The sequence below is a fragment of the Schistocerca gregaria genome, chromosome 5 (genome assembly GCF_023897955.1).
Source record: "Schistocerca gregaria isolate iqSchGreg1 chromosome 5, iqSchGreg1.2, whole genome shotgun sequence".
In the NCBI taxonomy this organism is placed as follows: Eukaryota; Metazoa; Arthropoda; class Insecta; order Orthoptera; family Acrididae; genus Schistocerca; species Schistocerca gregaria.
In genome coordinates, this window is record NC_064924.1 from 594,143,640 (window position 1) to 594,215,728 (window position 72,089).

The 72,089-nt window shown below is 42.5% G+C and overlaps 1 protein-coding gene across 1 annotated transcript; it reads left to right on the top strand.

Moving 5' to 3' along the window:
* Positions 1 to 10,901: 10,901 nt before the first annotated feature.
* LOC126272937 (odorant receptor Or2-like) lies at positions 10,902 to 44,411 on the top strand. The gene is made up of 6 exons (XM_049976235.1): positions 10,902 to 10,922; positions 26,072 to 26,955; positions 27,904 to 28,003; positions 28,128 to 28,232; positions 39,697 to 39,852; positions 44,198 to 44,411. Exons 2-6 carry the CDS (start codon positions 26,087 to 26,089, stop codon positions 44,252 to 44,254), a joined length of 1,287 nt encoding a protein of 428 aa, XP_049832192.1. The 5' UTR covers positions 10,902 to 10,922; positions 26,072 to 26,086; the 3' UTR covers positions 44,255 to 44,411.
* The last annotated feature ends 27,678 nt before the right edge of the window (positions 44,412 to 72,089 follow it).

The following is a 72,089-nucleotide window of genomic DNA, read 5'->3' on the forward strand; positions in this document are numbered from 1 at the left end:
AGTGAAATATTCCTGTGGCAGTTTTAAATAGATTTTCTATACAGACATAAACGTTGTAGGTCATAATTGCGATAATAATTTTGTATTGGTGGCCCAAAGCCCACTCTGAGGTAATAAATTCCAGTTACACTGTGAATACAGTAAACGTCTATGAATACTAACGGCATCTTACCTGATATAAATTCTTACCTGCTGATGTAATTATGAGCCTTGTTATCTGGTAACAACTTTTATGAAACATTTTTACTGGAAAAATACATTATCGTTGTGTACGTGTGATGTTGTGTGACAGTACTTTCATTTTGTTTAAACAAAACTGATGCCACCTCGAATAACAGTAGCGTTAAATTCGATAAACGATCTGCAACTAGTGAAGAGACTGTTACACAAAATCACTGAAGATACAAAGCTATTACTATTATTTAGGGCAGATTACTTACCATACATTTAGCTTCATTGCTGTTTATTTGTGATTACTTTTGTGCATGAACTTAGTGCCATTTGCTCAGTTTGACAGGCAACATTGCTAACCGTTCCTGGGAAAAACAGTGATTAAATAAAATGTCATGTTACAATAACAATAAATGACTAGTTTTATTGCAATCTTGCTGAAATTATACAACACGCAGTCAAACCATTCGCGCCACACTGAGAATGACTACATCCCTGCCTTTCCGCCTTTTTAATCTGAGCACATCGTTCTTGGTCACCCACTCCTATTATTCCCTGTTGCCTCTTGCATATATAGAATATTACCCCTCTCTTCCTAGAGCATACTCCCATTATTCTCAGTATTTCGAACATCTTGCACCGCTTAACACTGTCGAACGCATCTTCCAGGTGGAAAAATCCTATGAAAGTGCTTAGATTTTTCTTTAGTCTTGTCAATTGTAAAATCAGAATTGCCTCTCTGGCTCCTTTATCTTTATCGACTGATCGTCGTCTAACATATCCTCAGTTGAAACTTCCTGGCAGATTAAAGCTGTGTGCCCGACGGAGACTCGAACTCGGGACCTTTGCCTTTCCGGGCAAGTGCTCTACCATCTGAGCTACCGAAGCACGGCTCACGCCCGGTACTCACAGCTTTACTTCTGCTAGTATGTCCTCTCCTACCTTCCAAACTTTACAGAAGCTCTTCTGCGAACCTTGCAGAACTAGCACTCTTGAAAGAAAGGATATTGAAGACATTGCTTAGCCACAGCCTGGGGGATGTTTCCATAATGAGATTTTCACTCTGCAGCGGAGTGTGTGCTGATATGGAACTTCCTGGCAGATTAAAACTCTCTGCCCGACCGAGACTCGAACTCGGGATCTTTGCCTTTCGCGGGCAATTGCTCTACCATCTGAAAGGCAAAGGTCCCGAGTTCGAGTCTCGGTCGGACACACAGTTTTAATCTGCCAGGAAGTTTCATGTCAGCGCACACTCCGCTGCAGAGTGAAAATCTCATTCCGGATATCCTCAGTTTTTTTTTTCCTTGCTTCAGCATATTATTCTTGCACGGGACTTGGATGCGTGAGCTGTTAAGATGATTATGCGGCAATTCTCGCACTGATCAGGTCTTGCTGCCTTCGGAATTGTGTGGATGATGCTTTTCCGAAGGTCAAACGGTATGTCGCGAGACACATGAATTACACACTCCAACGTTCGTTACTACTTCCGCCAGTAACTTGAGATACTCTGGTGGAATGTTATCTGTATCTTCTGCCTTATTTGATCTTGAGTCCTCCAAAGCTCTCCTACAACTTGATTCTAGTACTGGATTTCCTGTCTCATCTAACTCTACTTCTGTTTCTTCTTGTGTCACTCAAGACAAATCTTCCTTCTCCCCCTTATAGGTGCCTTCAACATACTCTTTCGACCTACCCGTTCTCTCCTCTGCATTTAATGGTGGAATTCCCGTCTCACTCCTAATGTTAACACCGCACACACACTCACTGGTCATACCGGACTCGAGAGTCTTTTACCACAGCAACGTATTTTCGCGATCTGTCCCCGTCGTGGGCTATTTCCTTCCATTCACACTTAAATAAGAGCATATGGACTATCAGACCAATTGTGTGATTGGATTGAGGAGTTCCTAGATAACAGAACGCAGCATGTCATTCTCAATGGAGAGAAGTCTTCCGAAGTAAGAGTGATTTCAGGTGTGCCGCAGGGGAGTGTCATAGGACCGTTGCTATTCACAATATACCTACATGACCTTGTGGATGACATCGGATGTTCACTGAGGCTTTTTGCAGATGATGCTGTGGTGTATAGAGAGCTTGTAACAGTGGAAAATTGTACTGAAATGCAGGAGGATCTGCAGCAAATTGACGCATGGTGCAGGGAATGGCAATTGAATCTCAATGTTGACAAGTGTAATGTACTGCGAATGCATAGAAAGATAGATCCCTTATCATCTAGCTACAAAATAGCAGGTCAGCAATTGGAAGCAGTTAACTCCATAAATTATCTGGGAGTACGCATTAGGAGTGATTTAAAATGGAATGATCATATAAAGTAGATGCCAGACTGAGATTCATTGGAAGAATCCTAAGGAAATGCAATCCGAAAACAAAGGAAGTAGGTTACAGTACGCTTGTTCTCCCACTGCTTGAATACTGCTCAGCAGTGTGGGATCCGTACAAGATAGGGTTAATAGAAGAGATAGAGAAGATCCAACGGAGAGCAGCGCGCTTCGTTACAGGATCATTTAGTAATAGCGAAAGCGTTACGGAGATGATGGGTAAACACCAGTGGAAGACTCTGCAGGAGAGACGCTGAGCAGCTCGGTACGGGCTTTTGTTAAAGTTTCGAGAACATACCTTCACCGAAGAGTCAAGCAGTATATTGCTCCCTCCTACGTATATCTCGCGAAGAGACCATGAGGATAAAATCAGAGAGATTAGAGCCCACACAGAAGAATACCGACAGTCCTTCTTTCCACGAACAGTACGAGACTGGTATAGAAGGGAGAACCGATAGAGGAACTCAGGGTACCCTCTGCCACTCACCGTCAGGTGGCTTGCAGTGTATGGATGTAGATATAGATGTAGAATACCTAGGCTCCTCTAATCAGCCTTCACATTGTCCTCCCATCTACGCTTCGGTCTCTCCACAGGACGTTTTCCTTCTTAGTGCCCCACCAGTACTCTGCCCGCTGCCCTGCCATCATCCATTCGATCTACGTTACTCGCCCATCGCAGCCTACGTGATATAAAAATACTGATTATGTCAGCGCTTGAATAGAGTTCTTGAACCTATACGCGAAACGGCTTTTACATTTTGCACATTGAGAGACCAAGTCTCACACCCATACAGCATAACTGGTAGAATAATAGTTTTGTATATTCTAATCTTTAAAGTCCTAGGCAATATCCGTGATGAAAGTAATCTATTCATTGAGAAGTAGCATGCATTTCCCGCCCGTAATCTCTTCCTCAGTTCGGATTCAATCTCATTTCTCGAAGTCATGTCCACGCCTAGATACTTAAATGTGTTCACTTTTTCAAACTGCATGTCTCCAGCTCTTAACATTTCCTGATCTACTGCTTTTGGCATTCTTGTAGTAACGAGATATTTAGTTTTGCCTTCATTTATCCTTAGACCTACATCTTCACTAACCTTGATTAACGCATTTGCATTTGCTGTTACAGATTCTTTCCTATCGCTAATGATGTTTAGATCATATGCATACCCTGATATCTTAATATTTCCATTTAACTCCACACCCTCTGAATTACCTACTGCCATTCGTACAATATATTCTGTGACTAAATCAAAAAGTAACGGAGACAGGGCATCTCCATGCTTAAGTTCGTTCTTTGTTACAAACTGTTCGGACTCCATTTTCCCCACGCGTAATCTACCTTTGGTGTTTTTCAAATTCGCTTCTATAAATCTAACATACTTCTTTGGTATTTCAAGTTCCAAAAGAATTCTGTACAATTTTGATCGAAATACTGAATCTATGAAAAGATTAAGAACTGGTTTATTGTATTCCCATTTATTTTCCAAATTTGACCCATGGTGAATATTTGGTCTATAGTTGATCTGTTCCTCAAAAGCCAGCTTAGTAATCCCCCACAATTTCATCTGCATTTGGTGTAAGCCAGCTAAGCAGAATATTCGAGAAAATTTTGGCACATACTGTTAATAGCGATATACCTCTATAATTACTACAATCCAAAGTGTCGCCCTTCTTAAAAACTGGGATCAGAATCGACTCCTGCCACCCTTCAGGTATCATCTCTGAGTTCCATGCTTTAGTTATCACTTTGTGAACTACTTCCAGTAACATCTGTCTCCGATTTTTAACTAATTCTGCAGTTACGCAATCTGATCCTGGTGCTTTATGGTTTTTAAATTTGTTGATTGCATCTCTTAGTTCCTTTAACGTTGGCTCAGGTATCTGGGGTTTATGTATTTCGTACGCCTGCTCATTTCCTGCCTCCTGGTGTACATTTAATAGATGCTCAAAATACGCCCTCCATTTCTTTAATATAGCACTGGGGTCTGACAGTATTCCACCGGCATCCCCTCGAAGTGCATTTGTTCTAGCCTAGAACCCCTTCCTATACCCATTTATGTCCTGGTAAGGTTCCCAATGGTTTTTTGTTTTACTCTTTCTTTTCTTTTTTTTTTGATTTGATTGTTCAGACAATCGCTCTTCTTTGCCTGTAGCCTATGACCAACTTCCCTTCTCACGTTCAGTAACTCCTCTCGTTTCTGCCTCTCATTCTATCTCAATCAAATCGCCCTTTTCTCTTTTCCTCTACCAATTTCTTGCATTCCTCATCAAACCACGGTTTCCTCGTTTCGTCTTAATTGTACCTATTGTGACATTCGCCCCCTCTTTGATATTATTCATCACGGTGATCCACTGTTTATTTACATTCTCGTCTTGATCTTCGTGTGTCGTGAGAGCATCACACCTATTCTAGATTTCTATCATGTACCTTCTTGTAAAGTTTTCAGCATTTAGCTTGTCACTGTCGTACCTAACAAGTGCTGCATTGTGAAATCTTGATGTTACTGTAGATAGCCGTTAGTGAATCGCAGTCTGCTCCCCTGAAAGTCCTAACATTTTCTATATTAGTGTGCCATCTCCGATCTAAACGAACATGATCAATTTTGTTTCTGGTGTGTCCATCCGGAGGGACCCAAGTTGCTTTATGAATGTCCTTCCTTTTGAAAAATGTGCTCTCAACACTCAATGGATATCCGTTCACCCTAAATTTTACTCCAGTCTTGAAACTATCTTTTATTTCCGTTATTGCTTCTTCGCTGTGTAGACTGAACAGCAGGAGTGGAAGACTAAATCTTTATGTTTCAATCTTTTTCATCTCAGAACTTCGTACTTGATCTTCACGTCTTATTAGTTCTTTTACAATACCTAAGCAACTACCTTTCGCTACTCACATTTGCGTCAGATTTTCGAGCATTTTGCACCATTTTATATTATCGAACGAACGCGTATCGTAACTCAGCAAATCTGGTGGCCAGGCTTTCAGTTTACTTCAGTCTTGTTTCCTGTATTCAGTACAACAAGAGAACTGTCTGTGGTTGAGGCCTTAGCCTTTCTTAAAATCTAACTGACCGTCATCTGACACATCTTCAATTTCCTCTTCCACTATTCTGTATACCATTCTTGTCAGCACCTTCGATGCGTGAGGTGTTAAACTGATGCTGTGATGGTTCTCGAAGTTACCTGCCCTTGCTGCTTTCAGTAGTTTCTGGTTGATACCTTTCTGACTTTCTAATGGTATTTCACCAATCAAATAGATCATACACACCAAATTTAATAGTTGTTTTGTAGCCACTTCCTCCAAAGAATGCAGAAACTCCGATGGAGTGTTAGTTACCCTTCCTTCCGTATTAGATCTCATGTCTTCCATAGACCTTCCAAATTCAGGTTCACCTGCCAGATCCCTTTTTTATTCCATGCCAACTCCTGTTTATTCTCCCATCACGCCATCAGACACTTCCAAATTGTAACAGAGGCCTTCAACGCACTGTGTGGGAGCAACTCACTGGAAACTGTAATAACTATAAAATATCTAGATTTAACTCCCGTAGTCACCAAAAACGGAATGACTTCATAGAAACAAATTTTGTGGAAGAACATACGCCTCGCAAGGATGGAATTTAGGGAAAAGTAATCCATTCTTGAAAGAAGTTACTTAAAAAAGGGTTGTATGACTCTGTTTTGAGTGTTGCTCACCTGACTCGGTCTCTCAACAGGTCACATTCGTAGAAAATGGATACATAGAGGGATGGACACGATTGATACAGAAGTACCGAACAGACTCCTGTGGTAGGGGCTACAAGAGAGGAATTGCATGTTACGTAGAGACTTTCAGTTGTATACATATGTACACACACACACACACACACACACACACACACACACACCCGTCAGTCATTTTATCTACACGCCATTTGGGAGTTGGAGAGGAGTGAGGTTTAAGTGATGGAAGTTTGAATGGGTAGCGATTTCGCACATGGGCACTATCAAAGGGGATGGATGTGTATGGTATCCCTATCTGAAAAGTAACGGTATTAGAGTCCTCTAGATCAACTAGCACACTCTCAGACCACTGGAATGGTGGTTGAACGATGAAAATTCACTCCACCAAACGTCATGACGATTTACATGGCTGTTATGCATGTATCAGCATCATCTGGGAAAGGAGACTTTGGTTTAATTATCAACCATCTACAGCATAAATTCGACAAGTTAAGATCATCAAAATTGGATATGGAAGCTATCTTCAAAGAAAAGAACACAAGTGAACACTTTCCTTACTTCCTGCTTCATCCCACATGCACATAGTCCTTTGAAACCCATATAGGTAGCACCAGTGAGATACAATAACTCAACTTTATGTTAAGTGGTGTAGTTTGGAAAATTATATACGTAGTATCTGAGGGCTTTCCATTATTTTAAAATTATGACAAGTGGATTTCAGATATTTCACTCGGTTTCCACGCTGGGTTGTGTGTCATAGGGTTCACGTGTGTTGGTGAGCTATTTCTGATAGTGACATAGTTGGGAATCAGAAATTATACTAATTAATAAAAAGGGACATCAGAAAAATCTAGCCATACTGTATCATAAATAAGAGGGATATAAATAAGGGTGTCATACACATAGAGGTAGCTATTTGTAACTGTGGCAGACATAGCATATCTTAAATTATACTGATGGGTGTATGTGACCTATAGTATGGTTTTTAATGTGATGCTTGGATATAAACATCAAAAACGGCTCTAACATACGGATTTCCTTAATCCCCCCAACAGCACAAGGGTGTCTTTAGGCAGACTCATACAACACTTTTCATATCTAAGAACTTGGTACTCTTCAGCTGTCTTCGATCAACATTTGATTATGGTTTCGTTGTGTCAGTCATATTGTATCCGCCATCTCGTAAAATTCTGACCACCGTATGGATGCCCTGTATCTCAGCCAAAAGGACAGCGCCCCATCACCCACATTTTTAATTTCCCATCATTTATACTTATCCCATTTGGCCTAGAACAGAAGAGAGCATGAGGAGGGAGAGGCGGAGAAAGAGGTAGGTTTTACAATCACATAGGCTGCTCGAGAAGAGATGGTTCCATTACTGTTGGAATTTTACGGCATTGTATACCAAGGAAACTTAGCCCATCTCTGGAAAGTGTGTAGTAGCACGTGTGATAAGTGGCCGCTTATGCTGTAGTGTGGGTTGCCTGTCTACCTTTGTCCTGTGCCCATACACCCACAGCTACACTGTTTCTGTGCAACATGAATTTTTATTTAAACATTGGCTTCATACGCGGAGACAAATCGTATTTAACCACGGATGTCTCATTAGTTTATGCTAGTAAAACATTTTCATATTATTATAATGTCCTTGGTGGATAAGTATAGTGAACAATAAACGAAAGTGGGAGTTTACGATCTGGTATGCTGGTCAGACGAGGGATAACAGTGTATGATGTGAGACAACTACACCAAGTCTAAGAGTCGGCTTGGATACTATAGGCGTCCTTAAGCATCGACATCGGCAAATGAGATGTTGTATCTACAAGTGTAGCAGAATACACGTTCCACAATGTGGCCAAAATCGCATAACGGAATATACATTGGACTACGTCCAGGATAGTATACCAAGTATTTCTGACGATTTTGCCGATTACTGGTAAACGAAATATGGTGAGCAAGAAAACAAGAATTAGCTCGAATAGCTAGAATTAATAGATAGAGAATGAGGTACCTGTTCCATGTATAAAGTATTCGTAACTAACTGTTAACACCAGCCAAACTTTATGAAATTCGGAATAATTTGGTGCCGGCCGTGGTGGTCTAGCGGCTCTAGGCGCTCAGTCCGGAACCGCGCGACTGCTACGGTCGCAGCTTCGAATCCTGCTTTGGGCATGGATGTTTGTGATGTTCTTAGGTTAGTAAGGTTTAAGTAGTTCTAAGTTCTAGGGGACTCATAACCACAGACGTTAAGTCCCATAGTGCTCAGAGCCATTTGAACCATTTTTAGGGGACTGATGACCACAGATGTGAAGTCCCATAGTGCTCAGAGTCATTTGAACCATTAATTTGGAAAACACAATTATTTCAATAAAAGAGGAGAGAATATGTCACACATCAACAGAGAATTCATTATGTAAATGAAACATCAGGCATAATTTACTTTGTAGCCATTTTAGTTTAAAAGCGTCGTTGATATTACGGTCGTATTCCCTGTTACCGGCCAGCTAGACTAGTGGGTAATATTTTCAGCGACATTTAGGAAACGAGTCTCTACGACTTCTTTGAAGGTTCGCATAGTGCATGAAATAATTCCCTTTCTTTAATATTACGAGGAAATGAAGAGCATTTAGCCAGTCATTATTATACGTAACGTTTTAATCATGATAATGATAAACGAGTAGCTACTAAGGAATAAAACTGAGTATTATCAAATTATCTCGAGTAACTGAAAACAAAAATTCGTATTCGGTTATCCTGTAACAATACAATTATCGGTTTTTATTCAATGAACATTTGTGGAACGTACACGGAAACATAAAGACTGTTTCAAAGTTTCGCATTTCCACTAATGAACCGTAAAACGCACTAATAAGTAGACAGTATTACTTGCGGAAAATCACAACATGTTTCCTTACACCTCATAAGTTCTGGACCCAGGATTTTTGAAGTTAAGGACATTCTCTTAGGTATGTAACGTACTTTCTCTCTCTGTGTTACTTTTTTTGTGATTGTAGTTGTAGAGACATGAAATTTTTGTAGTGGTTTGCTTAGTCAGCCATACTTCGGAATTTTTTGACATTAAATGGAGCTTGAAACTTGCGTAATAAATACAACGCGTGAAGTGCGATTTGCGGGATAAACAAAAATTAATTGCTGAGATGCAATCCACAGAATATTAACAGAAAAGCTTTAGCACAATGTGCACGACTGACTAGACACATTCAGAGGGTACGTACATTCGCGTACGAGTGGTTGCGATCTGATGAGAAAGATCTATCTTAATTTTTTTGTGTAAAATAATTACGTCGTAACACACTCGGAGATTGCGAACGTACAACCATGGTAGAGGCACGTACGTTCTATCATTCCCGTGGCCTGCGTAAAAGAATTGTAATTATTTAAATTTAAGAATATTTATTTTTCAATCGGCCTTCTATTTTTATACGAAAAGGAAGATCGCAGGTTCTGAATGTCTCGTCAAAAACACATCGAAATTAATCTTAGCGGCCACATAAGGAAAGTAGTGAGCACAATCACATACCTCTATAGTTGAGCAGCGCCGTCGCAAAGATCGTCGCCTCCATCTAAAATTCGGCTTCTCGAATTAACAGAATAATTTGTACTCCATTGGTAGGGGATTTAGTCTTGATCTTGACGGAAATTATAAAACACATTTTTCATCGTTTAACACCTTCATTTAACACACACATAGACATGAAACTATACAGTACGTTTTTACGCCAGCACATCAGAACAAAAAGGGTAGTTAAAACTAGATGTAATAAAATAATCTCGAAATTAGTCCTTTGCCTCTCAATGACAAAAAATTTTTTAGGTTATTACTCTGGTATGACAGTCGAACAAATTTTCTTCTTGTATCTTTGAGATTAAATTACCACATTTTTTTAGTTCCTTTTCATAAATTTTTTTAGTTCCTTTTCAGGTAGGAGATATATAAGAAGTTATTAAAAACTCTAAAATGTGTGCTGATGCACTTTTTGAACATTAGAAATTGGATATGTTGTATATTTCTCTCTAAAAGCCAGTTCCAAGTAGGGACCTCGTGTTCGTAAATGTCTCATCAGCGGGAACTAATTACTTAACAAAGCGCGAGGGAACGTTCAGGAATTCCCGTAGCGGATGATCTCGTACCCTCCAAAGCGAACACCGAGCTAGCACGGTTTCCTGCCGGCAATATTCCATGCGCGTGGGAGAATTAGTGTGGCTCACAGCGCCTGCGGCGAGTGACGCAAGCCTGCCGTAGCAGACATGTTGCGTGTCCCGTAATTTCGTAGCAGCGTCGTCACCCGGAGCTTACACCGCTACACCGGCCGGGCTGCGTTCGCCAGCGACATCAAACATTACATACGGGGCTTGCCGTTCCGCTCTCAGATGACTTATGCAGCGTGCGGTATCAAACAGATCGTTGTTCGGGGCACGTTAATACTGCGCGCTGATTGGCACATGTCGTGTGTCGCACAACCAATTATTCATTTCTGAGCGTTTGCGCTGTGCCCCGCACGTCCTGTGTGGTGCCCGCAGGTGCCAAATGTTTCGACATTTCAGCACGGCGCCGGTTTCCGAAAGGGAGGTCGATCGACATTTATTAAACTGTAATTAGCAGTACCGTACCATATAAGCAGCTTACAGTGTTTAGAACATGGGGTGACGGTACGGTGGCTTTTAGACGTAAGTATCGGGCCATGTTCGTTGTTTCACTCCAGCAGTCGAATCAGCTCGTGCAGTACCCTCTGCATCGGTGTACATGATTTTTTTCCAAATCAATTGTTCCGTTATTTTCGGACAGGTTCCTCCACTTTGTAGCGTAATATGGGATGAACTGAAACATCCTGACAGATTAAATCTGCCTGCACGGCCAGCAGTTAAATTCGAAAAAATGCATTTCGAGGGATACTAACCGAGTTAGCTAAGGCACGATCGACAGCTTGCCCTCACATCATTACCATCCCCGTTACCTCTCTACTGCTCTCCAATCTTTACAGAATGTGTCCAGTGTCACACATGAGAAACAAGTATTTTTCTTTGTGTTCCAAGACTTGTAAAGAACACAGTTTTAATCAGCTTTGTTACTGTTACGCAGAAAAGCCAGTAATTTTCACAGTCTCCCTTTTTGATGTTGGAAATGGTACAATGCACACCCCTACTTTCTTCATTATTTCTTATCTTCTATGGGAGTATATTCCCATTTTCACCTGTGATGTCACTAAAGAGAAATGAAATTAGGGGGTCCTCATTTTGTTCTAATTATTTTTCTGTTACAATGTGTATTACACCAGACGTGATAGCTAGCTTTAGTGACTAACACTGACCTCTACATCCCCGAAAACAAAGTGTGTCAGTGATCACATTTATAGAGATGTCAAAATTGGATGTTCTGCATACCACATTAACACCGGTTCCCGTGAGATCACCGAAGATAAGCGCTGTCGGGCGTGGTCGGCACTTGGATGGGTTACCATCCAGGCCGCCATGGGCTGTTGCCATTTTTCGGGGTGCACTCCGCCTCGTGATGCCAATTCATGACCTACTTGATCGAATAGTAGCGGCTTCTGTCAAGATTACCATCTTACGACCGGGAGAGCGGTGTGCTCACCCCACACCCCTCCTATCCGCATCCTCCACCAAGGATGACACGGCGGTCGGATGGTCCCGGTAGGCCACTCGTCGCCTGAAGATGCGGTGCTTTGCATACCACATAGCGTCTAATATATTTCTTACTACGGACTGAGAAGATAAACTGAGTAACGCAAACCTAGTGTTCATAGACGCTCGATTTTTGGTAGAAGCCGCTGACGCAGATGTCACATGCTCACTAGCTACTTAGCGCGTCGCATTCGAGAGGAAAAAAATATGTTACATGCCGATACAGTTATCGTTAGTTGAAGATCCAGTCATGTCAGCTGAGACGAGAAGAAGAGTGAGAGAAACTATCACTCGTATGCTATTTCGCCCGTAAAAAAAAAAGGGTCATTTATTCTGCACAGAACGACATTCCGTGGCTTCACATTCACCGTCGAGAGTACTGAAACTAAAAGTTTTCTCAGCTGACTGTTATACTGATGGCACGTTTTCACTTCGTCCCTAACTTCGTGCCGCTCCTGTATGTTGACGTTATCATTTACTTTTTCTTGAATAAACAGGATCTAATTATTGTTTTGGATAAAATAGGGACATTCCATTTCACCCATATTTTACATGCAACGTTTCCATTACATTTGTATTAACAGCATTATTATTAATTAGATTATGCTTAACTCTGTCACGCTAACCTTAACCACGAAACAGTATTATTCACCATAACCATTGTGAATATAGAGTTCATCTCTGTGTAATGTTGTGTGTAGTGATTGTTAATATTACTTACACAAAAGAGCGACGGGGTTGTACCTGGACCTTCTAGAAACTGACCATAATTTTTTGTCACCTCTGCCATTACATATTCATCTCTTTTATAATCTATAAGTTGTCAGCAGCCAGTGTGCTACGATCCGATCGCCAGTTTACGCTCCGAGCGTCCTCCGCTCAGGGTCACGTTAAAGTGTAAGATCAGTACCAAAGTACGCAATGCTGACAATCACTTAATGTTGCACACCTTGCATATTTCGCGCATTCTCCTTGATATATGTGAAGAACGATGTCTATACTTAAATTTCGCCAAATTACGACTTTGATCGGCTAAATCATCGTGACCGGTGTCCTTCAACTATTTTTCATTCATGCTCACAACGGTAAGCAAACAAACGACCATCTTCCTGCGTTCCGAGAGGCCCGTTTTCCGACTCCGCACCACAACCACCATGCTTAAAAGCCGTTCAAGTCATTGGTTTTCCCCATTTGCAGCCTGTCGTTACAATGATTCGCCATTTATCTCTGCTCCAAGTACTTAAGCTACTTAAGCACTTTCAGACAGCATCCAATCTGGTCATAACGTTTCAGGTGGTCATCGAACGCACACGCTCCTGTGTATGTGTGTGTGTGTGTGTGTGTGTGAGAGAGAGAGAGAGAGAGAGAGAGAGAAAGAGAGCTTTTTGTTTTCATGCTGAAGGGGAAAAAGAAAATCGAAATGCCGAAATGAGATTACCACATGTAAGTTATTCCTGGCAATATGTATCACCATCTTCTCCGGCAGTAAACGCTGTGCACTTCATGAACATGTCCAAAAACCACCCAATTCGTTATCTCTGTTCCTTGTACTGTTTTACCGCTTCATCACCTACAGCTCCCAGTGTAGTAATCTGTATGCTATAGCATGTATCGCAGTAACCTGTTCCTACAAACAGCTTAAAGTTGGTTCATTGAACCCTCTGCCAGGCACTTCATTGTGAATAACAGAGTAATCACGTAGATGTAGATGTAGATTTCTGATATGAAATGTTCAGTCCTTCTACCTACACTATCTGTGCTCAAAACATTTCTACTCTCTCCCATCCCACTTAATTTTGTAAGATTGCTGCCCCATACGAAACCGTACTATCATTAATCTTCAAACATTTCCTTTGTTTCATCATTGTCATACTGCAATGTGGACAAATAATATACAGAGCGGTGGTAGACGTTGGATTCGTTAGAAGGAAACCAAGTATTTCATTTAGGAACACAATATGTTACCTACTTTCCCAACATACCAGTGCCAAAAATAGTTAGCTAAATTCGCCGATTTTGCTGACGTTAGTGTACATGTATAGGCATAAAATATCCTCTATCCTCTCACGTCACTTCACTAAATCCATTTCCAACAAAGTTATCCCTCTCTCCCGTTTCCTCAAAACTTCCCTTAGGAAAGTTTTTCGGTAATTCTAACTTCATATTTAAAAGTTCAGTTTTACATGCGAAGGCACTTGCAAAGTGGCCACGTTTACGATATTTTAGAATATTTCTCGTACTGTCAATACACGTGTTGTGTATGTAATGAAATTTGTTTCACTGCCCTAAGCGCCCCCTTGCTACTGATAATTTCTTTTTCTTCTTCCTGTTCCGAATGGGCCTACATTGGAACACGCTTGTTCAACTGTTGGGCTTTGATATTTGCCCGGTACTGTCGCATCCTCTGTCGGTGTAATTCCTTCCTTTCATCTGTCCAGGGGTATCTTTTCTCCGAGGCTTTTCCTGAAATCCTCCGACTTCCTGCAGGGTGTGTCTCACAGACTGCCTGATCTGGAGATCAGTTATTCCCAATTCTTTAACGTCTTTCTCGGTTTCTGTCAGCCAAGTGGTGCGAACCTTCTTGTTTAGCAAGAAGGTGAGCAGACGGTTGGTCACTCTGCTTGGAGGAAATCTTGTAACATGGCTATAGAAAGCTACCCTTCTTCTTCTTGTACAGTCAGAGAGCCGCTCGATATGTTCGTAGAGCTCCGAGTTATTCCGCCTTCTGAATTCCACAGCGTCTTCTACCGGTCCTAGTATTTTCCTGAGGTTTCTCCTCTCTATGGCTTCCAATTTTCCTATCTGACATCTCCAGTTCATAGAAGGACATTCCATGGCATACAGGGCATCTGGTCGTATGACTTATGTGTAGTACATTAAGTTTCAGTTGCATGAGAAGCATTTCTTCTTGTATGTGTTCATATCAGTCTTTTATTGTATTTCTGGTTATTTTTTATTTTATTTTTTGCTTTATACGCTCTGGAAGAACCAAAAGCGACGCACCAGGAAGGAAATATTCGAACGGGATGGAAGTCGCCAGATGTGATGTACATATACTGAAAAACAAAGACTGAAATTTCCGAAAGAAATTGATGATTTACTCAAGAGAAAGAACTTTACAAACTGGGCAAGTCAGTAACGCATCGGTTTACTGCTGGCCCTTCTGAAACCAATTATTCGGTATGGTGTTGATTGACAGAGTGCTTGTCCAACCTTGTGAGGGATTCCCGAAAAATTACGTCCAACTGGCGCGTTATATCATAAAAGTACCGAGATGGTTGGAGGGTCCGGCCCATAATGCTGTAAAAGTACTCAACTGGCCGTGAGCGAGCGTGCATTATCTTGCTGAAATGTAAGCCCATGATGCTTTGCCACGAGGAAAACGGAAACCGAGATAGCTCGATGCACCGCTGTGCTGTAGGGGCCCTCGGATGAAAACCTAAGGAGCCTGCTGTAAGAAGAAGCAGCACCTCACATCATCACTTCTGACTGTCAGGAGGTATAGCAGCCATATTCAAGTTGGTATCCCGTTGCTGTCTGGCGAATCTCCAGACATGTCTTCGCTAGTCATAGGGGCTAATTTCGAAGTGGGTCTCATCACTCCAGTCACTGAGATTGCAGGCTGAAGAAGTGTCTGGGGACGCCCCGAACTACGGTGGGATGCCAACCTTATTATTGGCCACCATGCGCCAAGCAGCCGAGAGTGATGGTCAAGGTTGCCATTTCTTGTCATAGTAGGCCACTTTGTCCGTCATCTGCGGCACCATGAAAGCGCAACGGTAAGTCGACGATATTACCTATGACGACGAGGCCTCTAGGACATAGACATCGGCAAACTAATGCCCCCCAGACCGCAACGAGAGTTTCTACTCCTGTGCTCGCGCTTGCCAAACTCCACTTGTGCCACCAAGGTCTCCGTATCTCTCTCCAATGGAGCATTATGGGCAGCGTCCTCTAACCAACTTCTTAATTTGACGATCTAACGCATCAGATGGACAGAATTTAGCACAATATCCCTGAGGAGGACATTCAAAACACCCTTCTAATCAAGGGCAATCGAATAATTGCGTGCTTACTTGGACCAAAGCGTTATTGACTTACTCCATTTGTGAAGCTCTTTCTCTTGAACAAATCATCAAATTTCTCTTAATTATACATCCGCCTGTACATGTACATCACGTCTACATATTTAACCCCCCCCCCTTCTCCCTCCCCCAAAGAGTAGTACAATTCCTTCGTGGCATGTCGTTTCTATTCTTCCTGACAGTGTATTTGTTAAATGTTGAGGGTCAAATATCTATGTAAAACACGTCGAATATCTGCAGGTCTCTCTACAGTATTATTCAGTTTACTACAATTGCGACTTTTCTATATTCAGCAGATTCATTGAACCGCAACCTTCAGTTTTAACCATTGTGTACCATGAACATCATTTGACACTTTCTTGCGGTACTGACGGCGTTACTGTTACATCTGTGTATTTGCCTATGCTCTGTTCTGTTTCCTGGTTACTCCACAGACCTGTTAAAAAAGTTGATCGAATATTTAATACTTTAGGAGACAATGCAGGACTTTTTCGAACCTCTACTAGACGACAAGGAAACGTGCATACGATGTTTTCTGAGTAGACTCGTGGACGTAAATAGCGAAATGCGTATCATAAGATCGTTATTTGCCGAATCCCACGTTCATTCCTGTAGTAATTTTCGATCACATTGAACGTCATAATACGCGCAGGTAAACAAATTGTCCAAGATTCTACAGTATTCTGACGTCTGACACAACTAACGGCCGTATTTTTTTCTATTCGTTGTAACGTTTGGTTCTTCCTGTGACTGATCGCAGAAGAAAAACAGGCTACTGCGGAAACTCTAAATAGAGTTATATTTGGTATTCTAAAAATTTCGATCACTTCTGTGAGGATAGGAAGATCGACAACGTAAGTGAGGCTACCTTGCGTGGTGTACTCGTTGATGTGTATACGTGCACTTTCCCCTCCTGCAGTGACAGCGCTCTCAGGAGAGCAGCAACGCCGAGGCAGGCGTCTGAGTGGTTCGGAATGGCAAAGTGGCCAGGGCCAGGGGCTGGAGAGAGCCCGTGGTCCCCGGGCACCGCAGTGCATCAGCCGCCGCAGAGTTTCTCCACAGGTCCATCTCAGTCGACGCTACAACTCACCGACTGACGTCACTCCGTGGGAAGCGATCGCTACGGCACACGACGCCAGCAAACAACTGACAGTAGCTGATATTAGTTAGCACTGTGTCAAAGGTGCCAATGCGGTACCTGCGAATAACGGCGATTTACTTTTTTTGTGCGTGTAGTGTGCAGAAGAGTAGGGTGCCCAAATTAGTCCACGTGACTGCCACCTCATCCAGCAAGAGTGGCTCTCCCCAACTGAGTCTCGAAACTAACTGAGCGTGGATAACAGACACAGGCGCGTCACTCAATGCTGCTTCATTTGTGTGACACAGTACATCAAACACAGGGACAGACAGGCAGTCTCTCGGCATCTATGACCATACCTCAGTATGTGGGGATCAGGTGAACTTATTGCCTAGTTCAAATGGCTCTGAGCCCTATGGGACTTAACTTCTGAGGTCATCAGTCCCCTAGAACTTAGAACTACTTAAACCTAACTAACCTAAGGATATCACACTAGTCCATGCCCAAGGCAGGATTCGAACCTGTGACGGTAGTGGTAGCGCGTTTCAAGACTGTAGCGCCGAGAGCCGCTCGGCTACCCCGGCCGCCTATTGCCTAGTTTTACGGTCGAACACCTTTTGTATTGAGATAATCAGGACAGCATGGATGCCTTGCATCACCTTCTTGAAAGAAAGCGTAGAGCCACAGGGCATAACGAGTCATAAATGTAGCGAGTAATTTCAAATTAGCAGCTAAATTAACCGGGTGTGATCGTCTTTTGTGCCCAATGGCACACCACAACGTGCTAGGAGCCTGGACCATATGATGACGTCCAATGTCATCTGGTATCGTCGATTCTTCTCGCAGTCTTCACAAGCAGATACGTGTTTCGTGATGCTGTACACACAGCCGGGACCTATGAAACGGCCAGGTCGAGGCTCCCAACGTACAGTGATATCACAAGCTCTCTGGTTGATGCCGCGGTCCTTCACTTCAGAGGGCATTCGGCACCGTCTCTGTCATTTAGTGAAATGAGTAAGAGCTTATCGATTACTGGACTAGATTTGCGATTGCATTCAGGAGTCCTTTGTTGATAAAACTCAATACGTCGCTCTTAACGGACGAAAATCGACAGTTTTATGTGTGATTTCGGGAGCACCAACAATAATAAAATTTCGAGTAGTTTTCTAGTCTCTCCGATATTTCATCCTTGATGCTCCCAGTCTCGGTTAATTTTCCAGATATTTGTAACCATTTAAGTCTTTAATAAGTTATCGACTACAACTTACATCCCTCAGCTTTCTAATTTTTCCTGCTGATTACTCCACATTTTGTTGAACTTATTTCCGTGCCTACTTATTCAATTTCTCACTTACAGGTATTTAATTGTTTCCCCAATTTCCGCCCATATTCTTCGCAAATCATATCATCTGCATCTACTATGACTTTCGTATCATCTGCTGCTATCCCTTGCCAAATCTCCCTGCACTTCCTTGCCGTTCCTCTCTGTTCGTTCTAAGTCAGTCAGATTTTTAGCCATCTAATCACAATTCAGAGATTTTTGGCAACGTTTCTGATTCTCAGTAGCATTCCGTTTGACATTTCCAAGTACATTCACACCCTGACATTTGTTTCTCCTCGTAACAGCGTCACAAGTCGTTTTTATGTCTAGGAATGCTACTGCGATGTTTTTCTCCAATTCCAATTTCTTTTACACAACCCATCTGTTTGGATAAATAACATCTAAAGTAAATCTCTAATGTGGTTCTATGTTATCCCTGATTATCTGCAAAAATTATCTTTCTGTAAATCTTCATGCGGTGTCACAATAGTGCTTTTCCTCTGTAATTTTCACAGAGCGCCTTGTTGAAGACAGGTGTAATAATTACCTTTGTGGAAACATCAGAAATCTTTCCATATATCCATAGTATCCTCATTGTTCTATACAGCCACCGAACAACAATAGATCCGGCAAATTTAATATTTTCCACTGTGATCTCATGTACTTCTGCAGCTTTGCTATTTCCCAATTCTAATATAGATTTCTCTCCGTACAAATTCTTCAGATTATGTCATTCTGTTTCCTCTGTGACTGTGTTGTTTCTTTTCTTTATTTCATCACGTGCATTTGTTTAATCCTGTCCTATATATTGTGAAGCATTCTTTACTTACTTCCAAAATTTCTTCTTCCTCTCATACGGGTTTTTCATGTTTGATGATGAGTTTTGAAGTTTTTCTTTTTTCTTCCTTCTGTTACCAAATACTCAGTAAAATATCTTCTTGACGTGCTTAATATTCTCTTCTACTTTGTGGACTTTCCTCAAGACACCATGTTAGTCGACGCTTTATTATTCCTTGCTGCTCTGCTTAGTCGTTTCTATTTGTATGTGTTATGTGCGTTCTGTTCTTGAAACATTCTGGTCCTGCATTCTACTTCTTCTTGATTGCTTTAGCAGTTCATTCATTCAACCCTGAAGTTTTTGGCTCATGAATGTTCTTGATGTCCTGCCACATGTTGCTTGTGTTACCCGGACTAGAGCCAGTTGGAACCTCAAACATTCTTCCTGTGTATTCTTCGTCTCATCTTTATGAAACTGTGTCGTAATCTCCAGATGTATATCTCTTGGATTTCTCTATGCACCAATTCCAAGAACTTGATTTTTGGCTGTTTTTATTTCGTATGTACCTTTTATGAATTTCTTCAGTGTCGCTTCCAACAAGCTGCAGTCCCGTCGAGACTAATGCTTGGTATTACTTTCACTTCTTTTAGGCATTTGCTGATTTCTGTACTTACTATTATGTCATTGTATCTGGTACCCTTGTGACTATCTCTTTTCTTATACCATCCACTACCAGTTACGGACCTTGCCATTGGTGGGGAGGCTTGGGTGCCTCAGCGATACAGATGGACGTACCGTAGGTGCAACAACAACGGAGGGCTATCTGTTGAGAGGCCAGACAAACGTGTGGTTCCTGAAGAGTGGCAGCAGCCTTTTCAGTAGTTGCAGGGGCAACAGTCGGGATGATTGACTAATCTCGCCTTGTAACAATAACCAAAACGGCCTTGCTGTGCTGATACTGCGAATTGCTGTATGATTAAATGATGATGGTGTCGTTTTGGGACTACTCAAGAGGACGTCGTTATCAGGAGAAAGAAAACTGGAGTTCTACGGACCGGAGGGTGAAATGTCAGATCCCTTAATCGGGCAGGTAGGTTATAAAATTTAAAAAGATAAGTGGATTGGTTTAAGTTAGATATTAAGTTCGGTAGCAGGAGGAACAAGACTTTTTGTCAGGTGAATACAGGGTTATTAATAGAAAACCAAATAGGAGTAATGCAGGAGTAGGTTTAATGATGAATAAAAAAAAAAAAAGGAGTGCGGGTAAGCTACTACAAACAGCGTAGTGAACGCGTTATTGTGGCCAAGACAGACACGAAGCCCATGTCTACTACAGTAGTACAAGTTTATATGCCAACTAGCTCTGCAGATGATGAAGAAATTGATGAAATGAATGATGAGATAAAAAAAATTATTCAGGTAGTGAAGGGAGACGAAAATATAGTAATGGGTGACTGGAATTCGAAAGTAGGAAAAGGGAGAGAAGGAAACATAGTGTGTGAATACGGATTAGGGGAGATAAATGAATGAGGAAGCCATCTCGTAGTATTTTGCACAGAGCATAACGTAATCATAACTAACACTTGTTTCAAGAATCATGAAAGAAGGTTGTATACATGGAAGAATCCTGGAGATGCTAGAAGGTATCAGATAGATTATATAATGGTAAGACAGAGATTTTGGAAGCAGGATTTAAATTCCAGAATGAGATTTTCACTCTGCAGCGGAGTGTGCGCTGATATGAAACTTCCTGGCAGATTAAAACTGTGTGCCCGACCGAGACTCGAACTCGGGACCTTTGCCTTTCGCGGGCAGGTGCTCTACCAACTGAGCTACCGAAGCACGACTCACGCCCAGTACTCACAGCTTTACTTCTGCCAGTATCCGTCTCCTACCTTCCAAACTTTACAGAAGCTCTTCTGTGAAACATGCAGAACTAGCACTCCTGAAAGAGCCCTTGCCCGCGAAAGGCAAAGGTCCCGAGTTCGAGTCTCGGTCGGGCACACAGTTTTAATCTGCCAGGAAGTTTCAGGATTTAAATTGTAAGACATTTTCCGGGCAGATGTGGACTCTGACCACAATTGGCAGTTATAAGAGTTGAGGGTTATGAAAGAGAAGCAGCGGTTTGGAAGGGAGTGTGATAGGGTTACAGCCTGTCCTCGATGGTATTCCATCTGTATATTGAGAAAGCAGTAAAGGAAACAAAAGAAAAATTCGGAGTAGGTATTAAAATACATGGAGAAGAAACAAAAACTTTGAGGTTCGCCGATGACTTTGTAATTCTGTCAGAGACAGCAAAGGACTTGGAAGAGCAGTTGAACGGAATGGACAGTGTCTTGAAAGGAGGGCATAAGAAGAACATCGACAAAAGCAAAACGAGGATAATGGAATGTAGTCGAATCAAGTCGGTTGATGCTGAGGGGTTAAATTAGGAAATGAGACACTTAAAGTAGTAAAGGAGTTTTGCTATTTGGGGAGCAAAACAACTGATGATGGTCGAAGTAGAGAGTATATAAAATGTATACTGGCAATGGCAAGGAAAGCATTTCTGAAGAAGAGAAATTTGTTAACATCGAGTATAGATTTAAGGGTCAGGAAGTCGGTTCTGAAAGTATTTGTATGGAGTGTAGCCATGTACGGAAGTGAAACATGGGCCATAAATAGTTTGGACAAGAAGAGAATAGAAGCTTATGAAATGTGGTGCTACAGAAGAATGATGAAGATTAATGGGTGGATAACATAACTAATGAGGAGGTACTGAATAGATTGGGGAGAAGAGAAGTTTGTGGCACAACTTGACAAGAAGAAGGGATCGGTTGGTAGGACTTGTTCTGAGGCGTCAAGGCATCACAAATTTAGTATTTGAGGGCCGCATGGAGGGTAAAAATCGTAGAGGGAGACTAAGAGATGAATACACTTAGCAGATTCAGAAGGATGTAGGTTGCAGTAGGTACTGGGAGATGAAGAAGCTCGCACAGGATAGAGTAGCATGAAGAGCTGCATCAAACCATTCTCAGGACTGAAGACAACAACAACCACAACAACAACAACAACGAATTATCCACTTATTTCTCACAACTTTATCTCGCAATACCCCATCTTGCTCGAATCTGCGACCTTCTACTTGGTTTCCCATGATACTGTTGTATCTTCCTGTGAGCTAACTCTTAGATATGCAGGCAACTTTAGAGATATCTACTGACATGCTTCACTTAGCACACAAATCTACGTATTATGGAGTATTTTCTTGATGTATGTATCTGGTGTGTAGCCTTGCACGGATATAACACGCATACGATTTGTAGTTCAATACACAATATAGCAGGAGCTTGTGAAATGTGTTTAAACAGAAGAATTTCGAAGATTTGTTGGGTAATGGGCTAACGATGAGATACTTTATTGAGGTAGCAGAAAATAAATTCTTGGTGGAACTTGACTGAAACATTCAGCATCAAGGAACAATCAGTTCTATAACGTAACATATGCTGCGGTTAAGAACTGTTGAGGAAGATTAAGAGGTAAATACAGTACGTATGGGTTGCAGGATTTATTCCGATTTGATGACGTTAGTAAAGGATATACCAGAGTGGATCAGTGCATCACTGCAGACTTCGTACTGAACTACAACATAATAAGTATGTACACAAGGATAGAAACAACGCGGAACAATTTTGGAAAGAAACCAGAGGGACAGAGTCAAAACTACCTCACCTGCGAGTTCATAGTCTCACTATCGATAGGTCTGACTTTAGTCATCTTTGGTGGTACTTGTGATCGGTGTGTGTGTTATCTTTCAGCATCAGTCCGAGAACCGAGGTTCTAAATCTGCATGTACGTCGCCTGTCCGTTGCAGTTTGCTTTGAAAATGGCGTGGTGTTCTCTAGCCAAAATATCAGCGGTCGCTGAAAGTGTTACCTGGCTAAATTCCCGGAAATTACTTGAAAGTTGTATAAGCAAGGAGAAACGCAGATCTCCGCTATTGTCAAGTTTATGTGTTGTTGGCCCATTCAAAAGTTTTGGGGTCGCGGTGCGGTTCTAGGCGCTACAGGCTGGAGCCGAGCGACCTCTACGGTCTCAGGTTCGAATCCTGCATCGGGCATGGTTGTGTCTGATGTCCTTAGGTTAATTCGGTTTAATTAGTTCTAATTTCTAGGCGACAGATGACCTCAGAAGTTAAGTCCCATAGTGCTCAGAGCCACTTCAACCATTTTTTTGACACCAGCACTTCTTGTCGATTATGAAAACCACTGGGAGTGAAAAAGTTGAGATCTGATCTATTTACGACTACTGCTTTTACTGAGATTTGTATGGCTGTGGGAGCTGCAGCGTTCCTTGTAGACACGTTCAGTACTTCAAGTTGATACACCAACAAATCAGGAACCCTTATTATGTAGAGGTGTGCACGACGAAACACGGTAGCTTACTGCAGCCATTATGTCACGGCGCATATTGATGGGCCGATTCCGTTAAACACTCTAGCAAGTGCTAGACACTTCACTGCCACGGTTAATGCAAGCACCATAATGGACAAGCGTACTCTTTTAAGGGCTTGACATTCCCTCCAGTGAGTTTATCTGACTTTGGTTTACATGGATCCTTCATTCGCATGCACCAGCAACCTGTGACCTGACAAGATCAGCTATCATTTCACCACAGAGGAACAGAAGTTTAGATAAACCTACTGCGTCATAGCAGTATACTGACTAGCTTTGAAGTGCCAAGTAAGAAGCTCTTCACTTCGTACGCCTATAAAATATGATGACACAAACGACGAGTATAGAACAGATATTTTCTATGGTTGCACAAGTAACGAGTAAATACTGTAGCTGAACATTGAGAAATGACTTAATACAAGATGAATGTAGTGTAAGGAAATCACATTTTCTACATTTTGGGCAAGCTCGTCCTCGAATCGCAATAGTGCCAATACAGGGCAAGTAGCCGTGACACTGTGCAATCACAGGCATGCATGAGGATAGCCGATACATGTCTGGTGTCACGACAGATTCTCAGTTATCCTGCAGGGGTTTTTCTGAAGGCAACAACACCGTAGAGAAACGATGCAGCAGGGGTTGTAGACACGGGTGATTTGCTTCCACAAACAACTAAACACCTGGAGTGCAAATAAGAGACAATCGGTAGATTGAAAACATAAAGTTCCTTGTCGTTTAGCAGTCATGTACCGATCGCGCGACAAGATGGCAACAGCTGTTGTGGAGTCGGCAGCGCCGTAGCACTCCTTTAGTGATTTAGAAGCAGTAGCAAGCTGAGGTACACCTCAGATGGCTGCACTTTTATGTACCTATCCCTGGCTACTAGGGCGCCTTTGTACAATTCGTGTGTTGCCTACGATTGCACAGCTGCGTTGGTATGGGTCTATGTTAGCCTAATTACTGCGCCATCATTTACGCAAGAAGGAGCCCAGCAGCAACATAAGTTTAGGAAAATAAGACAGCAGGAAATTTTTCCTTCTAAGGATAATTAAAAAAAAACATCTAACAGGAGACATTATCCTAATAATTGCCGTGTACCAACGACTTCACAAGTTCCTTCAGATGTGTCGTGGCCATCGGTATCCCTTGATTGTTGATTACATCCCGAGAGAGACTATTCACCGGCGTTATTGACTGCTAATTTTCACTTATGGTTCCAAGTAGTCCTACTTTCTTCTGAGAGAAGGTGATAGGGTGATTTCTCGGGGCAGTCCTGGTACGATACGGTGCCTGAGCAATCGTCAAACAATAAACGTGGGTGTGGAGCACTATGAAAACAGCTGTCACCAACTTTAGAAAATCCGCATTATATTCATCATGAAGACGAAAAAAAAAGGGCACGTCACCGAGAATACTGAAGTAAATATTCTGGTTCACATTCACGAAAACCTGATGAGTGAACCCAATCATGGCACGAAATCAAAGATCACCACTCGTCTGAACTACATCATTCGCCCTCTGCCTTTTATACTACGAGTTGGGCCCTCGATTCATTATACGCTTTGCTTCATTTGAATTATTAAAAACCATGTCACTTCATGTTTGTGGCTTCTATGTTGTTTCGCCTACTGAAAAAGTGTAGTTCTATTCAAAATACCTGACTCTAAACGTCCATTTCATGCAGCTGTTTTCACAAATATCGCTGGCGAAGTACTTGAGACGGATTGTAAATCATTAAAAACAGCAATTCCTGTAAGGTTTGAAACCGATTAGCTTCAACAAGACGTGACATTGGCCTTTGGACCCTGTCAGTTAGCATTTTTATACGATCACTGTTCTTAAGGGTGCAAGTGGTACACCAAATCTTGCAGTCACGGTGCACAGACTTCGTTGAAACGCCAACAGTTGTGGGTGTGGACTGCAAATAATAAAGCTCATTCTGCCACTATGTCACGTCTGTACGTCAGCGTATCCTACTGAACTAATCCTATACAGCCCACTGGCACATATTCCCCAACGTTACAAGTCAGTGGCGAAGGATCACGTTACTTCCTGGTCCAAGTTCTACGCGATGTGATACGCTTCAAAACGATCAGTGGCTTATTCTCATGGGATGTGTTTAGTTCATTGAGTCATAACGCAAGAGGTTGGAGGCGCACGCTCAGGAGATCGACGTTTTGCGGAATAATCTTCTGACAAGTTTTCATTCCCAATAATGATAGTTATCAAGGTAGCTTAGTTTCTGAGTTCTTAGTGTTTCCTCAGTTTACAGTTAAAATAAAGTCATATATTATCTGCACTGTCATTCCAAGTGAGGCTGTTAGACATTCTTGATGCCGTTCTGTCCAGAAATGTGTACACTATTACTTGCTCGTAGCGTAATTCATTTCGAGAGGAGTACGACATGTAACATTCGCAGCTTTCCCACCTGGTACAATTGAACAACAGTTCCTTAATTAATGACATTTCTCTTGCGCAGGACATCCTCTTTTATATGAAGAACATGTCCGTAGAACCAGACCAGAGGTTGACGTCCTTGCCTGGCCCACATTCTGTGCTCGACGTGAATATTGGTGTACTTAAAGTGGCTGGTCTATGGCCAACGCGTCCATATGGTCTATTCGCCATCTACACTGCTTGGATATACTTAACGCAGTGGGCTGTATTCGCACTGGACTCCATGTCGCTATATTACTACTGGGGTAACCTTAACATGATAACAGCTGTCTTCTGCAACCTTACGTCTATAACAGCTGGAATTATTAAAATGACTCATTTCTTCGTGTACAAGCCGAAGTACTACATGCTCGTTAACAAACTAGACGCACTGGTCGCTTCACAACAGCGGATTACCGATCCAAATCTAAATTCAAAGTCGATTTTGGTTCAAACAAGCAAACTGAATAAATACTCTACCTACATCATTGTGACATACGGAAATCTGGTTGGGGTGCCTTGGATTGTGCTGCCTTTCGTGATGGACACTGGAGAGACAGAAAGGACCCTTCCAGTGGTGGAGTGGTATGGCATACGGCAAGAGAAGTCACCCCTTTTCGAAATTGGCTACGTCCTGCAGTGCCTCACCATAATGTACTGGTTTTTCGCAAGCTGGGGTCTGGACCTCTTCTTCGGTGCACTAATGATTCACCTGGCCGGCCAGTTTAAGATTCTCAATAACCGCGTTGCCAATGTTGGGCGAAAAGAAAACGCTGCCCTTAATGGCTCATCTGCTGAGGAAAGTGAAAGGAAAATAATGGATTTCAACAGAGATGTAGTCTCTAGAAAAACTCCTGTTCAACAGCAAGAAGTCACATTGTACAGTGAACTCCGCAATTGCATCATCGATCACCAAGAGATGATAAGGTGAGTGTATTTTCACATGTATATCTTTTTCTTACACAAAAAAGTAGAAACGTTGCTTCCCCAAAGGCTATACAGAAATTTTTTTCGAATTAAATGGGCCTCATGAAGTGCAACAGAAATTACCACCAATTTAGAGGCTGAGGGTAACTCATCTGAAAACGTTCCCTTCACTAAATCTCTGCAATGGTGCCTAACGATCTGAATCTGTAGTTCTTAGTAGAAAATTCCTTTTGGTATGTGCGTTGAATGTTAACTGCATCATCTGTTCCTACAAAAGGCTTACTGCTCTAAAATTTGGAAAGACTGGAAGAGACCTGGAGTTCACTATAGGCCGGAAAATTCTTCGAGATCCAGAGAGACCACGTCTCGAGAAAAGCAAAGAGCCTAAGGCCATTACATCGCTTTCATACTTTCATGGAGCGGTCTGATCACATTCAAGGGTCCCGAAGAGTACAGAATTGATGACATCATATCACGAATACATTTTCAAAGTTTGAGAAAGCTGAAAAACTAGCCGTTATGACGTGAGCCGTAATTGACTACGTAATCATCTCTTGCTGTTCAGTCTGAATACGTTTACGAGATCTGCTGCTGGTGGTTCAACTTGGTATCGTTTACTGGGTCAGTGGTCCACTAATATCACACAGTAACTTACAGATTCCAAACAAAAATATAAAGTGCTTCAGGAAATATTTTAAAGATCTTTGCTGACTTTCAGGTGCATTTCACTGTAACAGTCTTGGTTTTCGTGTGCGATGATCTGCTTACGATACGGTGGGGCTAATTTTCTTTGCCAGAAGTAGCAGATCGGCGATCTGTTTTGCGATAGATTGGTATCTGAAGTTGTACACCAATTACAACCATAGACATAGGACAGCTAATTTTAATGAAAAGGTGTGCTTTGGTGTTCTTTTTACCAGAACCGAATTTTTTTCATTCGGTTTGCAGTTTCATGAACGATCTGGAGCAAACCGTCAACTTCGTTGTCCTCGTTCAGTTCTCGGCGGGAACGTTGGTCATTTGTGTGAATCTGTTCCAGGCTGCATTGGTAAGTAAATCATCCGATTATTATATTACAGAATCATTTCGTGACTGAGTATTCTAACCACTTGTACTATTATTATTAGGTGTTGCACAAATCTAACACTTACTCAACTTATGACTAATTTCAGAATGTCCAGGACTTTTCTTCGGTGCTCAAAGTTTGCATGTATATGTTTGAGCTCATACTACAGCTATTCATATACTGTTGGTGCGCTCACGACGTTATGGTGGAGGTACGTAAAACATCACAAATGCTATTTACCATACAACACAATGTATTGAAAAATGTCAAGACTTTTTTTATTCTTACAAGATGTCTCTCAACAAACGTAATATGTTTAATGAGAGACATGTTGATGTACAGCACAAGGCGTTGTATTGACTTTATCGAATCTTTCTTGTAATTTATGTCAATGTGGATCTTCTTCTGACACCTGATGCTTACTAAGAAAACAAACAATGATGCCAATATAAAAATTTAAAGTTTCTTACAATGCATTCCGTGCGTACCATTGGGTTCTTACTGGACAATAACCGATTTTAGAGTTGTGATTTCCAGTGTATTCAACATAATATTCTAAATATTGAGTTTGACAATCAACAGCATGATGATTCTAAGAAGGATTACAATTTGATATTGATTTCATTGTCAGTTTGGTTCACAGACAACAGGTGCCAAAAGTTTCACATAAACAAAAAATTTGCGTAGTACCTCAATACATTTTGTACGGCAACTAACACTGTATGTATAATAGTCTTTCACTAATACTTAAAGTTCTTCCTGCACCTTAATTACAGATAATATTATAGTTTAAAATATGTGTTTAGAATTGGAAATTCTAATATTATACAACTAGTTTTATGCAACGAGCCTACGTTTGTGGACTATGAGTATGTTGAGAGACTCCCTTCATTGCTAAGTGTGAAACCATATATCTCTACAGAAATAACATTTGTCAAAACTCTGTTATCTATTTTCCCCCGGCACAGAAATTCACTGTAACTTTCCGAAATCGCTATGGCATTTTGTAAACGCGTTAATCTATGCCTTAGGTTATTAAAATCAGGTAAGATTCAGTACCATAAGGTTTCGTATGTCTCTGTCAAAATGACTGTTTTGCATGTTACTTGCGCATAGGATCGACGCGGAGATGCTATTTTTTCATCGTGGTCGTCAATCGACCTTACCGTGTGATTCGTCAATAGCAATACGTTTCCAACCGTTTTAGCAGCTCTAATGCTATATGTTCATCGGTTTAGTCTTTCAGTTCTCTTAGCTAGTTTTCACTCGAGCTAATAACTTTGTCCAGATAAGGTCTGAACCTTACGATATTTTCCAAACTCTTCTACCAACGCTGACTGGGTCGAAATGACAGTCGCATCTTCCAAAGAAATACTTCCTCTTTGCAGGTTCTTGTTTAATAGAACCAGCGGGCAGTAACTATGTGACTGTGATTAATAAATCTGCTCACAATCTGAGGCATTGACGTAATTTTCTCAGGTCAACAGTTGCTGTCAACCATCACTAGCTCAACCAGCGATATTACCACGGGCAATTAATGTCAAGAGCACCGCTACCTAACTCACATCTCTAAGCTAACATTACGTCAGTGTCAAAAGTTACGAAAACTTTTTACTTTTGCAAACTCTAGACCACTTCAAGAACATGTAACTGCCTTTCAGAATTGAAGGTGAAGGTTATAACATCTCCAAAACCCCAAGTGACTTCATCGAAAACGGCCAGTCTCGAAGATAGACCACCTCATTCCTTCTCTACCTTTCTCAATTAATGATTGGACTTCTCTTCAGTAACTTGATCTGCAAAAGGTTTAACATGATGAGAATTTATGTTTTTTACTGAGCTGTTGTACTCTACCTCCTGGATGATGGTTAATTACCAAAATCGGTAATGACTAATGGGATAATAAACAGCTGACGGTTGAAATGCATTTTGTATCATTAGCACCAACGCGCTTGCAAACAAGAAATTAATCAACACATGTTATAAATCTCCATTAATAATATCTTCTGTTCAGTTTTTATACGTTCTCCAAAATACATTCGTGTCGACAATGCAGTACCAGGTTCAAATTCAAATGGTTCAAATGCCACTGAGCGCTATGGGACTTAACTTCTGAGGTCATCAGTCCCCTAGAACTTAGAACTACTTAAACCTAACTAACCTAAGGACGTAACACACATCCATGCCCGAGGCAGGATTCGAACCTGCTACCGTAGGTCTCGCGGTTTCTGACTGTAGTCCATAGAACCGCTCGGCCACCCCGGCCGGCGAACTCTGGTTGTTCACAAGTATAAGTGCGAGCCAGTGCTGTGAAGACTACATTCTTTTTTAATCATAACAAAAGCCGCTGTTCCTACGATGTCTTTCAGCTTGCCACAGCCGTCTGCTTTGCGCTTAAGGCGACCATCTATGAAAGAAGCTGTATCTACACTCCTGGAAATGGAAAAAAGAACACTTTGACACCGGTGTGTCAGACCCACCATACTTGCTCCGGACACTGCGAGAGGGCTGTACAAGCAATGATCACAAGCACGGCACAGCGGACACACCAGGAACCGCGGTGTTGGCCGTCGAATGGCGCTAGCTGCGCAGCATTTGTGCACCGCCCCCGTCACTGTCAGCCAGTTTGCCGTGGCATACGGAGCTCCATCGCAGTCTTTAACACTGGTAGCATGCCGCGACAGCGTGGACGTGAACCGTATGTGCACTTGACGGACTTTGAGTGAGGGCGTATAGTGGGCATGCGGGAGGCCGGGTGGACGTACCGCCGAATTGCTCAACACAGTACATCGATGTTGTCGCCAGTGGTCGGCGGAAGGTGGACGTGCCTGTCGACCTGGGACCGGACCGCAGCGACGCACGGATGCACGCCAAGACCGAAGGATCCTACGCAGTGCCTTAGGGGACCGCACCGCCACTTCCTAGCAAATTAGGGACACTGTTGCTCTTGGGGTACCGGCGAGGAACATTCGCAACCGTCTCCATGAAGCTGGGCTACGGTCCCGCACACCGTTAGGCCGTCTTCCGCTCACGCCCCAACATCGTGCAGCCCGCCTCCAGTGGTGTCGCGACAGCGTGAATGGAGGGACGAATGGAGAGGTGTCGTCTTCAGCGATGAGAGTCGCTTCTGCCTTGGTGCCAATGATGGTCGTATGCGTGTTTGGCGCCATGCAGGTGAGCGCCACAATCAGGACTGCATACGACCGAGGCACACAGGGCCAACGCCCGGCATCATGGTGTTGGGAGCGATCTCCTACACTGGCCGTACACCTCTGGTGATCATCGAGGGGACACTGAATAGTGCACGGTACATCCAAACCGTCATCGAACCCATCGTTCTACCATTCCTAAACCGGCAAGGGAACTTGCTGTTCCAACAGGACAATGCACGTCCGCATGTATCCCGTGCCACCCAACGTGCTCTAGAAGATGTAAGTCAACTACCCTGGCCAGCAAGGTCTCCGAATCTGTCCCCCATTGAGCATGTTTGGGACTGGATGAAGCGTCGTCTCACGCGGTCTGCACGTCCAGCACGAACGCTGGTCCAACTAAGGCGCCAGGTGGGAATGTCATGGCAAGCCGTTCCACAGGACTACATCCAGCATTTCTACGATCGTCTCCATGGGAGAATAGCAGCCTGCATTGCTGCGAAAGGTGGATATACACTGTACTAGTGCCGACATTGTGCATGCTGTGTTGCCTGTGTCTATGTGCCTGTGGTTCTGTCAGTGTGACCATGTGATGTATCTGACCCCAGGAATGTGTCAATAAAGTTTCCGCTTCCTGGGACAATGAATTCACGGTGTTCGTATTTCAATTTCCAGGAGTGTAGTTGCAAGTCTGCCGCTGTTGCTCCAGCTTCCTCGATCACGCACCAGACGGAAACAACAACGAACAATACACACAACTTCTAACATAAAACTATACATATCACAGATATACACATTTTATATAATGTTATGATACAGGTTAACTACGTTTCATGTAATATGGAAGTAAAAGGCATTGTATATCCCCAATTATTACAACAAACCGAGCATCGAAACGCGTCAGTGAAAGGAAGGTAGTGCAGTCTAAGGATATGCCGTATTCTATTATAAATATCAGCAGGTTTTCTGTGGTGATGTAATACCATAATTGATTACCATGTACACTATATGATCAATATTATCCGGACATCTACATGAAAATGACATACAAGTTCGTGGCGCAATCCATCGGTAATGTTGGAATTCAGTATGATGTTGGGCCGCCATTAGCCTTGATTACAGCTTACACTCTCACAGGCATACGCTCAATCAGGTGCTGGAAGATTTCTTGTTGAACGGAAGCCCATTCTTTACGATGTGCAGCACTGAGGAGAGGTATCGATTTCTGTCGGCGAAGCCCGGCACGACGTCAGCAAGCCAAAACAACCCAAAGGTGTAGTATAAGGTTCAGGTCGGACTCTGTGCAGGGCAGTTCATTACAGGGATGTTATTGTCGCGTATCTACTTCTCCACAGACCGCGGATTATGAACAGCTTCTCTATCGGGCTGAAAGATGCAATCGAATTCCCCGAATTGCTCTTCAACAGTGGGAAGGAAGAAGGTGCTTAAAACATCAATGTAGGCCTCTGCTGTGATAGTGCCACGCAAAACAACAAGGGGTGCAAGCACCCTCCATGAAAATCATGACCACATCATAACACCACCGCCTTCGAATTCTACTGTTAGCACTACACACGCTAGTAGGTGAATTCCACAGGGCATTCGCCATACCCATACCCTCCAATTGGATCGCCGCATTGTGTACCGTGATTCTCCACTCCAAATAGCGATCCTCCGAAGTTCAATCGTCCAATTTTTACGCTCCTTACACCAAGCAAGGCGTCGTTTGGCATTTATCGGTATGATGGGTGGCGTAAGAGCAGCCGCTCTACCATGAAATCCAAGTTTTCTCACCTCCCGCCTAACTTCCATAGTACTTGAAGTGGATCCTGATGCAGTTTGGAATTCCTGTGTGATTATCTGGATAGGTGTCTGCTTATTACACATTTCGATCCTCTTCAACTGTCGGCGGTCTCTGTCAGTCAACAGACTGTATGTCCCTTCACGTTTCCACTTCACTATCACATCGGAAATAGTGGACCTAGGGATGTTTACGAGTGTGGAAATCTCGCGTACTGACGTATGACACAATCGACACCCAGTCACCTGACCACGTTCAAAGTCCATGAGTTCCGCAGAGCGCCTCATTCTGCTCTCTCACGGTGTCTGATGAATACTTAGGTCGCTGGTATGGAGTGCTGGGCAGTAGGTGGGAGCACAATGCACCTAATATCAAAACGGTTTACTTTTGGGTTGTCCGGATACTTTTGATGACATAGTGCTCATGTGCCTGCAATTCTTACTGGTGAAAGCACAGATTAACAGCCATTAATACAGCAACTTCAATTCGTTGACGCGCAACAAACAACAAAATGGCACGCATTGTACTACGCTTTTAAACGCATTTGCATAATGTAGGTAACAGTGAGGCCAGCTACACTCTGTATATAGTGAAACATTAGGTATCAAGTTTCGCATTCAGTGATAAGTGCGCCAACGGTGGCGCACAAATGGCACCGCTAGACTGAAGAGTGGCTGAAGAGAGTCCCGTTTCTTCCTACAATATCACGACGGACGTTTTATCGTGGAATAGGGGAGAGAGTACTAGAGGCATGATACGCGAATGGGGTGGCAATTATTAGTACAAAGTAGTTTTTCGATGCGACGGGATCTTCTCATGAAATTTCAATCAAAAGTTTTCTCCTCCGATTGCGAAAATATTCTGTTGACACTCACCTACATCGGAAGATATAATCAACACGATAAAATAAGGGAAATCAGGGCTCGAGCAGAATAATGTAAGTGCTCGTTTTCCTAGCACGCCTTTCGACAGTGGAACGGTAGAGAGACAGCTTAAAGTTTGTTCATTGAACCCTCTGCCAGGCATTTTATTGTGAATAGCAGAGTAATCACGTAGATGTAGATGTATATGACGTCTCTACAGGGGTATGGTCCCAGAATGAAAGTCGTCTTCCCACGGCCCCAGTGCAAGGTGTGATGGTTTAGGATGCCGTTTGGTGCAGAGCCGGTCACCTCTGGATCGCAGAGCCGATAGTTTAGGCAAGAACCGTTGTAACTGTGACGTGTTGAACAACTACGTGATATTTCATTTCAACAAGAAAACTAAAGACCGCAAGTAACACGAGCTGCTCTAACGAGCCCTTTCCAGCGTGTTCTGCATCTCTAGCAGCAGCTCAAATTATGTGGTTAATGGCTGACGAGCGACTAACACACATCCTGACAGTCACTGCCATTCATGATATTCATATAATCGAAGCAGCATAGAATAACTAAACGTTCACTTCAACACAACGGGTAACCGGCATAGGGATGTTGCGTTCACCATAGAAGTAATAATTTCCAAGCCAAGTACACCTATATCTCTTGTAAATTTTCTCACGTATTGTTTCTACTGTATAATGAAAAGACACAAGCTAATTTGCTGAATTTTCTATCTTTGTTGATGTTGCTTCTCTAATTGCATGGATTTAATTCGTTTACTACCCTAAAATTGCATTCAATAATAGGCAACTGCCATGAAACTCTTCCTAAATTTAGTACTTAACGATATGTTAAGATACCACTTTTCAAAATGCATGTGAAATATTTAGTACGTAAAACTGTCCTTTTATCTTCACCTCTCGTTAGTGTAAATTCTAACAATATTAGGATATCATAAATCAAAGTAGACATAAATTACTGTTGTATGGAGAAAACATTCATTTCACGAGCGTCTATGTGCACATGAAGACACCAAATTCATCAAGCCGTACCCGTTTCTTCTTTGGTTTTCCAGAGGCTTTATCAGTGGCCTAGAATGCATACACCTTTAGGGATGTATAATTTTCTTTCACGCATAAATTCTGTACTTCGAGTTTATAAAGAGTTACTACAGTTTTTATAAAATTACACTCATCCATATTTTAAATTGAAATGTGTGTAGGTGCTGCTCTACATGTGTGCTTGCAATCCTGTTTTGAAATCTGTTCTTCTGCTTCCAGTCTTTGTAGTAACTGTTCATGTACTTCTGGCCACTGGTGGCCCCTATCAAGAAATAAGGACAAAAGGCGTGGGACGCGCTAAATTTGATATAATGAGTTACACATGCGCAGGCCCAAAGTGAAAATTATCAGCGTAATATTACACGTAACAGAGATATCCATTCTGAATACCAGTGCATGCAGTTCATCCCTGATTAATAGTTACGCTTAGTTGTACAACAAAATCGCCAAAATGTAAAAGGTGCGCGACAGGACATGTGAGATTTTCTTCCCGATCGGATCCGGAACTTATGTTCCATCCAAAGTGACACTTACGCAATATTTTGAGAAAACTGATTACATCTTACTAAACGTAAAATTATAAATCATTCGGATATAACATTATTACCTGTCTTGGTTGGCGGAATGATGACATCTTTCCGCTGCTTACTTCCGGAATTAGTATCTCATTTTAATGTCGATGAAACATGGGAGCCATTGTATGAAGCAGCAATAGTACGTCTATTTTAAGCATCGGAGGATGTTTTGTTATTTATTGGTAATTTAGTCCTACTTTCATGCGCCTCATTGTTGTTAAAAACGAATATTTAAACTTACACAATCATCATTCCTTTTATGTTGCATCCAATTCTTTCTTAATTGAAACATAGTGTATACAATATGTGTTATTAGGAAAATACAAAAATGTAAATGATGTCACCGGTACAATATAAATGTTCAAGTTCTGTCATATAGGGAAAACATATCAATAATAGTATTGAATATCAAAAGCTCTGTTTTTATGTATTACAACACGCAGCCCAATGTATTGACCGAAATATTGTCTTGTTTATTTGAGTCATCAGTCCACGGACTGGTCTGATGCGGCCCAACATGAAATCTTTATCTACATCTACATGAATACTCTATAAATCACACTTTAAGTGTGTGGCAGAGATCTCATCGAACCACCTATAATTCTCTATTATTCCTTTCTCGAACAGGGCGCGGAAAAAACGAACACCTATGTCTTACCGTGCGAGCTCTGATTTCCCTTACTTTATTATGATGATCGTTTCTCCCTCTGTAGGTCGGCGTCAACAAAATATTTTTGCATTCGCAGGAGAAAGATGGTAATCGGAATTTCGTTAGAATATTCCGCCACAACGAAAAATGACTTTGTTTTAACGGTGTCGACCATAGATTCTGTCTCATGTCCGTGGCACTCTCAGCCCTATTTCACGATAGTACAAACGTGCTGCCTATCAAACTTTCTCGATATACTCCGTTAATCCTATCTGGTGAGGGTTCCAAACTGCACAGCAGTACCCCAAAAGAGGACAGAGAAGCGTAGTGTAGGCCGTCTCTTTTGTATCTCTGTTACATTTCCTATGGTAGATCTGTTCCACTTCCTAGGTGTTGTGTCAATGAAACGCAGATTTGTTTTCCCTCCCACACAACATTTTCTGTGTGTTCTTTGAATTAGATTGTTCATAATTTAAATTTCCACAAATTTAGTTAATTTACGGTCTTTAGATTGGACTGATTGATAATGCAACGGAAGTTTAACGGATTTATTTCAGCACTTATGTGGATAACTTCACACTTTTCATTATTTAGGGTCAAAAGCCTATTTTTTCACTATTCAGATATCTTTTCTAAGCCGTTCCGCAATTTATTTTGATCTTCTGATGAGTTTACCAGACGATAAAAGACAGCATAATCTGCAAACAACCGAAGACGGCTGCTCAGATTGTTTCCCAAATCGTTTTATAGATAAGAGACAGCGGAAGGGCTGTAACACTGCCTTGGGCAACGCCAAATATCACTTATAATTTACTCGAACATTTTCCTTAAGATGATATGGACTGCGACCTGACCTCTCTGACAGGAAATTACGAAGCCAGACACATAACTAAGACGATATTCCACAAGCACGCATTCCATTAATATACTGTTTCACTACAACGCACTCGTTTATTACAGTCTCAAAGCCTTATGGAAATCTACAAGCACGCAATCAATTTGAAATCAGTTGTCAATACCACTCAATACTTCGTGCTTGCAGAGAGCTAGTTGCGTGTTGAATGTGTCCCAATAGTCCGTTCTGGTCGAGGTAATTCATAATGTTCGAACACAATATATGTTCCAAAAACCTGCTGCCTATCGACGTTAATGATATGGGCATGAAACCTTCTCCCGTGCCAAACTGTTCACCCTACGTCCTGAGTCACTTGTCGATGTATGCCAGTCTCTGTCTTCCTGTTAGGTCGTTACCGTCTACAGCCCCGTGTAGGACATTGTAAGTTATTCCCTGATATCGTAACACACCCCCTACAGTGCTATACCTACCTGCTTCGTTTCCCTTTTCACTGTTTTTCATGATCCCATTCACGGCCGATTATGTGGAAATCCTTCTCATTCCTTATCTTATCATTCAGTCAGATCTTCCATATTTTTCTTTAACACCACCTCTAAGACTCTTGGATTCTCTTCTGTTCCGGTTTTCCCACACTCTATTGATACACTACCATACAATGCTGTTTTAGAGATGTAGAAGTTCACAAATTTCTTCGGCGTATTGATGTCTACGCTAGATAGCAACAGACTTCTTTTGGACAGGAATGCCCCTTTGTCTGCGCTAATCTGTTTGTCATGTCATCCTTGTCTCGTCCAACATGTTTTACTTTGCTTCCACGGAAGCAGAATTCCGTAACTTCGTCTACTTCGTAATTACAGATTTTGATGTTAATATACCCACCAGTCTCATGTCTTCTACTTTTCTTTTCTCAAACTTCCATTTTTCTCCATCCATACTCTGTACTCATTAGACTCTTCATTCCATTCAACAGATTCTGTAATTGTTCTTCACCCTCAGTAGGAGTAGCAATGTCATCAATGTCTCTTGTCATTGATTTCTTTTCATCCTGATTCTTTGTCCCACTCTTGAACCTTTCATTTATATCGTCACTGAATTTCCTACGTATAGATTGAACAGCTGGCGCGAAAGACTACATTTCTCTTTTACATTCTTTTATTCCGATCTCTTCGTTCTAAGTCCTCTAGTTTTAATGCTCCCTCTTGCTTCTTGTACATATTGTATATTAGCCGTCTCTCTCTATAGCCGCTTCCATTTTTTTTTTTTTTTAGAATTTCGATCATAATGCTCCATTTCAACCTCTCGAACGCTCTTCCCAGACTGAGAAATCCTATGAACACATCTTTACTTTTCTTCAGTCCTGATCCCATTACCCAGAGCAATGTCAATACTGCCCCTCTGGTATTTTTACTTTTCTTAAATGCAAACTGATCGGTATCTGACATGTCCTCAATTTTCTTTCCCATTCAGCTAGATACAATTCTTGTCATACACTTCGATGCACGAGCAGTTAGGTCGATTTTTCTGTAATTTTCGCAGTTATTTAACTTTGCTACTTCGGAGTTTTGCGGATAACATTTTTCCGAAAGTCTGATGGACCGTCACCTGCCTCAAAGATTCTACTCTCATGCTTTAACAGCCCCTAAGATTTTAGGAATTGTGATGGAAAATTTCCTACGTTTTGTGTCGTTTTTCATCCCAAGTCTTCCTAAACTGTTTTAAATTCTGCGCTAGTACTAGATCCCCGGTCTCTCTCATATCGACTTCAGTTTCTCCTTCAATCACGTCATCAGACAGTTCGTCTCCGTATAGAGGCCTTCGAAGCATTCTTTCCTATTATTCGCTCTCTCTTCTGCGCTTGGTAGTGGAATCCCATTAAAGACTTATTGTAGCAACCGTTGCTTTAGAATTCGGTGAAGGTTGTTATGACTTTACTGTACGCTGAGTCAGTTCATCCGGTATTCATTTCTTTTTCTATTCAATCACATTTTTCCCGCAGCCATCCCACCTAAACTTCCTTGTACTTTTTGACTTATTTCATTCCTAAGAGATTTCCCTTAGATCATCCCAATATTTTCAACACTTTCTGCGCGATACTACCCTATTTAATTTCAATTTTGAGTCGCCTTTTTTGACAATTTTTTACTATAATCTACCGTCCAAATGAGAGTTGTAAGTTACGTTATCAGTATATTCCAACGCATTTCAGTCAAAGCTATCATCGGTAGTCAGAACTAAAAGATATTTTTACGTAGAATTGCATCACTAGTCTGAGTACGTAAATGAACCATCCATAAAGAGCTACCACTGGCCTGTTTAAAGCATATATAGGGAAATAATGCAGAACTCCTGTCTTGTTCTAACAATCTGCGATGTATTAGCGAAACCCATTCATTCGAGTACATTACTAAATGAAATGAGTTCTGTCTTCTAACGGTGTTCATTTATCTCTAAAGCCATTACCAAAAATTTCGATATCTTGCAACAAGTAAATGAATCTCACATCTTCAAATCCCTCTGAGTAAATCAGTATTACAAAAGGTTTTTCTGAGTTCTATATATCCTAGGCAGGAATTACCATTTCAGTAACTGAAGTCGTTTGTAATCAACATTTATTAGTATTACCATATCATGAAATTTGACCCCATTTGAATGTTTTTCTCATTTCTGATCTCCAATAACGAGGCTTCTGTTTTGGAAATCATTGAAGTGTACACTACATTTCAGAGCGAGCGCTTGTCCACATCAGCGTACTTCAGCGAATGGACGGGCGCATCACGACGTTTCAATACAGCACTGCACATCCTCATGGCCCGTGCTCAGAAGCCGCTTACCGTCTCCGCGGGCCGTATATACACCATCAATAGATCAACATTCGTGTCGGTAAGCTGCAGAGTAAGCTGTCGTACTAATACAGTTCAGTACGTAACATTTTCTTCAGTAGTGTGTAAACTGTGAATTGTCTGCTTTGATTTGACCAGAGAGACGCATTCAGAATATTTACAAATTAGCCTGTACTGCGGTGAAGTAATTTAACAAAAATGCCATTGATTGAAGAAATTGTGGTGCACGTCTGTGAAAAGCAAACACAGGAAAGACGGTGGCATGAAATACCTCATCAGCATTTTTGCCCCGTTGTCCGAGAATCGAAATCCTTCCATCATGTATCACGGAGCGACTGATTGCATACTCCTAACGATTATCTGCAAATCATATTTGTGTGTAAAACTATACCTTCATTCTCAAATATCTATTGTTTTCCATATTCAAAAATAGTTTTGTTAACAGTGAGCCTGATCCAATCACTATAACGTAGTCTATTTAACCTTTGTCAACAAACATGACGGATCTGTGGAACAAAACACGCTACAGTCTCCTTTCTTGAAGTGAATACACGAAACAGTTCCTAAACTGTCGAGTCTCCCTAAAATGCTGATACAAGAATAAATCTGTTGCTATTATCCCCTCCTTTTTCCATGACAACTCGTCTCTTCTTCTGCTCTTGTGACTGACAACATTAGAAAAAATATTCTCCTTCGTACAACAGATTGGCACTATAAAAGAGTGTTCATACTCCGGTGAAGAGAAACTGCATTCATTGAAACTTCTGAGGCTGGCAATCCTGCAGACGATCTCTGCGTCCTACACCCTAATAACAGACGAAACCGATGTGCATTATATTCTTTTATATTTATTTGTTCTATTACGACATCTGCATCTACATCAGCAATTCACAAGTGCCTAGCTGAGAGTTCATCGAACCATCTTTAAGCAACTTCTCTATCGTTCCACTCTAGATCAGAGCGCTGGGAAAAGGAACACTTAAATCTTTCCATGTGAGGTCTGATTTCTCTTATTTTACTATGGTGACCCCGCACAGAGAGAATAGAGAATGGACACACGTTTAGCGTAGTGTAGTGTAATGTAAGCTGTCTCTTTAGGAGACCTGTTGCATTTTATAAGTGTCCTGTCAGTAAATCGCAGACTTTGATTTGCTTTCCCCACAACATTATCTATGTGATTAATCCAGTTTAAGCTAGTCGTAATTGTAATCGCTAAATATTTAGGTGAATTTACAGCCTTAAGATTCGTGTAATTTACTGTGTAACGTAAACTTAGCGGATTCTTTTTAGTGCTCATGCCGGTAACATGGAACTTTTCATGATTTTAAGTCAATTTTCGCATTTTGCGCCACACACGTTTCTTGTCTGAATCTTTTTGAAACATTGTTTGATCATGTGATGACTTTACTTGACGGTAAATGACAGCGTCATCTGCAACCTAGGCGGCCACTGTGGCCCAGCGGTTCTAGGCGCTTCATTCCGGAACCATGCAACTCTTATGGTCGCAGGTTCGAATCCAACCTCGGGCATGGATAATGTGTGCTATCCGTACGTTATTTGGTTTAAGTAGTTGTAAATCTAGGGGACTGATGACTTCAGATGTTAAGGCTCATAGTGCTCAGAGCCATTTGAACCAATTGTAAATAACGTTTATTTGAAGTTTTGGAGCGACTTGAATCACGGTACTGCCATGTTTGTCCTCTCAGTAGAGGGCAGTCGACAATTTGGACTGTAATTCGACACTGTCAAGTGAAAGCACGTGATTAATTTTGGAAAATTCTTTACACAGACGATCTGGGGAACACAATACCACAAGGTATCATTAGGAAATCAACTCTTAAAATAATTTAATTGAATAATTGTGGTTAAAATAATTTTTTTCATTTAACATATGGCGCAGACCTCAGTATTATCACCAGTAAATCAACTATTCAAGATTAAGGGTTTCGGTTAACTTAAAAATTGTCCTTTTGGCATTCGGTCCAGACATCAATAGATATTGAAAATCTTTAGTTCTTGGAGCACGTTGACACATCTACCTTGGGTGCAAAGAGCAAACAACCATATTTTGTTCCAACAACATCAATGAGTGATATTGTATCGTCGAATTTTTTCTTAACGTTTTTTCGGCGAATAGGACGGTTCTTTGTATTTATTTCGATGGAAGGACTGGCTTGATATTAGAGTAACTACCACAGTTGTTGGTATTGATTCTTTAGCACATCTGTGTAGCAGTACGTCATATTTCTGACGCATTGTTTGACGTTTCATAGTGGTAATACTTTGAAAAACAGTTGTTGTGCTCAGCTTCATGAACTAGTTTTCTATTTTATGTGAAACTTCACCATCGACAATGGTGGAAACTAATATACTATTTTTACTGTGATTATGGCGTGGTACATTTTCATTCACGGATTTCTCTTACCTTTGTCTCTTAATCTCAATACACGTGTTTGCGACTTTCGTGCTGATACAGCTATTAGAAGCAGCTTCCTGATGACACTTTTGAGCCTCTTATTTTGTGCAGCGGCAAGGAAAGTCATAGTAACCACCGTATCAAAGACTAAATGAGTAAAAGAAAACTTTTTATAGAGAGGTGGATCGCGTGAGAGGACGTATTTTATGTATTAGTCGGCATACTGTAAATGCAGAATATGTTTTTATTATAGAATTAACAGATTCAAGTAGTTGACAGAGTTGTATGTATGAAACTAACTTTTAGTGTCTCTCGCTATAGCTCTGTGCGGGAACCTGTAGCCTTAAACATTCAAAATATACACTTCTTGAACAAGGAATACACGAGTATTTAACCCCGTGGAAGAAACATTTTCATTTATTACCGTACTTATGTGGTAACTTTGAACAGATACTGGAGCTCAACCTCTGTCAACAACTACGCACCATGCTCATCTTAAGATTAACAGAGCCGATTTCAGCTTTCAGACACAAATTACAATATTCCAAAAGAAAAACATTATAAGTATGATATTTAAGATTATATTCCTTGGTTATCATCGAATGTAGCTGATTTGCCTTGAAATGAAAAAACCTGTTACTGAAATGTAATAAGCAGTATTTCGAAACATATTTTCAAGCAGGTTATTTATGAAATTTGAGTGGAATGCTCACAGATTAAGAGCCAAAATTCCTGCCCAAAAAATGAATTTTTGGGGAATAAGATCAAGTTTTCTTTTTTCTTTGGTAGTATGTTGAGAAAATTGAAGCAATGAAAACTCATTAGCTCTGTTTATCAGTAAAGAAGAGTAACTGGTGCTCAGTGCTAAAGTTCTGGTAGCATGAAATCCTGCAAAAGTTGTTGACTTTTCGGCAGGCGTTGCAGAAAACAGTAAATAACGTGCATGAGTTAACGTGGCATACAAAAAGTAACCGTTTTGATTACTGAACTACAAAGGTTCCTTGTGAACAAGCTCACCTGTGTCACTTACTGTATTAATAGTAAATTTGTTTGCAAATTTTAAAAAAATTGTTCATTCCATTTTCGTATTTTGGAGACGTATGGCTTTATGGCTCTTTCTCTTTCTCTCTCTTCCTATCCTGTCTTGTAATTTGGGTGTGAAAGCTGAAACTCGGCTCTGTTAATTTTAAGATGAATCTGGTGTGTAGTTGTGGACCGAGGTTGAGCTCTCGTATCTGTTCAAAGATACCACATAAGTATCGTAATAAATAAAATGTCTACAGTTTTCTCCAATGGAAATGAAGTTGTCACTTGATGCCCTACTTCCTGTCCCTTCTTTAATCCTTTCCACATATTTCTCTGGCAACCTATTCTCTGGAGACACTCCTCATTTCCTATCTTACCAATACTACTAATTTTCATCGTCGTTCCATATCTAAGACACTTCGATTCTATTATTTTCTGGTTCTCTTACAGACCATGATTCACTTCCATACCATGTTGTCCTGAAATGTACTTTTTCGGAAATTCCTTCCTCGAATTAAAGCTAGCGTTTGACATGGCTGACTTGTTTTTGAGTGGAATTCCCTGTTTCCCACTGGTAGTGTACTATTTATGTCCTACTTGCTTCTTCCATCATACGCTATTTTACTTTCCACGTAAGAGAATTCCTTCGCTTTGTCTGCTTCGTGATCCCCAAATTCAGAATATCGTAGTCATGCCCAACTTAATATGTACTCACTGTAATTGTAACAGATCAAAAACCTCGCAGAATATTGTGGATGATCACGTTATCAGGACGACGATGAAAAAATTCAAGAAAATCTATCCAGCATCATTCCTGAGTTATCTACTGACAGTGTGCTAGTAGTCAGGTTACAATATGAGGTACATAAAAATCACTCAGTTATATAATTGCTGTTTCAGTCAGTGCAGCTGTGACTAATAGTTTGTAACGTGTTTGTTTCAGCTGATCAACGCTTCATATTCCTACTACGCTATTCTGCGCCAGATGAGCGATCGCTGATGACTTAGCAGTTTCGTGAAAAACTGTGCTGACATCTGGACGTGAATAAAGGTGACGTGATTGTGGGGGTCCGAAACACACAGCTGAAATAAGAAGCCAATTTGGAATTTTTTGTAGTCATAGTACATATCTAATATACTAAGTCACTTGCTACTGAAGTCAGATTAAATGACTGTGCAGAGAACGAGTAATTCATTAATCACACTTTGCGGTTTGACTAACAATTTCACCTCTCACATTTCTTCCTGAACTATTTAGACACTCCAAGACTGATCACCTGAACATGTTTCGCATTGCACTCGAAGGACTCATCTAGTACTTCTCGAAAAAGACAACCAACTTATACTACAAATGTATAAGACCCAAACATTTCAGCGATTATTCGTGAATGAATAGACGAATCTGAATCTAGTACTGCTTCTGAGGGCGAAATTCATTCAGCATATAGAAGAGTTATGTAGGACAGATGAGAATCAAGAAAGAAGAGACGAACCTTGAGGTGTACATCAAGTAAGCTTACCAAGGGCAGCCAGGCCCGCTAATACATCTCAAACTGCAAATTCAAGTAATGTATTAATTATGCCCAAGGCTGCAAAGACATTTTATATATAAAGCACAAGCCAGCCTGAAAATTCTAATAATCTAGCAAGTCCAGTCCACCTTGCAATTTTTTTATTGGATACGATGGAACGCAACAGAGCAAAACACCACCTCCTTTTAGCAGGAAGCTTAATAAAAATACAATGAAAGTTTCTCCACGTCCTGTTACTTCGTCACAAATAATACTGTGCATGAAATAGTTCCTTGCACAAATGTGGAGGGAGGACGCTCAACAGCTGTAAAACGTCTAACTTGGCGTAAGGTTAGATATGAGGATATCAGGGCATTTTTTGGAATTCTACAATTAGTAGGTAGTTATGAAAGCTTTCATGTTCCTATAATAGAATCCAGATTACAGGACAAGTTCTCAAAAAAACCGTTTTGAAGAAATCGTGGGGCTACCAACGTAGTCTAACACAGATCTACAAAGAAGTAAATGAAATGTACATCTTTTCCGGTCTTATATCCGTAGTACGTATATTAAAATTTGCATGTTTCCGTTTAGGAGATCTAAGCTTGCATTTTTGTAGCATAAATACAGTCAGTTCATAGCGCAGTTTTCATTTCTTCTGAACAGCCAGTTACACAGCTGATTCAGTCATCAGCGACCATTGGTGACACATCCGAAGGGTACGAAGTTGCATATCTAGGATACTGTCTGCTTTTATGGTTTTCTTCTTCAGTTAGTCTTGCTAGTAAAACTAGGATTTGTGAATACTGTGTACGGACAAAGAAGGTGCTGGCCGCCGTTCACGAAGAGCTGCAAGCGCTTTTGGCTGTGGCCAGTCAGTTTAAGGCTGCCACCTCGAGGTACAGCAGTGGCGGAGAGTCCAGTGCATGGCATGGGAAACATCAGGGGTGTCAGGTGGCCTCACGCAGAGGTGCAGGCAGTCCTTGCAATTTGTAGCATTGTTCCGAGAGTTGATCGGTGAACTTTTGTTTGGTGCCGAGTGGAGGTTCTCAACCAAAGGGTTCGTCGAATCTTTGACGGTCTTGGCTACAGATTTTTAGACCTGCGATATCGGTTAGGTGAGAGGTGCACTGCAGAAATGTAGCAGCTACTAGTGTAGCAGAGTAGTTATAAGATGCACATGGACGGTATTTAGGCTAAATGGTAGTCTGAGGCCCTCTAATGAATACTCGCAGCCCGATACACAGCAAGGGAAGCCCAACCGCGTTCACAGTAAAGACACTTCGACTGTCAAGAGTTTATCAAAAAGTTGTCGAAGTATTCGTAACAGAATTAACGAATTTACTGCCCTCTAGTGAAGTTCTCGCCCTCAGTTTATTTTCGGGACCGACAGCTGGCTGAAACCCCAAGTGGAAGGCTCTGGTGTGAGATATTGAGGAGTCATGGAACGTATATCGGAAAGACAGACTAGAGGCAATAGGAGGGAGTGTTCATCGCAGTCTACAAAATTATTGGCTCTAGGAAGCCGAAGTCGAGTCGGAGAGTGAAACTGTATGGTCGTGTATGACTCGCGTAAGTGAACCCACGTTAATTCTAGGACGTTTTCGTCCACCACCTGATTCTGCTGTGACAGTTTCAGAGTCATGCCAACAATGTTTATGGTCAGCGGTGCATGAACACGCAGATTACTCAATACAGATTGCAGACGACTTTAGCCTGCCGAGTATAAACTGGGATGTCTGTGGATTCATTGCAGGAGGTACAGACAGAGAATCATGTGAAATACTTTTGAAAACGTTTTCAGAAAACTGTCTTCAGCAACAAATTCGGCAGCCTCCACGCAATGGAAATATCTTAGAACTTGTAGCTACAAATAAGCAGGATCTTATCGACACCGTCACTATAGAATGATATCTTTGTACTAACTATTGTTAAGAAAGTTAATGAATTACTGACGAAGGCTATGAGAGTGTTTCTGCTAGAAAGAGCAGACAAGCAGTTGTTAGCATCTCGTGTAGACACTGAATTGACATCATTTAGTTCCTGTAAGATTGACGTATAGGAATTATGGCCAAAAATTATAAAGAATATAAATCGTGGTCTGGAGAATTATGTGCCCAGTATGTGGATACAGAAAGGAAAAGACTCACTATGGTTTAATAATGAGATTCGGAAAACGCTGAGGAAGTAGAGGCTTTTGCACTCTTAGTTCAAAAGAGCTTGTGAAAATGACGACAAGAAGAGGTTAGTGAAGGTTCTATGAAAAGATCTGTCCTTGAAGTTACAACTATTACCACCGCCGAACCTTATCGAAGGATCTGTCAGAGAATTTGAGAAAATTCTAGTCCTACTTGAAAGAGCTAAGTGGGTAAAGGCTTCTATCCAGCCATTTGTTGACGAATCTGATGTGGCAGCTGAAGATAGGAAGACAAAGCCGAAATTTAAATTTCACCTTCAAGAAGTCGCTGATGCAAGAGAATCGTAGAAAATTTTGTCGTTTCACCCTCGAACAGACGACAGTAAGGACTATGTGGCAATAAGAGTCCCTGGTGTAGTGAAACAACTGAAGGAGTTGAAAAAGAAAAACAAGTCACCTGGTCCAGATGGGAACCCGATTAGGTTTTTCATAGATTAGTCTGCGGCATCGGCGACTTAATATGCAAGCATTTCTCGTGAGCCGAAAACCTAGCAAAAAATTTCTAGCGGATGGATAAAAGCGCAGGTGACTCCTTCCTATAATAAGAGGAAAAGAACGGATCCACAATATTACAGACCAATATCCCAGACATCAGTTTTCTGCAGAATCCTTGATGATATTTCTGAGACCGTGTATCCTATGTCCGCGCATCAGCAAGGTTTTAGAAAGCTTCGCTAGAGCGAAAAAAAAAAAAAAATGGCTCTGGGCTCTATCGGACTTAACATCTTTCGTCATCAGTCCCCTAGAACTTGGAACTGCTTAAATATAACTAAACTAAGGACATCAAACACATCCATGCCCGAGGCAGGATTCGAACTTGCGACCGGAGCGGTCACGCGGTTCCAAACAAGCGAATCCTAACTTGCTCTTTTCTTGTGGTGAAGTGAGAACTATGAATGAAAGGCAACAGGCAGATTCCATATTTCCAGATTTCCGCAAATTTTTTGACATGGTGCCCCACTGCGGGGTGTTAAAGAAGGTACGACCAAATGGAATAGGTTCACATGTACGTAAGGGGCTCGAAGACTTCTTAAGGTACAGAATCGAGTATGGCGTCCTCGACGGCGAGTGTTCAGCGTTAGGAGTACGCTAGCGATTTGTAATATGCCATGCGATATTTATACGCCTAACGCTAAATGATTTGGCGAACAAAATGAACAGCTGTCTGCCGTTGTTTGCTGACGAGTCTACGATGTTCGGTAAGGTATCGAAGTTGAATGACTGTAGGAAGATACGAGATGACTGAGACAAATTCTCTAGGTGGTGTGATGAATGGTAGCTGGCTCTACATGTGTGAAAATGTAAATTAATATGGATTAATAGAAAAAGATTGGGTGGTACTAGCGTTGTACATGCGGTCTCCTTTACAGATGAAACACAGTTTCCTAGAATTCACCCAATAGACCGAAGTCGACCATTCGTTTTCCTAACACAATTCTCAAACGCTCATTCCATTTCATATCGCTTAGTATCCTTACCTCCAGGTAAATGACGTGGCCATGTCAAGTAGGACACTACTAATGCTGTGTCCTTCTAGACGCTGTGGTTCATCTGTAAAGGAAACCTCATGTACGACCATAGTACCACCCATTCTTGGGTGCTGCTCGACTGTTTGTGATCCATAGCAGGTCGGATAACTGAAGACATCGAATTCAGATTTATTATTGGTAAGTTTGAACAACACGTAGGTGTTTCTGAGATATTTCAGAACCTCAAACAGAAGTCCCTGGAGGGAAGGCGACGTCCTCTTTCTACATCTACATCTACTGCATCTACATTTATACTCCGCAAGCCACCCAACAGTGTGTGGCGGAGGGCACTTTACGTGCCACTGTCATTGCCTCCCCTTCCTGTTGCGGCCGTGTATGGTTGGCCGGAAAGCCTCCGTGGGCGCTCGAATCACTCTAATTTTACATTAGTGATCTCCTCCGGAGGTATAAGTAGTGGGAAGTAATATATTCGGTACCTCATCCAGAAACGCACTTTCTCGATATCTGGATAGCAAGCTACACCGCGATGCAGAGCGCCTCTCTTAGAGAGTCTGCCACTTGTGTTTGCTAAACATCTCCGTAACGCTATCAAGCTTACCAAATAACCCTATGACGAAAAACACCGTTCTTCTTTGGACCTTCTCTATCTCCTCTGTCAACCCGACCTGGTACGGATCCCATGCTGATGAGCAATAACCACGTATAGTCCGAACGAGTGTTTTGTAAGCCACCTCCATTGTTGATGGACCACATTTTCTAAGGACTCTCCCAATGAATCTCAACATGGCACCCGCCTTACCAACAATTAATTTTATATGATCATTCAACTTCAAATCGTTCCGTACGCATACTCCCAGATACTTTACAGAAGTGTTGGTTCCACTATCATATAAACACACAATAAAGAATCCTTCTTTCTGTGTTTTCGCAGTATATCACATTGGTATATGTTAATGGTAAGTTGACACTCCCTGCACCAAGTGCCTATCCGCTGCAGATCTTCCTGCATTTCGCTGCGATTTTCTAATGCTGCAACGTCGCTTTACAGTATAGCATCATCAGCGACAATCCGCATGGAACTTCCAACACTATATACTAGATCCTTTATATCTATTGTGAATAACAGTGGTTCCATAATACTCCCCTGTGGCACGCCAGAGGTTACTTTAACATCTGTAGACGTCTCTCCATTGTGAACAACATGCTGTGTTCTGTGTGCTAAAAACTCTTCAATCCAGCCACACAGTTGGTCTGATATTCCGTAGGCTCTTACTTTGTTTATCAGGCGACCGGGCGGAACTGTATCGAACGCCTTCCGGAAGTCAAGGTAAATGGCTTCTATCTGAGAGCCTGTATTTAATATTTTCTGGATCTCATGAACGAATAAAGCGAGTTGGGTCTCACACGATCGCTGTTTCCGGAGTCCATGTTGATTCCTACAGAGAAGATTCTGGGTTTCCAGATACGACATGATACGCGAACAAGAAACATGTCCTAAAATTGTACAACATATCAATGTCCGGGATATAGGCCTATAGTTTTGCGCATCTGTTCGACGATCCTTCTTGAAAAGTGGAACTACCTGCGCCATTTTCCAATCGTTTGGAACCTTCCGTTCCTCTAGAGACTAGCGGTGCACGGCTGTTAGAAGGGGAGCGTGTTCTTTCGCGTACTCTGTGTAGAATAGAATTGGTATGCCGTCAGGTCCAGTGGACTTTCCTCTGTTGAGTGATTTCAGTTGCTTTTCTATTCCTTGGACACTTATTTCCATGTCAGCCATTTTTTCGTTCGTGCGAGGATTTAGAGAAGGAACTTCAGTGCGGTCTTTCGCTTTCAAACAGCTTTAGAAAAAGGTATTTGACACTTCAGCTTTATGCGTGTCATCCTCTGTTTCAATGCCATTATCATCCCAGAGTGTCTGGATATGCTATTTCGATCCACTTACTGATTTAACGTAAGACCAAAACTTCCTAGGATTTTATGTGAAGTCGGTACATAGAACTTTACGCTTCACGTATAGCCCTCCTTACGCAAACTTTGCCATCGTTTAGCTTCTGTTTGTCTGAGAGGTTTTGGCTGCGTTTAAATTTGCGGTGAATCTCTCTTTGCTTTCGCAGTAGTTTCCTAACTTTGTTGTTAAACCACGGTGAGTTTTTCCCGTCCCTCACAATTTTACTCCGCACGTACTTGTCGAAAACGCATTTTACGACTGCCTTGAACTTTTTCCATAAACACTCAACATTGTCAGTGTCGAAAAAGAAATTTTCGTTTTGATCTGTTAGGTAGTCTGAAATCTGCCTCCTATTACTCTTGCTAAACAGATAAACCTTCCTCCCTTATTTTATATTCCTATTTACTTCCATATTCAGGGTTGCTGCAATGGCCTTATGATCTTTGTTCCCTCTTCTGCGCTTACAGTGTGGAAAAGTTCGGGTCTGTTTGTTATCAGTAGGTCCAAGATGTTATCTCAACGAGTCAGTTCTCTGTTTAATTGCTTGAGATAATTTTCGGATAGTGCACTCAGTATAATGTCACACGATGCTCTGTCCATACCACCCGTCGTAAAAATCTGAGTGTCCCAGTCTGTACCTGGTAAATCGAAATATCTACCTAAGACTATAATATGCTGTGGAAATTTTTGCGATATGCATTCCAGATTTTCTCTCAGATCTTCTGCCACTAATGCTACTGAGTCGGGAGGTAGGTAAAAGGAACCAATTATTAACCTAGCTCGGTTGTTGAGTATAACCTCCACCCATAATAATTTACAGGAGCTATCCACTTCTATTTCACTACAGGATAAACTACTACTAACATTGACAAACACGCCACCACCTGTTGCATACTATCTATTCTTTCTAAACACCGTCTGTGCCTTAGTAAAAATTTAAAAAGAATTTATCTCTGGTTTCAGCCAGCTTTCCGTACCTATAGCGATTTCGGCTTTGGTGCTTTCTATCAGAGCTTGAAATGCCAGAACTTTACCAACGCAGCTTCGACAGTTTACAATTACGGTACCGATTGCTGCTTGGTCCCTGCATTTCCTGATTTTGCCACGCACCCTTTGTGGCTGTTGCCCTTTCTGTACTTGTCTGGGGCCATCTAACCTAAAAAACCGCCAGTCCACGCCACACAACCCCTGTTACCCGTGTAGCCACATGCTGCATGTCGTGGTCTCGTGACCTATCAAGCGGAACCCGAAACCTCACCACCCTATGGCGCAAGTCAAGGAATCTGTAGCCCACACGGTCGCAGAACCGTCTCAGCCTCTGATTCAGACCCTCCAATTGGCTCTGTAACGAAGGTCTGCAGTCAGTCCTGTCGACGATGCTGCAGATGGTGAGCTCTGCTTTCATCCCGCTAGCGAAACTGGCAGTCTTCACAAAATCAGATAGCCGCCGGAAGCCAGAGAGGATTTCCTCCGATCCATAGAGACACACATCATTGGTGCTGACATGAGCGACTACCTGTAGATGGGTGCACCCTGCACCCTTCATGGCATCTGGAAGGACCCTTTCCACATCTGGAATGACTCCCCCGGTATGCACACAGAATGCACATTGGTTTTCTTCCCCTCCCTTTCAGCCATATCCCTAAGGTGCCCCATTACACGCCTGACGTTGGAGCTCCAAATAACCAGTAAGCCTACCCTCTGCGACCGCCCGGATCTTGCTGACTGAGGGGCAATCTGCTGCCATGTCCAGCCGAAGATCAGTATGAGCTGGAGACAGAGCCTGATACCGGTTTGTCAGGCAAACTGGAGAAGTCTTCCATTCAGCCCTCTGGAATGTCTTTCGCCCCCTGCCACACCTCGAGACGACCTCCCACTCTACCATGGATGAGGGGTCGGCAGTACCCTGGGCAGCCACAGCCGACGTCCGATTGGGGGATGCGTGGGACGAGCTGGCCGTCGTCGCCAAACCCGCAACCGGACCCCCACAGTGATGCCCATTGGCCACAGCCTCAGACTGTGTGACTGAAGCCAACACTGCCTGAAGCTGGGAGCGAAGGGATGCCAACTCAGCCCACATCCGAACACAGCAGTCACAGTCCCTGTCCATGCTAAATACTGTTGTGAAAAGAACGTCTGAACTAATCTACAGAGAGCACAAACAATTCGACACAAAATTTAAACGGTTATTCAAAATACAAGACTGCCTAGTAAATGCAGTAATGCTGCTACTTGCGCACTGCTGACACACTGCTCGGTGGCAGAAGGCTAACTGTACTGTCAGGAACGTACAAAGACTATTTGAAATAAATAAACAAATGACAGACGACTATGCTACTTTACATGTCAAAGATATTAAAATGCAAATCTACCACTGCTAATAACGATACTACACAATGATATGACGGATTTAACTAAACAAGTGTGCTAAGAATACTCAAACAAATTTTCAGCTTGTTTACTACACTCATATGAATGCTAAATAAGCCACTTGCTGCTACTTGCGCACTGCTAACAACACTATTGAGAAGAGAAACTATATTTGAAGCTGACTGCAGAACAGTTCTACAATATACATTGAACGAAAGACCAAGAAAATTAGATAAAGGAGATTAGGGTTCATAATGAGACTTATAAGCTATCGTTTGCTCTCTATCTGTCTGCGAACGGGCAAAGAAGGAAATCTTTGTAAGATGGCTATCAACAGAAGTCAAGTAAGATTTAAAATACATGTTTGACCATCAGCTGCTTTTATTCTAAACCCAAATATCAACCGATTTCAATCTTCGACCATCTTCATGGATAAGGGCTAAATGGTTTAAGCCATCAAAATACATTTGTCATTACTTAAATAATATGTAGGGTATGTCAAGAATATCAATATATGACACAGGACTTTTAGAAACAAACTTACGAATACTAAATGAACATGCTAAGTGTACATGAAGTATCTGCCTCTTACTGAAATTACTCTGCATTCTCTTCGGAAGAGATCGGTTTGTCAGCTAATACTTTCGGATAAGCAAGCCAACAGGAAATCGGGTACATAGACATGCCCTTTATAACCACGAACCAGATTATTTTCCTATTTAAGTACTTGAGAAGCACTTTAAATAACTGATTTATTCGCAGCCAAATACACATATTCACAAGAAATGACACACTCTTGGCTCGGAACTGCGATAGCAAAAACAGGAAGTCATGAAACCATCACCCTGAAAATTCATTTTAATAAGGCCTCATCGACAACTCCAAATGCCCTATATACACCCATAAAATGACACCAATACGTAACATACGCAACGGGCCACGAAAATACGGAGTCACATTGAGTTTACTTATAACATACGTCTGTATGGTGTGATGCACGTGGTTCACACAAAGATAAACGTACCCGCTACGCTCGACGTAGACTTCCAACGCCCTGCTCAAGGGCACTCATCAGTGGGGTTGCTAGTCGAAGAAGTTAGAGAGGGGTTGAAGCGTCGGTGGTGTGTCAGCAGTTTCAAATATTTTCAAGAACGTCGTCCTGTTGTGATACACAACGTGATCCGGACACCCCAAAACCATTGTGCTGCCTCCTACCACCAGTCACTCCAAATCAGCGACCTCAGTAATCATTAGACATCCTGAGAGAGCAGAATGGGGCACTCCGCGGCACTCACGGACTTCGAACATGGTCAGATGGTTGGCTGTCATTTGCGCCATACGTTTGTACCCGAGATTTCCACGCTCCTAAACATTACTAGGCCCATTTTTCCGAAGTGACACTACAAACGTGAACGGACACGCACAGCACAAAATCCTACACGCCAACCTCATCTGTGGACTGGCAGAGACTCCCGACAGTTCAAGAGAGTCGTAATGTGTTATAGGCAGACATCTATCCAGACCATTACACAGGAATTTCAGACTGGTGCACGATCCCTAGCAAGTACTATGGCAGTTAGGCTGGAGGTGAGAATCTTGGATTTCATGGTCGAAAGGCTGCTCCTAAGCCACAAATGACGTCGGTAAAAAGCAAACGCCGCAATGCTTGCTGTAAGGAGATTAAATATTGGACGATTGAACAGAGGAAAAACGTGGTGTGGAGTGAAAAATCACGGTATACAATGTGGCGATCCGATGGCAGGGTGTAGGTTTGGCGAATACCCGGTGAACGTCAGCTGTCAACGTGTGTGGTGTCTACAGTAAAATTCGGAGGCGGTGGTGTTATGGACTGGGCTGCACAGGGCCCTGACCTGAATCCTATAGCACACCTTTGGAAAGATAGGGAAAACCGGCTTTCTCCTCTACGCAGTAAACACTCCATAGAGTATGACCACCTTACTGAATTCCAGCATTACCGATGGAGGTGGCCACGAAGTTGTAGGTCTTTTCAGCCAGGTGTCAGGATACTTTTTACCACGTAGTTGCAAAATGTGTGGGAATCGACGCCTCAAGCGAAGTACTGGGTTCAGTGACGTCCTTCAAGGTTTGGTGCCGCACTTCCCACCGTCATCACAGAGGCGTCAAAAGTGCGGGTGAAATGTAACAGAAAGTCGACTCTTCCTTTCGTTCTACATGTCCACTGTGGCGTTGGGCAGAATTGTGACGAAATTTGGTGCCAATGTGACATCGTTAACTCACTTCTCACATGAAATTCTGAGCCATGGCCTTTTTTGCAGACATCTTGCTGTTGAAGTTTTGCCGAACCAGAGCTTGACGTCTGCCCCACCCTTTTGCACCGTTGAAAGAGGGAGGTTGTAGGCACCTTTCAGCGAACATTTAAACTTATACGCCGCAACGGGCAGTTTATTTAATGATTATCACTTATTATCAAAAATTCTAATTTGTTGATAGGTGTCACCGATGAAAACTATACAGTCAACGTCTGTAGCAATTATTTGTATACTAAAAATAGATTATAATAGTGGTTGAATGAAATTAGCTTACTCTAGTTCATTAGCGTAGATACGTTCCTCGGTATGGTATACACCAGCAAAGAGTTTCAAGAGTATTAGTTGAATTAGTTCGAATTTAAGTAGCATTATGCACTTTACACTTTTATAGAACTTAGTTTTCCTTTAACAAATGAGAAGGTAATGTTTCATACATGATGCTGATTGTACGAGGCAATGCCACATATAGTAAAGTGGAGAATGCCCTCCTTGTTTCCGAAGTTCCTGACGGAACTCTCTGTTAACACTCCTATATGGTTTGGATGCTACAATGATGTTACTGACATCCACTATTTGGAAAGTTTTTTCGGGACAATTTCTCCTAATCATATTCCTTGTTTAAAGGAATGGTGGTAGTATAAGAGAAGAATATTCCATATGAATGACTTGTCGTAGCACGGTGCTTCGATAAACATCCTGTGTTTCGTTATGATGGTCACATTCTGACACTTATCTTCACTTTTCTAGATGTAATTTAAGATTACGTTACTTATTTTTCTGCCTGAATATACACTCCTGGAAATGGAAAACAGAACACATTGACAACGGTGTGTCAGACCCACCATACTTGCTCTGGACACTGCGAGAGGGCTGTACAAGCAATGATCACACGCACGGCACAGCGAACACACCAGGAACCGCGGTGTTGGCCGTCGAATGGCGCTAGCTGCGCAGCATTTGTGCCAGTTTGCCGTGGCATACGGAGCTCCATCGCAGTCTTTAACACTGGTAGCATGCCGCGACAGCGTGGACGTGAACCGTATGTGCAGTTGACGGACTTTGAGCGAGGGCGTATAGTGGGCATGCGGGAGGCCGGGTGGACGTACCGCCGAATTGCTCAACACGTGGGGCGTGAGGTCTCCACAGTACATCGATGTTGTCGCCAGTGGTCGGCGGAAGGAGCACGTGCCCGTCGACCTGGGACCGGACCGCAGCGACGCACGGATGCACGCCAAGACCGTAGGATCCTTCGCAGTGCCGTAGGGGACCGCACCGCCACTGCCCAGCAAATTAGGGACACTGTTACACTGTTGCTCCTGGGGTATCGGCGAGGACCATTCGCAACCGTCTCTATGAAGCTGGGCTACGGTCCCGCACACCGTTAGGCCGTCTTCCGCTCACGCCCCAACATCGTGCAGCCCGCCTCCAGTCGTGTCACGACAGGCGTGAATGGAGGGACGAATGGAGACGTGTCGTCTTCAGCGATGAGAGTCGCTTCTGCCTTGGTGCCAATGATGGTCGTATGCGTGTTTGGCGCCGTGCAGGTGAGCGCCACAATCAGGACTCCATACGACCGAGGCACACAGGGCCAACACCCGGCATCATGGTGTGGGGAGCGATCTCCTACACTAGCCGTACACCTCTGGTAATCGTCGAGGGGACACTGAATAATGCACTGTACATCCAAACCGTCATCTAACCCATCGTTCTACCATTCCTAGACCGGCAAGGGAACTTGCTGTTCCAACAGGACAATGCACGTCCGCATGTATCCCGTGCCACCCAACGAGCTCTAGAAGGTGTAAGTCAACTACCCTGGCCAGCAAGATCTCCGGATCTGTCCCCCATTGAGCATGTTTGGGACTGGATGAAGCGTCGTCTCACGCGGTCTGCACGTCCAGCAAGAACGCTGGTCCAACTGAGGCGCCAGGTGGAAATGTCCTGGCAAGCCGTTCCACAGGTCTACATCCAGCATCTCTACGATCGTCTCCATGGGAGAATAGCAGCCTGCATTGCTGCGAAAGGTGGATATACACTGTACTAGTGCCGGCATTGTGCATGCTATGTTGCCTGTGTCTATGTGCCTGTGGTTCTGTCAGTGTGACCATGTGATGTATCTGACCCCAGGAATGTGTCAATAAAGTTTCCCCTTTCTGGGCCAATGAATTCACGGTGTTCTTATTTAAATTTCCAGGAGTGTAGTTGCAATATTCCGATTCTTGAAATGCACTGATGCAATCAGAGATCACAAATTTTTTTGAAAGCTATTACACTCCGTAATAACTTCTTTAACTGAGGTTGTTTATTTCGAGGTTTCCCATGGAAGTCATTACTATTCCTGTGTTCTACTGTAAGGGCTGTAGAATGCAAATCCTACGTCATTTTGTGACTTGTAACCATCCATCCATTATACTGTTGAATACAACTTCTTCACAATGTATTTTAGTTTTCTCCTGACTTCATGGTCATAATGAAAAACTGGAGGCCGTAATGCTGCGAAATAAGTAGCATCATGTTACCTGAACGAATATTACTTCTGAGTAATATGGGTCGGATCACTGATCTTATTATATGATCTATTCTTTTTGCTTCTTTTTTACCTCTTCAACACCCGGATGACTAGTACTTTCAGACTGTCGTACAAAATTTTTGGCTACCAGTATTATCAATGTATGTTAAGAGGCATTTTTTAGGCTCCCACGAGCATTGCATTAGTCTATGTGTGACAGTACTGAGACACAACAAATTTACTCTAGACAGCATTTTGTGCAGTCTGAGGTAAATATGTTTCTTGTGCGCTACCAAAATAAACTTTGTCACAGTGTAAGTAGGCTGTTTAGGTTTTCTTATTGGTAAGGACGCATAGCGCTCTGTATGAAAAATCACTGGCTGTGCTGTGCACAGTCTGTGGTTAGTTTGCATTGTTGTCTGCCATTGTAGTGTTGAGCACCGGCAGCTGGATGCTAACAGCGCGTAGCGTGGGGCAGTTTGAGGTGAGTTGCCAGCAGTGGTGGACGTGGGGGGAGAGATGGCGGAGTTTTGAAATTTGTAAGAATTGGTGTCATGAACTGATATATATATTATGACTATAAAGGTAAATACATTGTTCTCTATTAAAATCTTTCATTTGCTAACTGTGCCTATCAGTAGTTAGTGACTTCCGTAGTTTGAATGTTTTATTTAGCTGGCAGTAGTGGTGCTCGCTGTATTGCAGTAGCTCGAGTAACGAAGATTTTTGTGAGGTAAGTGATTTGTGAAAGGTATAGGTTAATGTTAGTCAGGGCCATTCTTTTGTAGGGATTTTTGAAAGTCAGATTGCGTTGCGCTAAAAAATATTGTGTGTCTGTTTAAGCACAGTCTTGTACAATTTTTCTAAGGGGACGTTTCAACAGTACACATCTGGTCTAATGAGGGCTTTGCCTCATTGCAGACGATGCCATGAACTGAATCCACTCTTAAACATCTGGTACTTACAATAACACAGTAAGCTAATCCAGACAAAAATGACCTTAGTCATTAAAAAACCTACATGCCACATAGGCTTATGAAATGTCTCCAGCGTCCTACATCAAAACACGGTGACAGGACATGTGTTGCGTCACCAGGGAACTAGGAACTATTTCCACAGTAGATATTTTAGGGGGTAAAAATTACTGGAGAACGAAGAAACTGGAATACATTCAATAAATAATGGAAGATTGAGAGTAAAAGTGCTTCTACAAGATGACGACGCTGGCGCAGAAGGGGGATTGTGGAGATAACATAGTACCCATCAGGAGACGTGACTAAGATCAAAACAAAAACCAAACAACAAAAAGACAATCTGGTCACATTGTATGTATGGTGTTTCTAATCTCCTTGTTTATGTACATCAACATTTTTTTCCCAATAAAACTGAATGTAATCACTCACATTTACATAAGTGTGGAATACATATCGCTGGTGTTTGGTGGTAGTATTGTTGGCATAAAAAGTATTATATGCTAGGAAAAGCTCATGTTGATTCGACTCTTCAGCCTATTGTGTTTACATATACTTGATATCTAAAAATGAAATTTATTTTATCTAGTTTTACGAACTTTTGTTTCCGAAAATTGTTAACAAGTATCGACAAACAGTACACTAATAATAATAGCCTTCATCTAAGCTGATTAAGATTGTAGACTTTTATCAAAAACAAAATTATTTTAATTCATTTCAATGGACATCTGCTAAGAAGCTATAGTTGAAATTTATACTTTTGCGTAGTAGTACAAGATGTCTCTGGAAAGATCGGTGAGTGGTCTAAGAAACAAAAGTAAATAACAGCTACAAATAAAATACATACATTGAATTTCAGGGTAATCAGTATTAGCTCAAAACAGTGGTACAGAACCGTGGTCACGCTTTGCTGGATATGTGAGAGGTGATCCTAAGTATATGATTTGAAGACCAGGCGACAGTCAATGTCGTGGTGCTTATCGCCCCCCCCCCCCCCCCGCCTCCAACGAATAGCCAGCTTTCAAAATCCGAGATGCAGGCCATGTTGACCCGCCATTTTGGACAGCAAGGGCTCGGCCTGTCAAAAATTTTTACCTCACTGAGTGGGGAAAACGATGTACACCATGCCACTGAATATCGCTTGGTCTCCGAATCACACTGGTAGCACCTTCTGTACTGATGCAAACATCCAAAACCTGTGACCAGTGTGCTTCAAGCGATTCCGCAAGAGACGTTTGTTGAAACTTTCTGTGTATAGTACCAGATGGGTATTACACTACTCGCCATTAAAATTGCTACACCAAGAAGAAATGCCTATGATAAATGGGTATTCATTGGACAAATATATTATACTAGAACTGACATGTGATTACATTTGGGTGGATAGATCCTGAGAAATCAGTACCTAGAACAAACACCTCTGGCCGTAATGGCGGCCTTGATACACCTGGGCATTGAGTCAAACAGAGCTTGGATGGTGTGTACAGGTACTGATGCCCATGCAGCTTCAAAACTATACCACAGTTCGTCAAGAGGACCTGCAACATGAGGTCGTGCATTATCCTGCTGAAATGTAGGATTTCGCAGGGATCGAATGAAGGGTAGACCCACGGGTCGTATCACATATGAAATGTAACGTCCACTGTTCAAAGTACAGACAATGCGAAAAAGAGGTGACCGAGACCTGTAACCAATGGCACCCCATACCATCACGCCGGGTGATAAAGCCAGTATGACGTTGACGAAAACACGCTTCCAATGTGCGCTCACCGCGATGTCGCCAAACACGGATGCCACCATCTGGATGCTGTAAACAGAACCTGGATTCATCCGAAGAAAGGACATTTTGCCACTCGTACACCCAGGTTCGACGTTGAGTCCACCATCGCAGGCGTTCCTGTCTGTGATGCAGCGTCAAGGGTAACAGCAGCCATGGTCTCCGAGCTGATAGTCGATGCTGCTGCAAACGTCCTGGATTGTTCGTGCATATGGTTGTTGTCTTGCAGACGTCCCCATCTGTTGACTCAGGGATCGAGACGTGGCTGCACGATCCGTTACAGCCATGCAGGTAAGATGCCTGTCATCTCGACTGCTAGTGATACGAGGCCGTTGGGATCCAGCATAGCGTTCCGTATTACCCTCCCGAACCCACCGATTCCCTATTCTGCTAACAGTCATTGGATCTCGACCGACGCGATCAGCAACGTCGCGATACGATAAACAGCAATTGCGACAGGCTACAATCCGACATTTATCGAAGTCGTAAACGTGATGGTACGCGTTTCTCCTCCTTACACGAGGCATCACAACAACGTTTCACCAGGCAACGCCAGCCAACTGCTGTTTGTGTATGAGAAATAGGTAGGACACCTTCCTCATGTCAGCAAATTGTAGGTGTCACCACCGGATTCAACCTTGTGTGAATGCTCTAAAACCTAATCATTTAGGTATCACAGCATCTCCTTCCTGTCGGTCAAATTTCACGTATGCTGCACTTCATCTTCGTGGTGTAGCAATTGGGACCATTCATGGAAGTTTTCAGACGTAGATTACATTCGTTGGGAACACGAAGTGGGTCAGGTATCGATAGATTTGTGCAATAAAAATTTTATTCTGCCCTATACCATATAATGCAACCGACCATCATTGCATCTTTCAGTATTACTTCATGCTCATCCCGTAGACTCCTCCACATCCTGCAAATTTACCAACAGTCACATGAATTTTCTAGCTGTGCGACCAACAATGACCAGTCTCTCTGAGTCCTGCTGGGGCCTTTTAAAATCCGTTCTGGGCAGTGACGTGGAAACCGCGTCGGAGTGCTTGAGAGGTCTCCACAAATTTGGCTGCCTCGCCCACTTTTATAAACGAGGCAGTCGCTCCCAACCGCCGACCCAGCGGCGGAGGCTCCCCTCGTCGTGCAAGTGCGGTCGTTTCGCAGCGCAGCTCGGCGCGGCGCGGCGCGGCATGCCGGCATCTGGCAAGGGCCGCCTGGGCCGCGTGTTTGCTCGATACATCCGAGTAAACACGGCGCCGTTTGGGGGCGGAGATGTCATTTGCCACGGAAGTGGAGCGTGTATTTCTATCTGGCCGACCTCTTGTTTCCTGCGTGCCCGGGGCAAAGATCGCGCAGCGCCTCTGGGACTCTTGAGGGTTTGTCTGCTTCTCGAATCGACTTCCCACAAGAGGGCAATTTTTTCCCCCTTAAACTGAGCAACATCTTTCCACAGAAATTACGTAACATAAAGCTTGTAACAAACAGATTTTGTCAAAGCATTCATAGCAGGAAGGTAGCACTACCAGACATTTTCCTCTTTTTTGTTCCTGGCTGCTTTGGCTATTGCTTTGAATGACACCATATGCCTCCTATCTTCAGAAATTATTTGTTGAAAAATAAAAATTTGTTATTTTGTGTCACTATTTTTTAATTTATTTTACGAGTCAACACTTAGATTTTATGAGGCATCGATACTGTTTTCCTCTACCATTATGATTACAATGTAACGGGTGAGCAAAAAGTCAGTATAAATTTGCAAACTTAATAAACCACGGAATAATGTGGATAGAGAGGTAAAAGTTAACACACGTGGTTGGAATGACATGGGGTCTCATTAGAACAAAAAAATAAGTTCACAAAATATCCGACAAATGGCGCTGGACAGCAAATCGTCAGTGACTGGGTATGACAATCGTGTATAAAAGGAGCTGTAATGAGAGCGGGAATCAGATGCGCCAGTAGTCGCAGCATGTTGATGTTATCTGAAAAGGTGCTTTTATTGAACATATATCATCAGAATGGGGAATGAGCTAGTTCAGCGTTACGATTCTATCTCCATAGGAAGGGGATTCGAACGGGTAAAAAAAAAAAGGTTCAAATGGCTCTGAGCACTATGGGACTTTACATGTGGGGTCATCAGTCCCCTAGAACTTAGAACCAATTAAACCTAACTAACCTAAGGACGTCACACACATCCATTCCCGAGGTAGGATTCGAACCTGCGACCGTAGCGATCGCGCTGTTTTTATACTGAAGCGCCTAGAACCGCTCGGCCATTCCGGCCGGCGATTGGAACGGGTAAAGGTCCGTTGACAAATGGAGCTGTAGCGAGAATGATTTCGAAGTTCGAAGCCACGGGTTGTTTAGACGATAGACGACGTAGTGGCCGACTGAGCACAAGGCGCAAAGCTGCTGAGGCATTTCAGGAAGAGATGGAGACTGTAGCGGGTTCGTCTATGCACGGGGAAGTAAGCGCTCGTGCAGTCGCACGTCGCACTCGTAATCCATACACTACAGTTTGGTTGGCACTGAGGCGTACCCTCCGATGCTGTCCGTACAAAATCCATCGGCATGATGAACTGTTACCTGGCGATTTAGTGAAGCGGAGGGCATTTGCGGTGTGGGCGTCTCAAAAGATGGCGGAAGATGACGATTGGTTGAGTAACGTGTTGTGGACCGACGAAGCTCATTTCTCGCTCCGAGGGTCTGTCAACGCCCAAAACTGCAGAATTTGGGCTACCGAAAGTCTTAGAATTGTCGTGGAAACTCCACTGCACAACGACAAAGTCACGGTAAGGGTTGGATCTACCACATCTACCGTTATGGGGCCTTTTTCTTCTACGAGGAAATGCGTGATTCTGATTTTGTAACTGCTACCGTGAAGGGTGAGAGGTACGCCGATATATTAGAGAATCGCATCATCCGCAGCCTGGCTCATAAATACCTGCTGGAACGTTCGACGTTTATGCAGGATGACGCTCCACCCCATACAGATGCATGAAAGATCTCTTGCGCGCATCGTTTGGTGATGATCGTGTCCTCAGCCGCCACTTTCGTCATATTTGGCCTCCCATGTCCGCAGACCTCAGTCCGTGCGATTATTGGCTTTGGGGTTACCTGAAGTCGCAAGTGTATCGTGATCTACCGACATCTCTAGGGATGCTGAAAGACAACATCCGACGCCAATGCCTCAACTTAACTCCGGACATGCTTTACAGTGCTGTTCGCAACATTATTCCTCGACTTCAGCTACTGTTGAGGAATGATGGTGGACATATTGAGCAGTTCCTGTAAAGAACATCATCTTTGCATCCACTTACATTGTTAAGCTAATTATTGTTATTGTGATCAGATGAACCGCCATCTCTCAGACATTTTTTAATCTTTTGTATTTTTTTGGTTCTAATAAAACCCCATTTGCCAATTTGTACCTCTCTATCTACATTATTCCGTGAATTATTCAGTTTTCAAATTTATACTGACTTTTTGTTCGCCCGGTACATAAAATACGAGTTATGGGGTCATAATAACAACCACAATCCAAAATGCTCCTACCGCAGCACAGATAAGACCAATGTGTCCTAGACAGAGTTAGGGATGTAAAAGAAGGAAACTAGTCTTTCGACTTACCTCGCATCTTCAAGGATGTTTACAGAAAAACGTGTTGACGTACTAGAGCTTTCTTTTGTTGATAGCATTAGTATCCATGTCATGTAATATCGTGCCATGCAAGGTGATGCAACGTGATGTTGCCGTATAACATGACATACACCATCATATCATTCGACTGAGCATTTGTATTGTAGTGTAACAGCGCACCACGTGTCGTTAAAGTTTAGGATGAATACATTCCACCTCTTAAATGTGTCCTAGTATAGATGCACCCACACTCTCTGGCACTCCCTATTGTGTATGCATCCCACTCTACAGAAACACATAAATATGCGTCCATTTATTCTTGCGCCCCTCACCACACTTGTAAAAATGAATGGGTCTGAGAGAACTAATTGTACTGGGGAAATGGGGCTACCTCGTAAATAAACGCAAATATGTCAAGATACTTTGAATTAAAATGAAATTCTTTGAAGTTACCAGATACGTCGAATAGCTAGTTCTTCTCTGTTGGATCCCTAACTCTGCACAGGACGTATTTCCTATTTTCTGTTCAACGATCGGAACATTTTTCAATCTTTCGACATTCTGTTCCGCAATGCTCTATGCATATGGAAATCACAAGGTTACACTCATCCCATCCCTCTCTTTCTCCGTTATATATTTCGTATAAATTAACGGGAGTTTGAACGCCCTATCCCGACAATGTTAAGTTTAGTGCCTTGGCTTGCCTGTATTTCAGGAACCAGTGGAGCCATTGGCATGAAACCTTTGTAGGAAATTAGACTTTATGTTCTGAGTCAACTGAACTACAATAATTGCATTTCAGCCACTGCTTTCGGAAATAAAGTTTTTTAATTACATGTTTAAAATTTGTGTACTTTTCTGTACGTCATCCTAAATAATTTTAATTATACATAACATTATGTTCTTATTTTAGTTCAGTAGAATCAGGATAGGTATGTTATTACTCCCGGAACGTTTGAATACTCTACTCGGAATGGTTTCTCAAATTTAGGGAAAAATTAAACAAAAAATGTATTTTTTCAGGAAGTTGTTCTAACGTTTCATAAGACTGTAACTCTCTTAATATATGCTCTTTTTTTAAAAAATTTTAGTCACTGAGAAGCAACCTACACCATACTGTATATCATCCTCTTCAGCTTTTTCCAAATTTTTTCTTCTTTTCTTTCTTCTGGACTCCTTAGTGGAAAACCCTAGTGTATACTCTGCTTTATCAATGCAAACCTTATCATCCTGTGTAGGCTTTCACGGCTGGCGTCTTCAGTAATTAAAACATCCAGGCTAAGAGGCCGCGGTCCAATAGTAGAAATACTTCTCCCTGACGTTTCATTGCCAGCTACAGGCAACATCATCTGAGGTGAGTCTACGACTGACTGCTGGGCCGTGTAGGTCCTGTTTAGATAGAGCGCGTAGAGGGCGCCACCACCCATCACGTGTTGTCAACAGTAAAACTATCTCTGGCTGGCGTCATTACTCTCGATCGAAGGTAATCGATTGTCACATCTTTGGTACAAAGTCGATCGCCGTATCTTATCTAACTTCAAGCCTTCTTCTTTCCTGTTAAAATTATTGTGGTGTTTAAAAATCTCTACAGCCTGTATATACATACGTGCATAATAATGCGGTCACCTGTTTCAAAAAAATGTTCCGCTACTGGGACACAGGGACAAATCGGCTGTAGCGGACCATGTTTTTGGAACGGGTGACCATGAAATAAAATTTAGTGAGACTAGCGTGCTAGCTAAGAAATCGCATTATTATGCACGTATGTATAGAGAGGCTGTAGAGATTTTTAAACACCACAATAATTTTAGCACTTTCACACAATCACACAATCAATGAGATTTTTAAACACCACAATAATTTTAGCACTTTCACACAATCAATGTTGCTATCATTAAAAGCAATAAGAGCATTCCTTGCCTGCCGCGGTGGCTGTGCGGTTCTGGTGCTGCAGACCGGAACCGCGGGGCTGCTACGGTCGCCGGTTCGAATCCTGCCTCGGTCATGGGTGTGTATGATGTCCTTAGGTTAGTTAGGTTTGAGTAGTTCTACGTTCTAGGGGACATATAACCTAAGATGTTGAGTCCCATAGTGTGCAGAGCCATTTGAACCATTTTTGAACAGCATTCCTTAACCCCCCCCTCCCCCAAAAAAAGGTTGAAATGTGTGTGAGATCGTATGACACTTAACTGCTAAGGTCATCAGTCCATTGCTTACACACTATTTAACCTAAATTATCCTAATGACAAACCCACACACACATGCCCGAGGGAGGACTTGAACCTCCGCCGGGACCAGCGCGCAGTCTGCAGCGCCTCAGACTGCTCGGCGAATTCCACCCCCCCCCCACCCCCCATTTAGTGTATTCATTCCAACAAAAACATTTTTTGGTAAGCGAGTCCATATTAGATTACTCAACGACTCATTTGGATTTTGAATCTGACCATGCAGAGACTCGCTATATGAACTGATTGAGTACTGGGCATTGCAGTAATTGCACCATGAATCAGGTCCAGGAGGGTAAAAGTGGTGTACTGGTTTTTGATCAGTTGACAGTCTGTGGAAGAGGGTGGCCCATACTGCCTCCTTTATTTTCAACAGATCCTCAGTGTTATATATAATGGCCATCCCATAATACTGCTGTAGTTCATAAATCATTTTGTCTGTCAGCCATCAGAAAGTTTCTTGTATCTCAAACTTTGTTTCAACTTCCTAAACATTGTACCCATCCTCTTTAGGACATGACCAATATAAACATGTAATTTAACCTTTATATCACAGCGATCTACAGCTTTATACTGAATACACTTACGCGGAGAAACACGTTTCGAACTCTGCAAAAGAAAGATAAAAAGAAACGAAAAGACCACGTGGTATAATCCTAGATCAGCATCTAATTTTTTGAATATAATTTTATTCCAAAAATTACATGCTGATCTAGGATTATACCACGATGTCTTTTCGTTTCTTTTTATCTTTCTTTTGCTGAGTTTGAAACGTGCTCTTCAGTGTAAGTGTATTCAGTACCAGTTGCACAGCACTTGCACTTTACTGAACCACTCTGACGTACGCACTAGGGAGTTTCTTGGGCCTGTCTGGCGATCGACGGCTCCTGCCTCTCACGAGTTCAGCTTAGTGTCAAAATATGGCTAAATTATTAACACAACCTCGTTTCAGAATCCGGCTCCAGACCAGACAACATTATCGTGGTTTTCTGTCTCCAAGTTCAATGGACATTTTCCACATAGTGTATGAGCTTCCTTCAATGTATATAGTTTCGTGGGTGTGTCAATGTAGTTTAATGTTTGTGTTGTGTGATGAATGGGTAAGCGTGAAATTTATGCTGACACATAGCCGACTCCTCCCTACCAGCACCAACACAGAGCGCTGGTCTTAACGCCTTCATCTGATGGTAGTTAACCATCAACAGTGTCAGCTATCATCACTTTACTACAGGAGGTTTCAAACTTGTTTCAAGACATTGGAGCAAATCTTGGTGATCACAGAACATTTGCCAACGCGTCTACTTCCTGTCCGGCCAAATATTTGTTTGTTGTTGTGGAAGAGCATAGTTGGTCAGGAGTGGAACATGCTGGGGTCTTACTGGATATATATATATATATATATATATATATATATATATATATATATATATATATATATCCAAGCTATCAGCTATTAATAAAATATCAGCGTACTGATAACACCTATTTTAAAAACAATTACGACCCAGTTTATTTGCCATTTTAATTAGGTCACATTGTTCAATAAGTTAAACCCATTTTTGACGTTGGCGATACAAAGAAATATATACAACTCAATTCTGCAGGCCTTAAATATCTCTTCGGCTCACATATTAAAGTACACATTAAAAGAAATATTAGTGCAACAAGCATTGCATTCATGGACTGTGCGGCTAGTCCCGACGGAGGTTCGAGTCCTCCCTCGGACATGGGTGTGTGTGTTTCTCCTTAGGATAAGTAGTGTGTAAGCTGAGGGACTTATGACCTTAGCAGTTAAGCCCCATAACATTTCACACATTTAAACATTTGAACAAGCACAATAAACGTTAACAGAGTCGAAGTGTTACAAAAACTATCACATGGAGGACATTGAATCATACTTTTTATCTTAATAGGCCTCTTATAGAGATGGTACTATCTCGACACACTCTCGACACTACGAGCTCACAAAACATAGTGAAGGAAACAGTTAGGGGTTCCTTCCAGAGCTAAAGAAAAGTAATATTTCCTTACATTGCCTAATGTCATACATAATGACCAAAAGAGAAGCCAAATTAATCAAAATAGAAGACTGAAGAGTAAAAACTCTTATCATATAACTCAAATAGACATAAACTCAGAGTAAATCAGAACACTCACAATCTGCAATACTTGATAAAAACATGATCAAACAGACACTACCGTCAAGGTTATCGCCATAATCGACGACAAGACAAGACGAAGTCGATCATACACCGACGAAGTACACTGCTTCCTACGCAACGCCAATCCAAACTCAACAATACAAAGACTGCCCGCCACGTCGCTTAAACACTGATAAGCCACACTGTAGTAAGCACCACGCTACTTTACTAGGAAAATAAATCCTCTCTACCAAGAGATGTGATCGGTAAACAATAAGAAAGTAGCGATCGCTGACGTGGTAATATATTTCCGTCACTTCAGTTTTCATCTGAACATGCGAGCGTTGTATGTACCGATGCGCTACACTTTCAAAACGGTGGCGAGAACATGGTAGGCTGAGAGATTGCATTTGTTGCCTGCAGTTCCTCAGCCTCCATCCAGGTATCGAACTCAGTAAACAACAAATACAGGCACACAGCCGGCGTTCATTGCCGGTATCTGTGCACCAGCCCTACAGGCGCTGCACTGCTCGTAAGGCGGCAAGCAAATACTAGGAAGTATGAAGTTAAAATCTTCTGGGTTATTAGGCCACGTCACATCCCCTCTAAAAACATTGACGTTTCGACCCTTCTAGCAGCGGTGGGCACCAGAAGATCCTGAGGAAGATCCCAGCAAAGGGGTCGAAATGACGATCATTTTAAAGGAAATATGACACGTCCTAATAAGACAGAAGATTTTTACTTCAAATGTTAAAAGGCTGCACCTTTGCCAACGTCTCGCCACTGCCAACGTGACTCAGTGGTTGCAACTCGATGACTCAGTAGCATTGGTTGGCTATTCCACACGTAGCCGGCCGCGGTGGTCTAGCGGTTCTAGGAGCTGAGTCCGGAACCGCGCGACTGCTGCGTTCGCAGGTTCGAATCCTACCTCAAGCATGGATGTGTGTGATGTCATTAGGTTAGTTAGGTTTAAGTAGTTCTAAGTTCTAGGGGATTGATGACCACAGATGTTAAGTCCCATAGTACTCAGAGCCATTTGAAACATTTTTTTTTATTCCACACGGCGTTCCAATCTACAGATTGTTGCCTTTCTTGTCCGCAGGCATGCTGTTACAGTTGCTTATACTGCTCCACCTCCACCTCACCCCATAACAGTCGAGCAAGATGGTTCTGGAATGGCTTAGACCTTCACCAACCACGCATTGGCCAGCGACGAGGAATATGAAGAAGAACACAGCCTAAGTGCCATTCTTGTCCGGCGTCGCACTTGTCGTTTGCCTTACACGGCCCACAGTAGACACTGCCTGTGGCACAAGGAGCCACTTCAGCACTGCAGTGCTGAATAGCTCATCCAAAAGACTCTGGTATGTGCGAAGAACAGCGAAAATAATCCATGTGATCAAAATTATCCGGACACCTGGCTCGATATGACTTATAAGTTCGTGACCCCTTCAGCGATAATTCAGGAATTCAATAAGGTTTTGGCTTACCATCAGCGTTGATGACAGCTTCCACTCACGCAGGCATACGTTAAGTCAGGTGCTAAATGGTTTCTTGGGGAATGGCAGCCCATCCTCTACGGAGTATTAAACTAAGTGGAGGTATCGGGCTCGGTCGGTGGTGCCTGACAAAATGTCTGGTTTCCTAACCCACCCAACGGAGTTCTACAGGATTCAGGTCAGACCTCTGTGCAGGCTAGTCCAATACACTGATGTTTTTGTCGTGCAACCACTCCACCACAGGCCGAGCATCACGAACAGCTGCTCGATCTTGTTGAAAGATACAATCGCCATCCCCGAATTGCTCTTCAACAGTGGGATGAAAGAAGGTGCTTCTAACATCAATGTAGGTCTGTGCTGTGATAGAGGCAGACAAAACACAAGTGGAGCAAGCCCGTTCCATGAAAAACACTATCACATCATAACACCACCGCCTCCGAATTTTACTGTTGGCACTACACACGTTGGCTGATGACGCTCACCGGTCATTCGCCATACTTACACCCTGCCATCTGATCCCCACATTGTGTACCGTTATTTGTCAATCCACACAACATTTTTCCACATTTCAATCGTCCAATGTTTACGCTACTTACACCAAACATTGTGTCGTTTGGCTTTTATTGATGTGATGTGTGGCTTATGAGCAGCCGCTCGACCATGGAATCCCAGTTTTCTCACCTCCCGTCTGTCTTAGAACTTGCAGAGGATTCAGATGCAGTTTAAAATTCTTGTGTGATGGTCTGGCCCTTCTTCAACTTTCGGCAGACTTTCTCAGTCAACAGACGAAGTTGGCCTGTGGGATTTTGTGCTGAGAGTGGCCCTTCACGTTTCGTCTTCAGTGTCACATCAGAAACAAGGACCTAGGGATGTTTAGGAGTGTGTAAATCTCGGGTACAGCCTTATAGCGCAAATGATAGCCAATCGCCTGACCATGTTGGAAGTCGTGAGTGTCGCGGAGCACCCCATTTTGCTCTCTCACGACGTCTAATGACTACTGAGGTAGCCGATATGGATTACCTGGCAGTAGTTGGCAGCACAATGCACCTAATATAAAAACTTAAATTTTTGGGGGTGTCCGAATACTTTTGATCACAGTGTCATGAAAGGAGGGTATAAGACGTACATCAATAAAAGCAAAACCAGGGTAATGGATTGTAGTCGAATTAAATCCGGTGATGCTAAGGGAATTAGGAAATCCAACACTTAACGTAGTAAAGGAGTTTTGCTATTTGAGGAGCAAAGTAGCTGATGATGGTCGAAGTAGAGGGGATATACACTCCTGGAAATTGAAATAAGAACACCGTTAATTCATTGTCCCAGGAAGGGGAAACTTTATTGACACGTTCCTGGGGTCAGATACATCACATGATCACACTGACAGAACCACACGCACACTGGCAACAGAGCATGCACAATGTCGGCCCTAGTTCAGTGTATATCCACCTTTCGCAGCAATGCAGGCTGCTATTCTCCCTTGGAGACGATCGTAAAGATGCTGGATGTAGTCCTGTGGAACGCCTTGCCATGCCATTTCCACCTGGCGCCTCAGTTAGACCAGCGTTCGTGCTGGACGTGCAGACCGCGTGAGACGACGCTTCATCCAGTCCCAAACATGCTAAATGGGGGACAGATCCGGAGATCTTGCTGGCCAGGGTAGTTGACTTACACCTTCTAGAGCACTTTGAGTGTCACGGGATACTTGCGGACGTGCATTGTCCTGTTGGAACAGCAAGTTCCCTTGCTGGTCTAGGAATGGTAGAACGATGGGTTCGATGACGGTTTGGATGTACCGTGCACTATCCAGTGTCCCCTCGACGATCACCAGAGGTGTACGGCCAGTATAGGAGATCGCTCCCCTCACCACGATGCTAGGTGTTGGCCCTGTGTGCCTCGGTCGTATGCAGCCCTGATTGTGGCGCTCACCTGCACGATGCCAAACACGCTTACGACCATCTTTGGCACCAAGGCAGAAGCGACTGTCATCGCTGAAGACGACACGTCTCCATTCGTCCCTCCATTCACGCCTGTCGCGATATCACTGGAGGCGGGCTGCACGATGTTGGTCGTGAGTGGAAGACGGCCTAACGGTGTGCGGGACAGTAGCCCAGCTTCATGGAGACGGTTGCGAATGGTCTTCGCCGATGCCCCAGGAGCAACAGTGTCCCTAATTTGCTGGGAAGTGGCGGTGCGGTCCCCTACGGCACTGCGTAGGATCCTACGGTCTTGGCGTGCATCCGTGCGTCGCTGCGGTCCGGTCCCAG

Excerpts from the sequence above, each read along its gene's own strand:
- LOC126272937 (XM_049976235.1), top strand. The coding sequence starts at position 26,087 with ATGAAGAACATGTCCGTAGAACCAGACCAGAGGTTGACGTCCTTGCCT. Across the intron at positions 28,004-28,127 it reads ATCTGTTCCAGGCTGCATTG|AATGTCCAGGACTTTTCTTC; the intron begins GTAAGTAAATCA and ends GACTAATTTCAG. Across the intron at positions 39,853-44,197 it reads ATAGATCAACATTCGTGTCG|CTGATCAACGCTTCATATTC; the intron begins GTAAGCTGCAGA and ends TGTTTGTTTCAG.